The following is a 72,089-nucleotide window of genomic DNA, read 5'->3' on the forward strand; positions in this document are numbered from 1 at the left end:
CTCTTGGGTTAAAAAGAATGCTTTGCTTAATTCAACTTTCTTTCAATAAAATTGTTATTTTTCTTAATAAATTTGTCCTTGAACTCAGGTTCTATCATTATCTTCATAACAAAACCAGGCAACTGCACAAAAAATTAAAATTCAAAACCCCTGATAAGAATAGATGCAACATTTCTCAAAAAATGAAAGCAAATTGAACCTAATAGCACCTAAAAGATATTATACCCTCTGAGTAATTGACCATAAAAATGCAAGGATGTTCACACATAAACAAATCAATAATGTGAAGTATTATATTAACAGAATGAAAGGCAAAAACCATTGGGATATCCCAATAATAAATATTCAATTCAACTCAACCTCTCTTCATAATAAAACCTCTTCAAACAGATATAGAACAATGCAAAATGCTGCCTACATAAGAAAAACCCATAGTCAACATCATACTGGGGAAATACTGAATGGATAAATGCTGAAATCATTTTCTCTAAGATCAGAAATAAGACAAAGGTGTCTGGTTTCAACCACTCTTATTGAGTATACCATTGGAAGTTTTACTCAGAACAGTAAGAGATGAAAACAGGGCACCTACATAGGAAAAAAAAACTGAATCATCCCTGTTCACACAATGTGTATTTTTATGTAGAACATATTGAAGATACCAGGTACAGCTGACCATCTGTTTGCACATAGCCAGGAAGGAAGAAGCTAATCCTGTGGCTTTCAGGGGCTGTATGCATAGGTGGGTCACTCTGCACTGATCATCAGATATAAAACTGAGGCAGAGCCAACCTATACCACTTAGACTAAAGTCACATCTTGTTCCTAGATTAACTATGGGACAATTTGATCCACTAGCTCCTCCATGCCCAGGTTTACTCATCTATTAGATAGAGATAGTGAGTTCCAAATGAACAGACAGAATTTTTTTGTTTTTTAATTTTTTTGTTTGTTTGTTTGGGGGAGTAGTGCATAAACCAAGCAGCATATAGTGCTTAAATAATGTACTCATAAACAATGTACTCAGATTTCCAGGCAGCAATGATCCCATAGGCTGATTTGCATTGTTTATTGCCCTTAAATACTGTGGTAATCTCAAATTATCTGACTGTTTCTTAATAACAAAAATGGGGTTGTTCCAAAGACTAAGTGTTGATTCTATATGACCAGCCTGAAGTTGTTCCTCAACTAACATATAATTTATCTTGTGTTTTTCCCCTGAGATCGGCCACTGAGAAATCCATATAGACTCTTCTGTGATCCTGGTGATATTTTCTGCTGTTTTTTGAATTGGGGAGACACTCATTGCCCCTAGTAAAAATTTTGGTTTGGAGTATTTACTAATCTCTGTCAAGGAGACTGGTTTGTAAGCAGATACTCTCCCTGATAAGTTCCCTCATTATCTCCAGGAAGAACCCTTGATTAATTTTCTCAAATGATCTCATAGAATTTAGAGTTACTAATAATAATCCTATTTTGCTTACTATATCTCTTTCCCATAGGTTTACTGGTAAAGTCTCGAACACATAAGGTTTAAAACTCCAGTGTTCTCATCAGGATCCTCCCAAGGGAGATAATTAGCATTTTGAGCAGGCTGTGAGATTTTTTCAATTCCCTCTAAGTTAGCTGGTGCTATATGTAAGGGCCACTTCTTAGGCCAGAAGTGACTGGACAGGACTGATATATCTTATCCGGTGTCCTCTACACCTTTGAACTTTTTATAATTAATTTTAAGTTCAAGTAGGCGGCACTTGTGCCACACTAATTTAGACCAGTTCACTCTGTCTGGCGGTTTGGAAACTTAATATACTTGTGGGTGTCCATTCGAATTACAGGGTAATAAAATTAATTGAGCAAATGTGTTTTTTTGGAGTAAGCCAAAGGGCATAATTTGACTTTACAGTAACATTTAATTCTCCCTCAAAATAAGAATCTACTACTCTAGGTATCATCTCAACGGCCACTTTTAAATTGTTACATCCAAAAATTAACCCTATACTTCCTCTAGGGAGTGGCTTGAAAATCCTAGTAGGGATTTGTTGTAGCCCTAATTAAGGATTTAGTTCATTTGTCATTGAGGGTCATAAAGAAACTGTCTCACAGACGTGAGATCTGCTCTGGTAGAAATTTAACATCATCACACCCTATGGTAGGCTGTGATGACGTTTAATTGCACAACCTTTCTTCTGATTCCCCTGTATTTCTGGCCTGGGGATGGGCCAACCAGAAGATTTGTTACTCCCTACTAGCAGAAGTGGAAGCCAGAAGGCGAACTGATAAGCCCCATCTTGGCCTGCCACATGGTCTTCAACTCTGTCATATCTATTACCAACAGCAGATGGAGCCCTGGACTTAAAATTATGAGCATTAAAATTTCACATGTAAAGGCTGTTCCTCCCACAATGAAAGCAGATCCTGCAGGTTCTGCATACTAATTCTTGGGGCTGAAGAGTTTGTTTTGAAGCTGCTGTGAGAGTAATTGTTTGTAAATGGGCTGGATCAATATCAGAACAAAAGCGAAGAATCTCTGAAACCATCTCACAGACGTGAGATCTGCTCCGGTATAAACTCTGAATAAACTCAGAAAACCCTTTTTTCTGTGGGATATGAGAACATCTTGACAATATTTATTTGCATTTTCAAATGCCAATTGCTTAACAATAAACTCACAAGCACCTGGATCACCAAAGGAATGGTTTGCAGTCTGATAGAGTCACACAGCAAATCAGAATAAAGTTCATTGGCACCTTGCTTAACCTTACTCAGAACTAAACTAGATTGGTCCCTGGAGGCAATCTTTCTCCAGGCATGCTTTGCACAGACTGTAATTTGATAATACACTGCAAATTCATACTTTAGCTGCCTTTCAAAATCAATGAATTCACCCATTCCTAAAAACATGTCCACGGGTGTTTGAAAATCTTGCCTCCAATTGCTTTCTGCCTGCTTCAAACAAAAGTCTGTCCAATATGACTGCCAGAGTAAAAATTCCCCCCACTCAAACAAGGTCTAGCGAAAGAAATCCAGTCACTCCGTGGGAGCAGTTGAGAGCAGATAGTCTCAAGCAAGCTCTGCACAAATGGTGAATTTGGACCATAGACCTTGTAGGCATTTTTAACTCTTTAATAGTTTTAAAAAGAATTACACATGGTCCTGATCATTAAACTTGTTCAAAAACTGGAAAGAGTTGAAATTTGCTAGTGTCTTCCCCAGCTTCCTGTGCCTTTCCAATTCCCCGCTGGAATGAAGTAAGAAAAGTCATTGCCAGCTTAGAGTATCTGTTAAAATTTGTCCTTTTAAGAGACAATGGCTGAAATCAAATGGCTGGGACAGGTGCCATAAAGCAAAAACTATTAAAATTCCCTGGTAAATCCTGGACTTCGTTTTCTGGCTCACGTTCCTCAGACTGCAATTTTTCTGTAGATTCTTCCCTGTCTTCATGTTGAATTTGAGCTTGTAAGTCCTGTGGAGGAGGACTTTCTATATCTCTATGAATCTCCTCTGGATTCTCCTGTTGGTGAAAATGACCTTCTATCCCCCTGGTGACCAACTCTCTATGGTTTTCCTCTCTATGGTCTTCCTCTGTACTACTATAGTTTGGTTCAGGCAAGGCTAAGTTTTTTTCTTTCAGTTTTGCCCTGAGGTTTTTTGTTTGAATATAATTTGTTTTAGTTTTTAACAGGCTTAGAGGAAAAGAGATTTCTGTAGCCTCAGGTAATTTCTCCATTTGAATAGAGTTAATGGCTCTTTGAATAGCTTTCAATCAATCTTCAGGGGGCCATGGACTATGGCCCATGTAATCAAAAAGACAGATCTCTAATGCAGTCCAAACCTTTTGAATATTCTCAAAGTTTCCAGGTAATTCATCAGAAAGGCAAATTTTATGTTATTTTCTTCCAAATTTGTCCCATGTATGTAAATTTGGTGAATCTTGGTCATAAAACCAAGGGCAAAATTCACCTACAACTTCTAAGAATTGTAGCAACTGAGTCTTTTTAACTTGCTTTCCCTTCTGATTAATTATTGTCTCTAAAATAGTCAAATACATGTCTTTATTGGTAGAAGTTGAATTCCCCATCAGTAAATTTTTTAACGTCCCTTTTCTTCAAAAACTGGCTAGTACTTCTGTGACCCTAAAATTTGTCAAAAATTCTGCATTTCTATAGCACGCTTCCTAACTCAACCTTGTCAATTTAACATATGAGCCCTATGTTGGGTGCCACCTCTTCCATTCGACCAGCACTAGCTTCATGTAAGAAGGTTTTATTCATGAGTAAACACTAGGGAGTTTTAAATTAAAGAGACAAGACTCTAATTACCTTTAGAACCAGCTCTGGGATGGTTTCTCCTAGCTCCCACCTCCAGGCACCCAATGCGATAGCGAGGTTTACTGAAGAGGCTAGCAAGAGAGCAAGAACACGCCAAGGAGTAAACTTTTTATTGAAGAACAAAAAATTCCAGGGAGAATCCCATCCAATGAAGGTTAAAGGGGGCAACATCCCAAGGTAAGGGGTGATGATTGGGTCTTTGGGGCAGTGGCCAGACACACCTCTGCATGGACAAACCCTTGGACATGGAGAATTGTGGAGAAAGCTCTGATACAGCTGTGTCTAAGTGCCTCTCACCCAGTCAGGGAGGTAACTCAAATCACGTGTGAGGATGGTCTCCCACATGTTATCAGATTTTAAATAAAAAATCCAAAAAACAAATAACAAAAAAATTAAAAACCCAGAAAATACTAACAAAAAAAATGAAGTCTACTTAATTGTAGGGAATACCAGCTCTTGGTGAAATAAAGGCACTAGGGATCTATACATTTCCTTACGTACTGTAGATCCCTGATTAAATCTTGGCTAGTAACTCCAGGAATTTCAAGCCTACTGTATGCCAAATCCTATCGCAGTTTCTTTATATATTTTAATAATTACCTTTCCCAAAGGTCTTACATTCTGCTTGGAGAAATTCTCACTTTTTTATATTAATTTTCTATCAGTGATAAACCTAGGGTTACTTAACTACTAAGCAAATCTGTAGATCTTTATATTTTTCACATTGAGACAGCCTCTTCATAAGTTGCTCAGGAACTCACAAAGCTGCTGATGCTAGACTTGAACTTATCATCCTCCTGCCTGAGCCTCCTGAGCCACCTGAATTACAGTCCTATGCCACTAGCCAGGTAGCATCATGATTTTAGAGATGACTAAATTAAGGGAGATTTTTCAAAGTTCATCCACTATGCAGACCAGAGATATGGCTACTCATATAAATTTTAAATTATTCTTTCATCTATGATGATAAAAATTTTGTTCTGTGTTGTTTCTATATAATGAAGAAGGAAGAGGCAGGGTTTCCAAAGGGGCACAAGAAACCTGTTGGGTGTGATGTAAATGTTCACTGTCTTGATTGTGCTGATGCTTTTATGTAGATGTAAATATTGTAAAAACTCAATGTATTGATAATTCAGTGTGTTTAGTTCTTTGTATGTCAGTTTTACCTAATTTTTTAATTAATGAAAGATCTGTGAAGATATACAAACAAATATAGATGACAACCAAGAACAGGAAAACATTTTCAACATCATGGATCAAACTGAATTGCAAGTAATGCACCCATAAGCATGGCTGAAATTCCAAAGTCTGATAATGCAAACTGTTAGGCAAAGAAGAGAAACAGGAGCAACTCTTATTTATGGCTAAGGGGATCACAAAATTGTAAAGCCAACCTAGAAAGTGACTTTGGCAATTTCTTTTAAAGCTGCAGTCTTACCATATATCTACAGACTACATACTAGGTATTTATTTATTGGATTTCAAAGCTGGATTCCACACAAATTCTTCATTCAAAGGTTGATGATTTTTTTTTGATTGGGAATGTGGCTCCTTAATAGGGGACTTAGCTAACAAGCATGAGAATTCAGGTTTCATCACCAGTATCTCTCTCTCTGTCTCTCTGTCTCTCTGTCTCTCTCTCTCTCTCTCTCTCTCTCTCTCTCTCACACACACACACACACAATGTAACATATTTATTCATATTTTGCAAGAAAAGAAAGCAATAATTACCCTTCAGTAAGTATTTACATATTATTAATCAAAAATGAACTCATAAATAAAGTGAAACATGATTCATAAAATATTAATAAGCAAACAAACATGGAAAGTTGATGAGGTATCTTAAACACATTTTGATTAGGAAAATAGCTTGGATAAAATGCCACATCTATATTATTCTGAGTATATGACATTCTGGATGAGGCTAAGCAACAGACAATTACAAGATTTATGATTTCCCATGTCTCAGGATAACTAGGAAAGGTTAAAAATTGGATATCTTTGAGGCACTGAATCTATTCTGTAACATACTATAATTGTGGCTACTCTAGATTATGTTTTTTTTTTTTCCAATACTTAAACAACTGCATATCCTGGCATCCTTGGGTACAAATGTAATCATAGCAGATTGGGAGACTGAGGGGAGATAGGAAGATCACATGTTCAAGGTCAGACTCGGCAACTTAGCAAGGCCCTAAGCAACTTGGAGAAACCCTACATCCAAATCAATCACAACAACTATCTAGTATTATCTTATTTTGAGTTGTAACTTTATATAAAATGTGTTATCTGAATTTACATGAAATAGGAAACATTGCATTCTTTAAAATGGTTCTTGTTACACTATATCAGAATTACTTTAACTTGCACTTTACTAGAGCTTAGATATTTAATGGAGGTGCATTTAAATTTTTTAAAAGATCTGAGTGATGCATGGAGACAAAAAATAGTAGAATAAACATAAATTAGTAATAAAATAAAACATACTATTTTATGGTTTGGCATACTGATATTTGAATACACAACCATAGGCCCAAAATTCTGGTTACAGTTTATTATTTCATGTATCAGAAAACCTTGCTTCTTTATATCTGACATGGATCTGGAATGCTAATATTTTAGTTGATCTTGTAGCTTTATTGTTTCTTATGAAGACATATCCTTGATAAAGAACATAAAATATGACAATAGAATTTTCCAATTCTAGTCTTTGATTTTTATGTAAATAGACTGAATTTTGTAATTTTAAAAATACCAAAAGTATGAATACACAGTAAAACACTAGAATAAATTTAAGTTTAAATAAAAACATGCTACTTTTTGATGACATGGCAGAGTGCTATTATTACAGAAAACCATAGGCTCATTTAAATCGATACTGCAAACTCCCCCCTTTATTATACAACTTTTTTTCTTTGATACCTGAAATTTTCTAGAATTCTTCTCTTTTCCCAGCTGTTTCATGAGCTTTAGAGTTATTCTTTACTAACATATAATTATATAAATATTTTATAAAATTTTGAGAATTGTCAATAAACAGAACTAACTGGACATAACTTTACTATGTACATATATGAATCTACCACAGTGAATAACATCATCAAGTAAATTTACAAAGTGGGGTCCCAATTAGAATGAGATATATTTCATTCTTGTATAATTATACCAAAATACATCCTACTGTCATGTATAAGATACTCAATAATAAAAAAAAATTCTTATTTTATTTTTTAATATCTTTAATTTGTTTTTTTTAATTTTGTGTCAAGGATTGAAACCAGAGCCTCAGAAGTACTAGTCAAGCATGCTATGACTGAGTGACAACCCCAGTGCCTTGATTATTTTAAATATGTAAATATTTCTTAAACTTAAATGACAAATTGATTTATTATAATTTCAATTAATTTTGTGCAATTAAGAAGAGCAATTTAAAATAGCCTAAAGAAAATATATTTTCTCTTTTCATGAGAACTATTTTCTCTTATATTTTCCATTCAAATTTTGACTAATGGTGTTCTGAGTTAATTTTTTTTTTACAAAAATATTTTCCAAGTGCAATTTTAATCCAGTCACATTTGCCTTTTCATGAAGGTAGATGAAGAAGAAATGTTACCTAGATCATAATAGTGGAGATATTTTGCACACTGTTCAGCAACTATCTAAATACAGTCATTGGTAGGAGAATGACTTTAAGTTTGAAAACATGGGCATATTTTGTAAATAAGAAACAATACCCTGAGTGTTTCAGTCCTTCAATGAATATGATGTAAGAGAAGTCACATAAGTAATGTCATATAACAAATATTCCAGCATCATACAATCACAAGTTTTTTAATTTTTCTTAAAATCGTTTATGGGAGACAGTTCTCCTTTTTCCATTGGTGATAGATATTCTAACTGAAATGTTACAGGTTGAATTTGATAGGATGTGATTTAAATGAAGGTCATGTGAATAAATGAAAAAAATATTTTAAACTCTTACAATTAAGCACTTGCAAATTAAAAAAGACTTGGAAATGAGCATGATGGGATCATTTCCCTAGAAGATTTCTATATCATTTTTAAAAATATTTTTATTTGTAAATGGACCCAATACCTTTATTTTACATTAATGTGGTTCTGAGGATTGGACCCAGTGCCTCATGCTTGCTAAGCAAGCACTTAACCACTGATCTACAACCCCAGCTCAATATTCCTATTTCTGCTTATGAAAACATGAAATCCACAATTTGTAGTAAATAATTTTTATTTAAGTAAAAATATTTCAGACACTGTAGATACAAGCAAAATAAGACACCATTTTTAATTTTAAGAAATCTGCAGGGAAGATTGAAAATCAAGCAAACACTGACCATTAAATAATATAAATTATGATACAAAGGAAAACATTATGTATGCAGGCTTAAAGACAAGGATAATATATGAGCAATTTTATGAGGTAAATGGGTATAAACAAAATTATCACTCTTAAGAATGAGGTATGTTAGAGTTAAAATTTATTTTTTACTTATTTTCTATTTCTTTTCTTTTTTTTTGAGATGCAACAAGGGCTTTCTTTGTAGTAAGCCATTGAAGAAAGAGCCCCATATCAGCTCTTGACTTCAAATTATGATCAAGAATAAAATAGTGCTTTACATAGAGTGAAATAGATTGACTGAAAGCACGTCAATAAAAATCCTGCTGCAATCAAATACTCCTGTTTTTCTTCAAAGAATTACCATAAAGATAAACAAATATTTCAGTTTTATTTTTATAAGAAATACCTTCTATCCTTAAGCTGGCATTGGAATTTCAGCAGACACATTTCTGCATTGCCTTTACATTGTCACTGTCTTTGTGGGCCCCAAGCCCAGGATTACTGACCTCCCTATTGCCCACATGGATCTAACACACATCCCAATGCTCCTCACACATGGGACTTTTTGTATCACAGATTTTGGAGAAGTGTAGGACAGTTCATGTCAGTTCAAATGCAAAGAACTTATCTTCCTGGCCAAGGTCATGAGGGGACTCACCACCTGCACTACCCACATGCTAGATGTGCTTTGGCCATCACCATCTACCTCAGTGGCTCCTAGTTTGCCTGCTTCAAATTAAAAACCACAAATACCATCCTGTGGCCAATTGTTTTCTTATTAATCCTCACCATGTGCACCTACACCAACATGTGTTTCTATACTGTGGCTAGACCAAATAAAATGTAGCCTGCTCTTCTATTTCTCACTGACCACTGTTCCTTTTGTCTCATGAGATACAGGCACAGGTGCCTCTTTTTTGCACTGATGGCATTCAGTGATCTCTAGTTTTGAGACCATATGGTTCTTTCAAGCAGATACATAATAATTCTCTTTCATAGATTTAAACAACAATCATGTTTCTTTAAAGCTTCAGATTTTCCTCCATAAATTCCCAGAAAAAAGAGCCACTCACACCCTTCTGCTGCTCATCATGTGTTTTGAGATCCAGTATTGTTTGAACTCCATCATCTCACTGTTAAAATGCATAGCGTGGGCAAGTTATCACATCCTGAGTTGTCTTCAAAGGCTTGGGATCAATGGTGATGACATACTCAGTCCTTTGGTGCATAATAAATAATAAATAAATCTATGCAAATTTAACAGAGAAAAAAAGTCTGCTTCTGACTAAACTGATCAACATCAACTTTGTCACTCTTATAAACATAATATTCTCTATTTCAGAATATTTTACCTCTTATAAAAATCAATAAAATAGAATTAAAATTTTCTATTAAAACAAAGTTATTTAAATAGCTGAAAATAACTTGTGGGTAATTGTTTCTGTATCTGGATCAGATTTTTCAACAATCACATTAATTTTCACTGTATCTTACACCATTTGCATATCATAAAGTTGTATGTACTTTTTATGTAAATTTTTATGTACTTTGTATCTTAGACATTTATAGTTGCTCTATTTTTTTGTCTTCTTGTATTAAAGTTCCTGATATTTATTTCAGTGAAATTCTACTAGAGGAATATTGATTCTTTTATCTTTTTTGTCTATTAATACGCATATGCTCATATCAAAGTTACTCAGGAATCTGCAGTAGTATTACAAGTTTGTGGAAATCTTGGATACCTTAGTGAGATTCTTTGAACAAAACAGGTAGAAGATGTCTCCCATTGGTGGACCACCTCAAGCTTCACTTCCCTATGCCAAAACTACTACAACAACTTGAACAACAAAAATCCAAAAAATACCATGAAAGAGTACTTCATAAACAAGAGAATGCCTGAATTATTTTAAAAAAAAGTAGTGTTGGGCACCATGTGCAACAATGGGCAGCCACACACACTTCTATTAAATATTTAAAATGATATAGTAGGTATAGAAATAAATCTGAGGATGGCTAAAATTTTAAAACATAGAATTACCACATGACCTACAAATTTCATTCCTAGATATATTTCCAAATTAACTGAAATCAGATATTCAAACACTTGAACATGAATATCAATGGCATCACCATTTCCACTAGAAAATATATAAAAATCAAAATTTCCTTCAAGAATGATAAACAAATGTGTCTATGTATTTATATGTATCCATGTTTGAGTAAGCACATGTGCATATAGATATATTCTTATAAATAAATATATATCTGTATATAGAATTCAAATATATATGTTTGAATATTAACCTGCCATGAAAATGAAGTACTGATACAGGTGACCATGTAGACAAATATCAAAAATATTAAGAAAATTAAACAAAATCAGACATGGAATTTCTCCTGTGCTATAACTACATTTATATTATATGTCCCAAAACTGGAAATCATAGAGTTAGAAAGGAGAGAGTTGGTTACTAGGGGTTTGCCATGCATGTAAGTGAGTGTTTGATTAACCGATTACATGGTTTATTTTCAGTGGTTAAAATGTTTAAAACAAGGTAATTGTGGTAAGTATACGACAACATTGTAAGTGTCACTACTTATCTTATTTTTTTTTTTTTTTGATGAGCACTCTTATGAGAATTCAACCTCAATAACACCAGTAAGAAAAATATCTTGAGAACACTGAAGTCTATACAATTATAGCTAGAGGTGACCGAAATGAACTATGGAACTGGACATAAGTTCTTTATCCTTGCATTTGAACACACGACCAGAGTAACTGCATTATGCAGAACCACAAAAATAGAATCCTAAATACAATGAGTTATAGTCCATGTATGTATAATATGCCAAAACATAATCCTAAATATAATAAGTTATATCCATGTATGTATAATATGCCAAAATATATTCTATTATCATGCATATCTAAAAAGGACAAATAAAATAAAAAGAAAAAAACTACTGAGTAATAGTCTCCCACATGTACTCTGCATCACCAAACTAAAGCATGGAGAGTAACACTGGATACCAGAATTCAAGAGTCTTCGCTGTCTCAGGCAGAATTCTTGATTCATTATTTACTTTGTCCTTATCTTTCCAGTATCTTCATTCCTGATTGCAAGACTTCTGATATTACAGATGAGTACACTAAGTTTGAGGGATGACTGATTTTTCCAAGGTAACCATCTATGCAGACTGTCTCTGACAATTAATTTGTGTGATTTCCAATTTACTGAATAATGTATCACAGTGAAAAGTCAGTCAGTGTTTCCCCTCCTCCAGAAGGAGAAGAAAGCAAAAGGTAGAAATTACAATGAAGCACCAAGAGCCATCGGCATAAACTATCATTGTTAAAAACTTGATTGTGGTCATTGTTACACTGGCAAATACATATGTCCCAACATGACAAAGTATGGATTATATATGTATAGTTTATTTTATGTCAGTATTACCCTAATACAATTGTTTTAAATTTGAATGAAAGAAATCAATATATTCCTCAGAAAAACAAAGTATATATTTGGAAAGCTAGAAAAAAATGCTGAATATTATATGTCATCAAGGACTTACAAATCAAACACACCTATAAAAATTTCAAAAATTTTAAACCTGACAATATCAAGATCTGGAAAAGATGGGGAACAAGAACTCTTATACATTGCTGTTGGGATCACAAAATTGAACAACCATTCTGGAAGACAGTTATGTAGCCTTAAAAATCACAATATACACTTAATATGGCCACTAATTGTATTTCTCAGTGTTAATTCAATGGAATTGAAAGCTACGTCCACACAAAACCCACATACAAATATTCACAGCTTCTTCATTCATGATTGCTAAGAACAGGAAGCAGCTAAGAGAGACTACAGTAGCTATGTAAACACTGTGATACATCTATACTCTGGAGGGTCATTAAAAGTTTTTTAAAAAATGAAATTTACTATCAAACATAAAAACACATGAAGGCATCATAAATACATATTGCCAGAAAGAATATAGTGTCTTAAATGCCATTTTTGCATAATTCCAAATTTGTGACATTCTAAAAAAGTCAAAACATTAAAAATGTTAAACATTGCCAAGAAATCAAGGGGAGTAGAAGATTCTAAAGAGTTGAATAACAGGGACCTCTGGCATGGTGAATCTACTCTGTAAAATGTCATCATGATGAAAATTGAAATAATTCTTTGTCAATGCTTAAAAAACTGTAAAATTAGTGTTTTAATAAATAATTCAACAATTTATTGCCATTAATAATTACTTAAATAATCACTATTGGCAACATACTTTGATTTTGTGCTTACATTGAATATTTCTCAGTATTATACAGAGAAAAAAATAGTAAAAAATAGTGAAAACTCCGAATAAGGGAAGGCACATGAGGACATGGTACTGTGTGCTTTATTTCCCCGTAAATCTACAACTCTCCGTAAAATAAAGTTTGTTCATTAAAACAATCAGAGAAGGCTTACTGATTTTCCTTGCCTCAAACATGCCCAGCCCTAGGACTGACCCTCAACAATAAAACTTGTACTGAGAGTAAATAATTTCCAGCAACCTTGCTTTTCTTTCTTTTCTATTTTTAGAATTTTCATTATCTTTTTAGAGAACAGTGAACATAAGCCCTTATTGAATAAATTAGTACCTTACACTTAAAATATGCTTTATATGAATAAAAAATTGATTATTTATCACTCTGCTCCATAGATAGTAATTCTTTGAATACTAAGGAAAAGATAATCTAAACTTATTTTACTACATTCATATTCATGAGAAAATTATCTGAGATCTTTTTTCATGTCTACCTCACTTCCAATATGCAACCTATAAAATGAGGGTACTTTCTTTTTCTTACTCAACAAATCTCTGGTTGAAATAAATAAAGATAGTCCAAGTAAAAAGGTGTGCTGATACACATTAAGGGTCAGATAAATTGTGGGTGATATTACTGAGAAACACGGTCCTTTTGATCTGATAAATAGTAGTAATCTGGTGATACTGAGAGCTTCATATTCTTTCTCCATTTTTTTTTATAACTTAACCTTTTCCATGTAGATCTTGCATTTCTGAGCCATGGTAGTTACCTGCACTAACCTACCAGAAACAGATAACAGGGTCTGTGAGTCATTTCTGTACAGACCAAGTTCATTATGCTCACAACAATATTTAGTAGAGTTAGACATCACCAGGGCCAGTCAGGACCTTTCCTTATATTTCTCAGCCAAGGTTAACAGAAAAGAGGTTCTCATTTTGGTATCTAGAGTGGGAAAGAGTAAATCCTGCATTATTGGCATCCATGGTTCATTTTTTCACAGTTCTTAAACTACTTCTCATTACTAACCTGGACTGTACAGTAGCTGAAGAAATTATCTTCAAGCACAGATTGGTCCATAATCACAATGTATATCTGCTAAATATTCAATATGATGAGGGTGAGAGGATGAGAAGATGGACTACAATGATGGAAAGGGGAAACTGGAAGAAAAACTGACTCCCTCAGGAAAAAGGAGCTTTAAGCTGTCTTCATTCCCAAATGAGAAAAATCATTAGTCATATTTCTTGCTTCCTTTCTCTCTTTTCTACTTTCTTTCTTCCTCATTTAATTGGTTATTTTCTTCTTATCTCTCACTCTTCATCTCTTACTTGATTTCTTTCTAAGAGAATATGTCTCAGTTCACTATCCATATTTACTTCTCAGAAATTAGTCATTTAAAAAAAAGCTCTATGAGAGGCATATACTTTTATATTGCATGTCATTACTCTGAATTGTTTTCAATTGAAAACCTGAAAAATATATTTTAAGAGTATACACATTCACATGAAACATTATATTTTTAATTAACTTTTTAAAAGAAAAAGCTGTACATATCTGGGGTCTAGTGAGAGGCCTTACATTCTTTGCTAGGAAAAGAACCAGAAAAACAAAACAAAAGAAACCACCACAACAACCAAAAAAAGCAATAAAAACAAATTATTTTCTATCACATTGCTTACTTTTCTGTAATAAAAGCAGTTTATAATAATCTAGAGAAAGTTATTTTATCTTTGCCTGAGAAATATTCAAACATTCAAAGAAATTTTCACTGATTTTTCACCCAAATATCAAAGGATGATTTTGTTCACTGGAAACTTTAAAGAAAAAAAATGTTTTTCATAAACAATTTAAATTCATTCAATTAATGACAATGGATTTGGGTGTTCAGGTAAAGTAAGCATTTTCTATAGAAAATTTGTAATTTTAAAGGAGAAAAGTTACTGGATCATCAAAGTACAGCTTTACCCCGAATATGTGAATTCATACATTGATGTCAGGATGGTCAAAGCTTGGGAAAAAAGAAAATTTTTCTTGAAGAAAACTCAAAGTCCTGAGTACCTACTTCAATGTACCCATGAGTCTTTCAGGCACGGAGTGACTATTCTGAAGAGCTCCCTGAGTTAATGAATATTTCAGCATTATTCGAAATGTAGCCATTTATCTAAGAAGACTTTCAGTTATTGCTGAATTTATTCATGGTAAATAGTCATTTTTCCTTCTCAGTCATAGATGTGTACAAGACAGTTTAACAAGTTGAACTTGACAGTTCCTTCTACCAGAGCCTGTTTTATTAGTTTCCCTTGAAATGAAGCATTTAATTGAATTTATTAAAAGTATGTGTGTAAAATATTGCCTTCTACTTTGTCCTCAGTAGCAAGAAAACTGATGATCTAGTTGCTTAACTTTGTTGGTCTTGACAAAACATCTCTTGGCTTCACATTTGTGTTTCCAGCTAAATTCAACATGACTGTTTATGATAGTGTTCCTCTATTTCCCTATTTCTTAACACTGTAATAGTATCTTACATTCTCCTACTTTACAAACACCTAAATATATTAATGTAGTAATTATCCCAATACACACAGACATGAAAAATGTTGATTCCAATCTTCATGGAACTTAGCTTTCAATTCAGAAGTATTTCATAAACTTCATCCTGCTCTCATGGGGCTGTGACAGTTCTCTTGACTGATCCTTGTGTGTTTTATTTATTTCAAAGGTTTTTACATTTATTTTGGGAGTATTATGTCAAGAGTATAAATAACATTAAATTCCATTAGAATTAAATTTCATAAATTGGAGAGTGAGAGTTTTAAAATATTTTTTCCCATCATTTCATACTTCCATGTAGAGATTCTAATAGAAATTATAACTTCTTTAAGTATTGTATGAATCAAAAATTTAAGATGTGGACTAAAAAGCTTTGATAAAATACTCAAATTGGTGTCATGGCTGTGTTAATTAATGCAATTTTACCAAGTGACTACAAAACTCTGTATACACCCACACACCCACACATACACACAAACACACACACACACACACACACACACACACACACACACACACACATACATGTTTAAAGAAAGGAGTCTTGAAGATGTCAGTGATCAAATAAAATAATTAGTTTTAATTTGCTTTTAATTAACAAATATTTATTGCATATGTTAATGAACTCAAGCATAATATTTCAAAATGCATGGTACACAGTGATCATATCTAATTATCCATCTTCTATTTTCATCCTTTGCCCTGCCCCAGCACCCTTCATATTCTCCAGAAATTACTATTGGTCTTCCATATTACTTTAAAAAAAATCTCTAGGGCGCAAATAGCAAACATGGTAATAGAAAAAAGATTTGTGCAGCCACAAAAAATCATTTGTAGGAATGAACTCTCCCCACATCTCAGAGACCATAAATTTTAACACCTGGCTAAATCTCCCTTTATCTCATTGTACACAATGAGATAAACAATCTCCAGCTATTGCCTTCACTATGCTGACCTTAATTTTTCCACAAACCATCCAATTGGCTTTAGTTTCCACCACCTAAAAACAGGGATTTCACTGAGATCATCAGAAACCACTATGGTGCCAAATCCTAAGGTCTCTCCTTTGCCACCCTGTAGTTCATTTTTAGTGGTTTTCAGAACAAGAGGTTCTGCCTTTCTTTTGAAAATTATCTCTTTCACAAATCCATGTCATGTCATTTTCCTGGTTTTCTATTTCTTCACTCTCTGTCTTCTTCATAGACTTTTCTTCTCCATTGCTAAATATAGATGTGTCCCCAGCTCAGAGAAATGCTTTCTGTACTCCTATATCCTCACCCACACCCAGGGTCATGCTCAGTTTCATGGAAGTATTTTACAAATTCCCCTGCCTCCCAACTATCCATTTTCTTCCCAGTACTCTCCTGTCACCTTCAGACATGTTCAAATGGATATCTAGGAGAAATCACAAACATCAACACAAAATCCTTCCTCAAGACTAGCACTCTTTTTCCTGCCTCATGTGGTCTTTGTGCCCCATACAGGATTGGGTATCAGCAACTACCCTAGAGTGCTCAAATAAAAAATTCAGCAATTGTCTTTGGTCTTTTCACCATTACACTCACCACAATTCATCTCCAAACCATGCTTATATTAAACACAATATTATAAACATATATATGTGTGAGAGAGAGAGACAGAGAGGGTATAATTACAAATGCCGTTCAAATATATTTAAAAGCACACAAAGGTCCTCAAATGTGACTGCCATATGTGTTGTTGTCTCTCTCCAGCTTAGCCAATGCCCCACATCCCTACAGTTCCACCTTGCCTCCAAAACACTATTGTCTAGCTTTAATTTGTGGGGAATCCTGCAGGCACTGGGACATAATCATTGCCCTGATGTTCCAGAGCATTCTTCATTAAGCCAAGGAGCAAACTTCATCTGAACGGGGCTGCTCAACTTTCCAGCAAAAATATCTATCACTGAGGGTGTTTTTAAAATTCTTTCTATGTAACTAGCTCACTGAAATAAGTTAGAGAATACTTTTGATTTGTTGAAAATATATTCCTGGAGATACACAGATAAGCAGTCCTAGGGCCTCAGAAAAATCTAATGAAAACAGGATTTAGTTCACTAGGGACATGTATATGATCCAGAAAGTCTCTGTTTCTCACACTTGGAAAGTTTTACCCATTCCACCAATAACCACAAAAATGCATAGATCTTTTGGGATATTCACTTGGAGTCTTGTGAAAAATCCCTGTTGATATGAAAGATGAAGCAGTACATGTCAGATGGAGCTGCTGAAAGATATCTATAAACTGTGCATGAAATTTTAAAAAAGCATGGGAGCCTTTAGGGAAAAAAGTCTGGTATCTCGGAACTCACAGTTGAAATCCAGCTGGTTTGAGACTATCCAGTACATGTTATATACTACCTAGTTTTTTCTAAATTCAGCATGGCACTGGAGATGGTATCATCCATTGGAGCCACATAGCCACTTAGTATCACAGAGATTGGTGAGACATGTCAGAATGCCAATCAACTGTCTCAAGATAGACTTTTCCTGTTGAAATCTTATTCCTACTTTGATGCACACTCCCTTAATTAAAGAACTGAAAAAATTATCTAGCAATTGTTTTTCAGAACTTATGTGGTCTAGAGAATTTATAAGATGTTTTGCCTTTTTAAACATAAGTTCTTGCCTGGTCTTATAGTTCTTTACTAATTATTTCAGATATTTATATTTTTTTTATTCAGATGGCTCATCACCTTCCAAAAAAGAAATTACTCAGGTGGGATGCTTGATGTCCCATGACATGGAGTAATTATGCTCACTTATGAGCCATAAATAAATTGGTTACTACACAAAGACTGTTTGCAGTTGAATTAAAAATATAAATAAATATTTACAAGCACCTTTGATTCAAACTATCAAGTTTCAGGGAGAAGGTTCTACAAAAGTGGGCTTCTGCAATGGTAGACAGAATCATGAAATGACAAAGATATTAGAGATGTTTTTTTTTTTTTTCTTGTAGAGGAGAAGTTTAATGGTAAGCCATTCCTCATTCAAAGGTTGTTTAAATCACCACTGTAGCTGCTTTACTTTTCTCAAAGGGTTATACAATTATTAGCTTAAGCCCTTCATTGTTCTTCATTTGCCCCACACCATTCCTACTACTTCTATCCCAGGCATGTTTTCTACCTTTTAGCATGATCCCAGAAAAGTGTCAGAAGCCTTTCACAATTCTCACAAGACCCTCATGTCTGCTTTTGGGGTGTGATGCATTCCTGCAAGCCATTTGGGCTGTTGGTTTTCCGGGAGACTGTGCTAAAAGTTCCTGAGACTTTCCTATGTTTCGATTGCCATACATGACAGATGAGCTCTTTGCTTATTTGATGGGTTTTAGAAAGATTCAACTGCTTCTCTTCTCCTTTTTTTGCTTAATTATTATTGCATTTAAAAAGCAATACCTACCAAACTTTCACTGTAAACACATTTAATTACTGAATTGTTCTTTTCAACACAAATGTCTTAGTAAGGCTTATTGCAGCATTTCCTTAATCTGCATGTTTTTCTTTTCATTAAGTAAAAATACTATGCATGTGCTTAAATTGTAAGACAATTTTTCTATACTGTGTAGAAAATCTCTTTATTACTTTATTAAAAAGACAGATTAGAATGCTGCAACTTTAAATTAATGATCTGTACACTTTTCTCTAACCTGCACTTATGTAGAGATTATTAAAAGGTTTAAAAACATAACTGATTATAAGCATTTAATAACTCTTTAAGATACAGCTTCATAATGCCCTGTAAAAATTGTGTAAATGTAATTTGATACATGTTTTTGCAATTTAAAATTTTGTGTATTGCAAATGGTTTTACACAAAATACTGAGTAGTAAAAATTTTAGAATTACAATAATGTAATTTAAAGTTTAACCAAATAAAAACTGAATGGCACTAGTTGAGCAGTCAGTCTTTTTAGATGTTTGTAATACTATAAACTGATGAACTTGTAATTTACGAATAAATAATTTTCATGTTTTTATCCATTCATTAAGACAAATTTTATGAACTTCCCTCTCTTTCAATTTCAAATTCTTGTTTAAAACCAAGTATTAACTCTCCTGCTTTCCATACCTTTGCTTTTTCAAGTTTTGCAAAGAATATTTTATTTCTTGCTCTCCCAAAAATTCTTGGTTTTTATTAGAAGACATACCTAAAATAATAATAGGAAGTTATTACATTTACTATGGTGAATAACTCTGCAATTATACAAAACTTTATCAAAGTGGGGGGAATAGCCAAAGAACAGTATGATTCAAGGCCATTATTACTCAAAAAATATATAGAATTTACTACAATATGATGACAAAAGCTTTCAGAACTTTGTAAATAATCTTGAGAAATTATAGCACCACAGATGATGATAAAATGCAAACTGACTAATATTACTACAACAATGTCAAATCATAGCCCTTCACTTCAACATATTCAGACTCCACCTGTGACTCAAATATTTCAGGAAATGAATATTTCTTATTTGGTTATTTACATTTTTATCTTTGGGGGGATTACTTCATAAGAGAATACAGGGGTATTTTATCACCAAACTAGATCCACAGGCATTTCTGTATTTCTATATATCTATTTCTATATTTCTATATCTATATCTGTATACTTTTTGAAAAGACAGTTTATCAAAAAGATGCTGAAATTTATTTTAAACTGGCATTACACTGTCTCAGCTTTCCAGTTATATGGAATTAAATTTATATATCATTGCACATCAGCTTTTTTTGTTTACTTTGTAATTCCAAATATTTTCCAAAATGACTATAATGATCTAGTTGAACCAATTTTGAATAGAAAATTCCCAATGAAAATAATAGCTCACACAATAGAGTATATTCAACCCAAGCAAACAAACAATGCAATACTAGTAATTGAGAGTTCAAAAATTGATATTGTTAATTATCTAAGTAATGCCAGAAAACCACCTGAAATATGTTTAATAAACTAAATGACAATGTAAAAAATTGAAAAAAAAATCAGAAAAAAAATAGCAACAGAAAAGATAGAAATTATATACTAAAAATATTCTTTTAAAAACAATGTCTCAGGCTGGGGACACAGATCACATGTTTGAATGCTTGCCTCACATGCAAAAAGATGGGCTTAGTCCCCAGCACCAAACACACACACACACACACACACACACAAACACACACACACATACGCACCGTCTCATAAATTAGAAATTTTTGGAAGACAATACATCAAAGGCTAGAATCAATTAAAATACACAGGTACTGCTGGAAGATGTGGTACATGACTGTAATCCCAGTATCTGGAAAGAATAATGCAGGAGCATCGTGAGTTCAAAGAAAGACTCAGCAATGGTGAGGCACTAAGCACCTCAGTGAGATCCTATGTACTTTTATATAATTCCAAAGTAATGATAAAATAAACATTGAAGGAAATAAAATAAAATAATCACCATAAAATCTATGAAATACAAATTAAATACAAATTTAAAAAAAATTTGAAATCTACAGAAGTAAGTTATTTCTCATCAGTAATTTAAGTAGAAATAAACTAATTTGAAAAAACTAATCAGAAAACAATGTTATTAATAAGAATATATTAAAATAAAATAAAAATATATTAACTATGTCAGATGCAAATCTACAGAAATTTCTCTTAAGATATAAGGTCACAAAAAGACTAAAAACAAAAAGATATAACAATATTACATGCAAAATTGCAAAGGTGATAATAATTATATAAATGAGATACAAAGTAGGATATCATATAAAGATAAAAATGACTAATCACTGGAATATAATCATAGTAGAAATATTTATAACTCCTTTCATATTTTTTATATATATAAAGAAATCACAAAAAAATTGTAGAAAGAAATCACAGAAAAAAAATTCAACAGCATAAAAAGCAACACAGTAATAGTAGGATACATCAATCCCCAGTTGATGCAAATAAAAAATATCATTGCATTAGTACCCAGAGAATGAAAAAAACTTCAGAAAGCATTAAAAACTCATTAGGTTTACAGAGGCAATCTTTATAGTGTATGAAATATTGTTCCAAAGAGATCAGGTTAAAAATACAAAACAAATGGTAAAGATATTAAAATATTGAAGTTGCTTTGTAACATAAAATAATAAGTTGGAAAGCAAAAGTGAAAGTGATATTCAAAATTTATGAATATGAGTTTAAAGCCAAATTCAGCAATTAAGCAAGGCCCTAAGCAATTTACCTAGTCACTGTCACAAAAGAAAATATAAAAACAGCTGCAAGCTAGGCACGGTAATATACACCTGTAATTCAAGAAGCATGGGAGACTGAAACAGCAGGATTGTGAGTTCAAAGCCAGCCTCTTCAATAGCAAGGTGCTAAGAAAATCAAGGAGATCATGATTCTACGTAAAATTAAAAAATGGGGCTTGAGATGTAGCTCAGTGGAAAGTGCCCCTGAGGTCAATCCCCAGTACCCTTCCCCAAAAAGAGCTTTGATGTGGCTCAGTGGATAAGCACCTGTTCTTAAAAAAGTGTCATTAGCACCTCCCAAAATCTAAGAAGTATGTGTAACACCAAACAATGAATATTTTTTTTGTGTAAACAAAATAAATTATTTGAAAAATTCTTTGGAATACTCTTGGTGCATCAATAACTACACATAAAAAAATAAAAATATTTCCTAATATAAAATAATAAAAGCCACAATATTCAATGGAATTAGGTTAAATGAGAAAGCCATGAGTAATAAAATTGAAAGTATATCAATTAGCCCTCAACTTGATGGTCAAAACAAAATATATTTACAGACCAATTCTCATTAAAAAACATTCAAAGAGTACAACGTGGCAAGCCAATCAAATATCATTTCAAATGACTACTTGAAGGCAATTTTGAATGAAAATGTTAGAAATCTTTTCAAAGATACTAAGTAAATTATATAATATCTATAATGATCAGTATTCAGGAGAGTATGCTAAGAAAAAGAGTAATTCACACACACACCTCAAAATACCAGGTAATTCTACTTCTGAGAAATATCTAATGTAGCCAAATATGAAGATCAAAAGGAATGGCATTAGGGATGAAAAAGTAAGGAAAAGGAGAACTTGTTTGAAGAAAAAATGTGATACAAATTTTCTAGAAAAAAAAGTTTTACAAAAAAATTTGAATGAACAGAAGTGACCAGTAAATTTAAAACATATAAGACAATAAGTTCAGCAAAGATATACAGTTTTGACCACAATTACATATTTGACAAATAAATAAAAGACAGAAAATTGTAAACATCTTTATGGTACCTTTAAAAAGCTAAAGTCTTACTCCTAGACAAAAGAACAGATTCATATATGCAGAGATTATGAATATGCCATTAATTCTAGCTACTTTGAAGGCTTAGGCATGGAAATACAATTCCAACTTTTGCCACTTAACAAGAGTCTATTTCAAATTAAAAGTCAAAAGGGGGGTGATGATGTAGCTCAATATTATAAGAACCTCTGTGTTCAATCTGCTGTATGTGTGTGTGTGTGTGTATGTATGTATGTGTATGTGTTTGTATGTGTGTGTGTGTGTGTGTGTGTGTGTGTGTGTTTGTATATATATATATATATATATATATATATATATATATACAAAATTTAGATACATTACATGATTAAGCACAAAAGTAGAGTAAATAATCAGGGCACTATATACGGTCAAATATAAAACAGGGATAATATTTATACCTGTGAGTAAAAGCATAGAAAACTTGATTGAAAAATGGCATATGGGTCACCTGCAGTTTAATTTTACCCAATGCTGTCCTAAATTGACAAGTCATGATAATTTCTATTCAATTATTAAATATAGATATAAAAACAAAAGCAGTATCACTAATGTTAGAAAACATAATGAACAACACTGAAGCTCTCTAAAGAGTGAGAGTCAAAAAAGACACAAGAATTAGAGAAATTTTACCTACAATATTATGAATAATTGTAATACAATATAAATCTTTCTTTTAATTTTTGTATCTATAGATGGATAGAATGCATTTATTTCATCCATTTATTTTTTGTAGTGCTAAAGATAAAACACAATGCCTCACATGTGTGAGGCAAGCCCTCTGCCACTAAACTACAGCCCCAGCCCTGAAAATTATTCTTTAAACCACATTGATCAGCTATACTTACATAACCACTAGGAGCAGGTATTGTGAAATACTGCTATTCATTACATGGCAGAAAAACTTCACAGAATATTCAGTATAAGCATTCATATAAAGTTCTGATGAGAAAAATTTGAATGAATAAATATTTAAATTATATTAAAGAAACTCTCCTGTAATATTAATATCTTACACTGGTTTTGCCTAGAGCTATTTGGAAATGAGCAGATTTTCAAGGGAGCTCCCAAATGCAAATAAATGCCAGGTTATTCATATCCTCACAGTCATTGTGGAATAATTTGTAGGGGTGACAAGACTTTGTTGCCCCACTTAGAATGCCCTGCCATTTTCCCTAGGAAATAGTCAAGTAATTAAATACATGTGCAATGTAAAGCTGCTATGGCAGTGCCCTGCTTGAAAAGGCTGTGCACTAGAGTGTTATCAACCTGAAACATAATCTCTGGCACACAACTCCTTGGAATAAAGAAACTCTCTTTTTAGACAAGCACAGTGGTTCACTGAGTCTAAAACTGTTCATATAACAGTAAGTTTATACAATGGACTTTCTTGAGAGCTACACAAAACTCCTAACACTGCACATTGCAACTTAGTATATAACTGAGGAATAAGCTGCATAATGTTGCTAAGTTTGTAACCTGCCTAGTAATAAAATGAACAGTATGTAATAGTAATGCCAATGACCTAAATTAACCTGTTGATATAAACAAAGCTAGGCAGTTTGACCTCTCTGTCACTATACCACATTTTCTGCCACTTGTCTGTGTCTTCTTTTGATTTTCTTGTTTTTTTTTTAAAGAGAGAGAGTGGGAGAGTGGGGGAGAGAGTGAAAAGAGAGAGAGAGAGAGAGAGAGAGAGAGAGAGAGAGAGAGAGAGAGAATTTTAATATTTATTTTTTTTCAGTGGACACAACATCTTTGTTTGTATGCAATGTTGAGGATGGAACCCAGGCTGCATGCATGCCAGCAAACCGAGCTATCACTTGAGCCACATCCCCAGCCCCTTTTCTTTTGATTTTCCTACAATATTTTGTTAATTTAAATGTAGGAAGATCACTAAAGAACAAGAAGGAGCTTAAATAATTCATATGCATGGTAAATGGAGAGCATGAAATGCTCTTTAATGATTGCAACTGAAACAATCCTAGGCTGGAAAAAATATTTTCTGTCAGATTTTAGCTTATCCATTAACATTTTTAAATGTGAATTCCTCTTTAATTTTGGACCTCTTATGTGTATTCTCTGCTTCATTGATTTCTACCCAATTTGACATGTGTACTCTCACTTTTCTCTTCAAATCCCAAGGTTATTTCATTGGAGACAAAATGGTGACCAAAGATTACATAGTGACATCAATTTTTTTTTGATGGAATATGTCACGTTCTGTAATTTTCTTGGTAACTAAAGAAGTCTTTTTAATGTTACACTCATTAGGAAAAAAAGAAAGAGAAAATATCCTATAAGAGTCTACAAAATTATTTTCTCAAATATTTTTTTCTAGTCAAAAACACTAAAACACTTTGAAACCATTTTTATTCTCTACATGGTGATCACTACTTAGAAAAGATAAGTTAAACATAAAAAGAAAAAAAAATTAACATTTTCTTTTCTACCTAAACAAATGCGCAATCTTTGTACTAAAATCAAGAAGCAAACATTTTAATGCAGAATAGAAGCTACCATAAGATACTCTATAAAGTTAAAAAAATATATTGGTTTTGAATTAAAAATTCTGAATGAAATTTAGGCTCACCAATAGAGTAGGTTTTTACAGATCTCTAACATCACATCTCTATATAAAGTCTACTGAGAGTGGTCCAGGAATTTCCATTCCTCTTCCGAAAACTCAATGACCACATCTCTTCATGTCAATGGTTCCTGAAATAAAAATGAAGAAATACATATTACATAAACCATATTATTAATGACATAGTACTTAATTTTATACAAATATTAATGAGAGTTAAGAGAGGTGGCTTTCACATATGATAATGATGTCAACCATTCAATAAGATACTTTTTTTGTGGTGCCCAGGACTGAACCCAAGGCCTTTTCATGAAAGGCAAGCACTGTACCAACTGACCTATATCTCCAGCCCCAATAATTCATTATGAGAAGTAAAATTGGTGGATAATTTTGTTATAATGAAACCCAGGGAGCAGCACATGTAAAGCAAAACACTGAAGCAAAAAAAGTGGGAAAAATCCAACATAATTCCAAAGGATAAATAATAGTTGCAATTAGTTATTGAGTATTCAAAAGAAGCACAACCAAATAAAGCAATGATACTTGAGATATGCACAACAAAATTATAAGTAATAATAATACTCATATGATGGTGGTTGCGTTAGTGTGTAGAAGACATAAGATATCACTAAAGACACACCAAAACTTTCAACAGTCCACATAATTATTTGAATGTTTATCTCCAAAGTTGTCTATCTTCTCATTATTTAAATATAACATAAATCTACAGTGTATTTAAAAAATTACTTTTACAACATCACAACTCACTTCTAAAACAAAAGAATAAAATTTTTAAATAGCAAACTATTACAAAACACTTAGGTACTTGGGTCAACTTGAATCACATGGCACAAAGTTATAACGAAAAATAAAAATAAAAAAGCAAATTAAGGGAATAGACTGTTAATCTCTCAGTTCATAAGGAAACTGACATATCAGGTTTAACATTCCCAGATATGTATAGCCACTCTCACTGTGAAACTGTATCCTCACTTGGTTCATTTCAAAGTAGAAAGTGGGAGAATAGTAACCAGTTAAGAAAAAAAATCTGAAATTCTCTGGCATCATAAATGCCTCTCTGACAGCTTGGAAATATTCCTTTTACCAGGGTCTCAGTTATCACTAGTGAACAAACACATACATGAAGTTAATTTAACATTCTGATCTGTGATGTCTTTCTTCTGGAACAGAATTTTTTTTTTTAATTAGAGATTTAATCCAGGGGCATTCTACACCTGAAATGCATTTCAAGAAGTTTTGATGTTTTTTAATTGTGATAAATGGGCTTACAATGTTGCTTAGGGTCTCTAAATTACCGAGTCTTGAATCATATTTACTTTCTTTCTACTTCATTTTTCCACATCACAATGATTACAGGTTTGTGCCACCATTCCTGACTCTGCAACCACCTTTGATACCAAATGTGCAAACTTCCATAACAACCAATATTTCAACAACTAGTAGTCCAATAATTCAGTTCTGATACCATCCAGTACAGATCCCAAAAGTTTGGTGTTCACTACTATCAAATTTTACTAACTGAGGTGACAGTTTTAAGCCTCAGAATAGAACAATATTTATATTTATAATTCATTTTCTATAAATTAGGGGTCTCTACATCAACTTGCTCAAGTTACTTATTCTGATAAAAAATAACTCACCTATGTATACCAGCTTGTTATAAATTATATAAATCTGGAAGTTGATAATTGAAACCTTCCATAAAACATAAAAAAAATGTCAGAGGAAAATGGGACACTCTATAGGCCATTTTTGGAAATAAGTGGTTGAAGATATTACCTTCAATTTTTATGTTCTGCCATAGAAGAGCACATTTCCCAATATGATTTAGAAGATCCTCACTATTTTAAATATACTGATTCAGATACTCATTTTAAATATTCCCATTGTTTTACATAAAATAATATTTAATTTAACACTTTTACATTCAGGTAAGAACAAAATATTTGTTTAAAAAAAAGGTTGGCATTCTCTAGATAATTTTCTTTATATGAAACCCTTAGAGTACTGAGCCATCTCATGGCAGCCCAAATGAACATACACACTCATACATACATACAAAACAACATACACTCCTAATTATTCATTGGCTTCAAGGTAAAGGATACTTCATTTGGAATTTTGATTTTTTTTTTTTTGGTACAGGGGTATTCTACAACTAAGATATATTCTAGACCTTTTATTTATTTATTTATTTATTTTGAGTCAGTCTCTCACTAAGTTGCTACACTAAACTTCAGCTTTGATCTTTCTTCCTCAACCTCCAGGTTGTTGTAATTACTGGCATGTCACAATATGCCCAGAAAGATATTAATGTTCTAACCTCCTTTGGTCCATTTTCATTTCACCTTATTTATTTGCTATTTCTTCTTAAAAAACCCTTGACAGCCTAAGATTTTGGATGCATCCAGATCTTATGTTTGATGAATTTGAAGTATTGCAATGTAGATTTAGAAAAACAAAAGCTGCTTATTACCTATCTCTTAATTTTTTCCAATCTGACATTCTACAAATAGCTCCACAGCAATGAAAATTGTAGCCACAGATACACCTAAGATCTAACTTAACCTTCAGTCATGTTCTTTTTCAGACTCAAAAAATTACCTTAGTTCGAATATAATTTTATTTTAAATTTGCCTCTATCTTTTCTCTTTGGAAACTTTTTTTAATCTTTCAAATATTAGTGATAAACTCCATTTTATAGGTAATAAAAATATTAGACTAAATGAGACATGCTCAATGCACCAACCTACTTACTTAAATATTCAGTTACCACCCCAAACTTGAGGCATTACATTATGTCTTTCAATAAGCATATAGTGAGTTCCTCCTTGAAGAAGTCTGCATAAACACACTAGGATTTTTTTTTTCTAAATCCTTGCTACAGCTTATTCTCCTTTCAAATTCTGGCACCTTATAATCAATCTTCCCTACATGAGTAAGAAAAAGGAGAACAAAAATCATATTTGCCTTTCTTTTCAGTTACAGAATCAATAGATCTGAGCCGTAATGTGTTTCTGGGGAGCTGAACCTAACAATTGGGGAAGATAATATTAATATTCCAATACCTAAACTATTTAGATGAAACCTATAAAGGATATTCCTGGATTCTCTAGAGTATCTAGAGTATCCAGCTAGTCCAACAAGGTGTTCCATTCCTTAACCACAAGCTTCTGTGTAGGAAGAGAGGATTACACACAGGTTGGCATTCTCTAGGTAATTCAACAAACATAGAACCTGTGGGGAGCTTGGGTCAGCTTCATGTAACTTTTACCCCATAGCCGCTCAAAGACATGGCAGATACTGAAGAGACATCACTCTCTAAACTTTCTTAAGGGGGCCCTAAAGTTGCTGTCTATGTTTATGAAAGACAAATAAACAGTTCAAAGATTTTTTTTTCTTTTAATATCAAGGATTAAACTCAGCAGTGCCTACAAACTGAGCAACATTCACCTCCCCTTTATATTTTTTATTCTCAATATAATAATTCTCTCACTTCAGCCTATTAAAATGCTGAGATTATGGACTTGCATCTTAACACCTGACATTAGGTACAAATCCTTTTTAAAGAGTTTCATGTTATAACCTCATGTTCCTCTCATGTAAAAGTACAACCACACACATGTGCACACACAATCACTTTTTATAATTCCATACAAAAGTAAGAGAAAAAGATGAATTAAACTCCATGTAAATTGAAATGTTCCAGGGAACAATACTTCATAATATAGTGAATTAGCAGAGAAAATATGGCATTTAGGAAACTCATGCTTGCCTACATTGGAAGATGCACTTTAAAAAGTGAGTGCCCCCTGATAAGGAAAGAGAAACTGAAAACTCCTTGGACCACAACTACTCTCAAATATGAGTTATTTATATGAGTCAAAATTCTCATGTCCTGATCCTGTATTTAACAACAACTCTGAAGGTGTGTAGGTAATAAAGTACAGAGCTGGTTTCAAGCCAGACAGTGGTCACCATTCAGAGGACAAAAAGTAGAATCCTGACTGTCAACCCCATTCTTACGGACAGATGTGGAAGTATATTGAGCTCTATCAAATTTAGACTAGGATTAAAATATTACAGAAGTGACCTCAGGAAAGTGCAGATTCTCATAATTAGTTATGAATACTTTTACTCAGCCCATTTGTTTTAATTTTATAATGCCCAGCCCTGAAGACTTCTTATTTTTGAAATACTCTAGACTCTGAAAGTCAGAGGGAAAGAGCCCATTACAAAGCCACCCAGGCATCCAAAAACCTGGAGATGGATCAAAATATTTGCCTGAGACAGAGATGAATTGTTTCCCAGAATTTGAAGCTTTACCTCTATTCTCTGGTTTTTCGTCAGATTTAATAATTATCACCTCAATCATTTTTATTTTATAATTTTTACCCGAATAGAAAAAATACCATGCTTAGACAGCTGTGCCTCTGAGTGTAAGGTGAATAATTCCAATTCAGGCTACAAGACCCAAAAATAACAAAATGTTATTTATATCCCTTCTCAGACAGAGCTTTCTATGTGCAAAAATACCTGGCCATAAAAGGGGACATAAGTATTTAATGTTGAATATAATTTTATATCAATTATCAATGACAATAATACCAAAGACAGATTCACAAATGCAAATAATGGAGTGAGAATTACTTTACATTTTTGGATTTCATAACCTTCATACTCTGACTAAATAAGGCTTTTTTGTTTGTTTGTTTGTTTTTGTTCCAGAGATAGACCCCAGGGATGCATTACTGAGGAACATCTCCAGTTGTTTTCAAAAAAAAAAAATTTGGCAGAATCTCACTAAGTCTTTGAGGCTGTCTCTCAGCTTGTGAACTTTCTTTGGTATCCTAATTCGCCAGCATTACAGGAATGCAAATACACAACCAGCTCTTGTTCAGAAATTTTGAAGCAACTAGATTTTAGAAGAAGTAGACAATCTTCAACAGCATCATAGTTGGAAAAAATAAAATGATAAATATATGTGTAACTGAACTTTTAGAGTTTGTAAGGAAAACAAATAAAATAAATAATTATAAGAATGTATAAATAAATTCCTATAAATTCTTATAACTTATAGGTTATTACAAATAATTGGTACTTTATAATAATTTAAGTTATAAAATAATTAAACATTACATTATATAATGAAATCATGATTATAATTTCTAAGATTTTTTTTATATTTTTAAACCAATATATCCATATTTTTATCATTCCAATATACAAACAATGAAAATTGTTAGCTAACTACATGTATTTTTCATTAAGCTTTCAAATCTCACACTTCTTTCCACTTCTAATACTTCTCAATGTAGATCAACCACATTCCTAGAACTCATTAGCCACATGTGGCAAATGGCTGTCACATCACAAGTGTATATCTGATATGCTGTGATTCCCTGGACTGCAGATAATTAAATGACTAAAACCCTCCTTTCTTATCAGAGGTGAGGAAATATCTATTTCTTAAAAATATTTCTCCTTTAAACCAAATGAGAAAGAAATGGTATTTTTAGACCCATGAGTATGCTATAAGGTGAGAGTTTCCTACGGCAGACCATTCTTCCAAACTGAAAACTGTTAAGGTCAGTATAATTTTTATATATTAGACAGAAAACAAAGGATGATGCAAATCCAGGGAAAAGTGTCCTCATGTCTTCATATCTGTCTACACCTGAAACTGAAATTTAGTTGTGAACAAAAAGATTATTAGTTTTTGTTTGTTTTTCCATTGAGCCTTCATCCTAGTGATCCAACTATAGTTGTCTGGTTTATCTTTTGTTGCAGAGTATACTGTGAGTTAAAGTACTAATAACATTTTAATGTCTACATGAATTTTGGCAATACTCAATATAATTTATAGGACTTTCAATATTAAATCAAGAAAAATAAATTTGGTGCTTTTTCCAAACCTAAATCTATGCAGTTAACTTGAAATTAGAATGTTTTGAATTCTGGCTTCCTGTTTCCATTAAATGCATTTAAGCTATTAAGTATTACAAAGCTGTTAATTATCACAAACTACCAGCAAAGTAATTCATAATTCAAATGAGCAGTTTATGAGCAAGCCAAATTTGAAATTGGTTTTTCTGGGCTGTTCTGATTTCAGCAGATACTTTACAAGTGTAAGCTCAGCTATTTGACATGGTTCCCCTGTTTCTAGAAGAGAGATGGCTGTACACTGTGGTCTTTTCATTCTCATCTACTGTGGTCTTTTCATTCTCATCCACATAACTTCTTCTCCTTCATAAGCCTAATATGAGCTTCTTCTTCTTAAGATGATGAGGTCTACAAAGACAAAAACAGGAAGAATTCAAGACACTTTAGATCTAAGCACAATACCAGTACATTTGCATATTCTCTCTCTTCTACTTGGTGTAATATAATAGCTATTTTTAAATTCACATAATGGTAAAGAGATACTGCCTCTTCATAAGGACAGCAATAAAAGAGTATTGCCAATTACTGGGATACAGGAAAGGATATGGAACTGGAGATATTTTTTTCATTTAATGCTTTTTTTTTTTCTTTCAGAGAACAATTTTTATATTTTACCTAATTAATAAAACTTTACAATGCCACAGGTACTAAAAGGTTATTCATGTTTTAAACTTAGAATCTCAATGGCCTGCCTCAAAAACTCAGATTTTCTCCAGGTCACAATAATCATGAAACTTTTATAGGGCTCTTGATATAGTTCAATTGAATGCAAAAGACCCTGCGTTGAATTATAAGCACCAAAAAAAAAATCATAAAAATTCTAAAAATTAAGAAACTGAAGAATTACACCTATGCTATAGAAGCACAATTTTTTAGGTCTTACATCCTTTATTATATTTTCCTATTCAAATACTTTTAAAAACATTCAAGTTTGTGTGTGTGTGTATGTGTGTGTGTGTGTGTGTGTGTTGGGGGGTTTAATAGGGAAAAATTTGGGTAAATCAATTTGGACTATGTTTTGAAAATAAAGTTAAATGATTCATTTTTATTTTTCATCATTAGATAATAGTAAAAATGCACATAACACAAAATGTATCTTCAACTTACTTTATTCTCTTTTTTTGGTGTTCATAGTCTACTTATGATTTTTAACCTGGAATAACCTTAGACATTATTTTTATAAAAGAGTTTCTTAATATGAAAGCAAGAGAACAAGATTGGTCTACTGAAAAAAATATTTCCTCCACAAGGAGTTTGAATAAACACCTGAAGATATATTTAAAAAACCATTCTTTGAATTTTTCAACATGGCAAATCTATTCTCCATATATCCCCACATGAAAGGCTGAAGTGGACAACTCCACACAACACACAAGGAAACCACACAGAGCTAATGTGTTTTCAACTATGAATCAATGCTTCCTACTTCTGGCTAAAGTGTACAGTCACCTGAAGAGCTTCTTAATTTCCAAAAAAATAAAAAAATATATATAAATATTGCATTAAAACAATGTAATCGATATCCGTGGAGAGAAACCGAGGCATGTGTGCTTTGAAAGATATGAAATAAATTACCATGTGCAGTAAAAACAAAAAACTAGTACTTTAAATTAATATCTTTTGAAGAATGAGTTGCAAAGACATATAAGATATGTGCTCATGACTTTGGCCACCTAATTTCTCAGAATTTTTTAGCTATGAAATAAACTTGTGATAATCAAATAAAAATAAAAAATATTATTTTTAAATCAAAGTTCTGGAGATTATTGTTGATAAATGCTTGGTGTTATACATTTATGTTTGATGTGAGTGAGCACATTATGGCAGAAGCCCATGGAAAACAGAAGCACAAGGTGTGAACATTTCCTTTCAAGTACATACTGTACAATGAACTAAACAATTCCAAATATGATTTATTTTTGCAAAGTTTTCACTAAATAAAACACCCTTAAAAATAAACCTTAAATATATGGACTATTATTGGGCAATTATTCAAACCAGAGTGCCTGTATTATATTACTGATATTCTTTGCATACACTGATCATTGATATTCATTTTGCCAATTCAACTCAGTTAAAGGTTACTGGGAATACACCAGACACAGTTTTAGGTGCTTTGATTTTGAACCACATCATTTTAACAAATAATTTAATTGGAGAAAATTATTTAAAAATGGGTTAAGCCATGTGTTGTGCTGCATGCCAATAATCCTAGCAATGAATGTGCCTTATGCTTTTGGATTGCAAGTTCAATGACAGAATTCGCAACATAGTATGGTGTCATTTCAAAGAAAAAAAAAATTATATTCACAAAGTGAATATTTTTCCAGTGAATGAATACATATATATATCCATTGGTGTTTGTGTGTGTGTGTGTGTATTTTGTGATACTTACTTCCATCCTCTGTAGTGACAGAAAAAAAGTGAATAAAAAAATAATATTTACCAAATGGTTGCTGAATTAAAAAAATAAATAAAGTTATGTCCAAGTGTTAGAACATGGATAAATGCTTGAGAATGATAAAATATTAAAATAGAAAGAAAACCAATTTGAGATTTATACCAAATCATTAATTGTTACTAGTATTCTGAGAAACATAATTATTTCACAAAGATAACTTTTAAAATTTTCATGAAAGTATGATGCCCATATAAAACCACATAAAGCATTTATGTAAAGATTCAGAAGTAATTCAAAAGTAAACACATTTTGAATCAGCCTTGCTCAGGACAGTCTAAATCAGTTTTTTCATCTACTATCCCAAAGAGCAAAAAGGTTCTTAATAACTAGCATGGGAATATTTTATTACATTAATGTAAAATGTATCTTAAAAAAGTAAATATTTTACCAGTTACCCAGATTTAATACCTACCTATTATATGCCATTTCTATTTTTTCTATGCTTCTACCCATTTCACAACAGAGGCCAGCCATCCTCCTTGTATATTTATGTTTGGTGATGTCATATGTACATGTCTTGAATGTCATGGAAATACATTATAAAGTTTTAAAAAAATTAGAATGTTAAAAACCTTCATTGCTTTTAAGCACAGAGTATTTACATCATTGCCCCCCCACAACAAAAAAAAACATTTTCTTTTACATGCAACTTTGTTTTCCCCAGAAGGATGTTACTGTAATGTATTATAAAAACTATAATTTTATTTTGCCTGGCATAATGCAATATAATTTAAATACAGCTGGTGTAAGAGTCAATAAGCATGTGTTCATCAGAAAAATGTTCCTTTGTATTTTATAGATGTACTACAAATTGTTCATTTCAACATTCAAGAACATTTCAGTTATTTTTTATTTTGGATCATTAGAATGAATGGGGCCATCAATAATTTGAAACAAATAATTATTCCATTCAGCTTATTCATTGTTAGTATTTCAATGACACTACATTTTATTTTTACTGGTTGCTAAGAAAATTATAATTTCCATCTTATCATTTCAATTTAATTAGAGCCAATATTATATGAGTTTACTAAATACAAAATAAAATCCTTACCACAGACTGTTTATTTTCTTGTACCCTTTGTACAAGTACTATAAATGTTTTTGTACACATTATACATCCCAAAATACACTGCATAATTTTTGTACAAAATAACCATAGATTATTATAAAACAAAGAGAAACAAGTGTCAATCTTAAGGTTGCTAATATATGTTAGACATGGTGGTACACACCTATAATTCCAGTGACTTGGGAGGATGAGGCAGGATGATCACAAGGTCAAATAGTGCCTCTGCTACTTAGCAAGGCTCTAAGTCACTCAGCAAATCACTGTCTCTAATAAAAATATAAAAAGGGCATGGGAGCACAGGATTTGTCTCAGTGCTTAAGTGTACCTAGATTCAATCAATAGTACCAAAAAAAGAAGATTTCTAATATATTACAAAATTTCTGCAGTGTGGTAAAACTTTGACAATAATACAGCACATACAGAATTCAATAGATAATACTGAGAAATTATAAAATGTTATTAGTGACATTTTGACTTCAATATTAATAGGTATTATTAATAGTTCTTGTTAAATTTTCTTTCCTATGTGCACATATTTCTAAGTACAGATTTTTAATATAGTTACTTATAGGTTGAGATACCATTTAAACAACAGAATATAGTGTTATTTTATACTGATTGTTTTATGTTTTACAAGACACTTTTTCTCAACTTTTTAAAGTTTTAGGAAAGTGAATTCATAAACGGTTTCAAAGTCACTGAACACTACACAATAAGGAGTATAGAGATCCTTTAATACCCCTGGTAAAAACTCTAAGACACATTAGAGATGAAAAAGAGTTCTATGTGACCATCCTGAATTTAAGTCTTCACTTTCAATTTTTTATGTACACAGTGACAGCACACTTTAGATAACATTCAGCCAGAAATTCACCACATTAGTCAGAAGCCCAAGTGCATATATTTTGTTGACTTTTCCATGTTGTCTAATTTTTTTTCTATTTTTGCACACCTCCTTTATGGTGACCTTGAAAATATCGACTTTTTTAGCTCTGTTATAACTCATTTGTGAAAAAAAAAAACATAATTAAATAGCAAGAGACAGAAGTAAGCTACTTGGTATATACCTTACTTTTACCATATTAAAAACTTTGGTTTGAATCTCAAAAATCTACAATTCAGAAACAAAAAAAAAAAAACAAGACCACCAAAGAGACACAAATACATCCACTCAGTGAAAGAAGTGAAAGAAACATGACCAGTAAATTTTCTGTTCTCAATTAAGTAGATGACAGAAGCAATAAAGAATACCTCCAATTTTAGAAAATAAAAACATATTTTTCAGGAAGTGTGTCAGAATCAGCCCTACCCTTTTGAAAACTGCAAAAATAAAATATATTAGAAAGTATTTTAGAACAAAATATTTTATAAAGAATGAGAAGTTATATAAAAGATAGAGTCACACCTGCAGTAAGCAGCAGGTAAGATATTAAATAAATGAATGAAATACTGAAGAATTTGCCTTACCAATCTCATTCTGTTTCTGAAAATATGTTAGGCAGCTTTCAATTAAACTTGCAAATATATATAAACAACCTGGACAATCAGTATTTATATTTGATACCTACCACTTTAGGAGAATTCAGTATGGTTAAATTGTCAATTAAACTTGCAAAAAAGTACTGAGATTCCTATTGCTACTAAAAAAATAATCACAAATATAACAGCTTAAAACAATAAAAATGCATTCTTTTATAGTAATGGATGTTTTTATTATCAAGACAGAGAATTAATAACAAATTTTATCAAAGACACACTCCTTCAGAAACTCTGGAAGAAAATCATTCCAGGTTATTATGTCTATTCTATTTTTGTTGTGGTTACAAATGTTTCCCTTCTCCTAGTAGTGATACGGCCTTCAAAAAAATAAAGAGAAACTACACACACACACACACACACACACACAGAAAGAGAGAGAGAGAGAGAGAGAGAGAGAGAGAGAGAGAGAGAGAGAGAATGGTGCTGTCATAACAAGTTACAACATTCAAGCCTCATAGAATCTGAAAACTATAGCAACATAGATGTTAGATCCTCCATTGAGCTTACTTTTATTTTTTCAGAGAGTATTTGACAGAATCACAAAAAATAAAATTTCATACACAGTGGATGAAGGAAGAGAGGTGACACTGATCCAGGAGAATGTAGCAAGACAGGTTAATTATGCACAAAACTGACTATGAAAGATTAAAACATGACATCATACACTGTCTCCAGATGCAGAGCAGAGGACATAGCTGTGTACAGAGTGGAAGTCTTATTTATTTTTTCTTGAAACCCTGTAAACCACTCAATTACATGGAGCTTTGGATTATTTCTACTAATACCCTATTTATACTTTCTGCCTGTCCTTGGTCATCCTCTTAAAATGAATGTGCATGGAACTTATTTGAATACTGGGAAAAGAGAAACTATATCAGTGATCTATATTACTCAATCTTTAAGATGCTTTCCTGTTTATTTTCATGGATTTATGTATGTGAAGGCCAATTTTTAATATTGTAGATAAGGAACACTCAGGTATCCAAGATAAAATATAAAGTGAGAGAAAATACTTGCAAAGTACATGTGTAGCAAAAAGTTGATATGACAGAATGAAAGTGGTTTATATTTGTGAGAAAAAGAAGGCATACCAAAAGATTAAGTTACAGTCAAAATATTTCTAAATTCACTTAATTAAAGAGGAAACATTAAACCATTATGTAAATTTACAAAAATGAGTATAAATAATGACTATAGAGACAAGTTTACAAAAAAACAAATTCACTATTGCATATCAATCAGGAAGGAGAACATGAAATAGAAAGGCAAAAAAAAAATGAATTTACAAACCTTGTGGAAAATTGATTTGGTACTGCCTACATAGGTATACATCAATGAGTCATCAGTTCTACTCTTGGACACCAAAATATTCTGAATTTTCCAACAGGTTACTGCCACTGCTGTTTTCATCATGAAAATACACTGCTTCTGCCACCATCTTTCACTGTCCAGGTTTTCTAAGTCAGGGCCCTGGTTACCAAGATTCCCATGAGCTCACGCCCAGTCCCACAACAATGTTAGAGTAAAGCATAAAAAATGAGGCATCTTTGAGAATCAAGGATCTGAATATGGACACAATGAAAGAAAAAGCAAATTGGAACAAGTAGAAGAAAAAATGGTGAATGACTAAAAGAATGGATTTAAGGAGGATGAATAAAATGCTAACTGTGTATTATATAAGAAAAGAGGTTGATCCCATGGGAAAGAAGACAGGAAATATTGTGGCAGCAGGATACTTACCCTAGTCGCCTTATATTTTGACATTCCTGAAAATCAGAATGCTGTAATCAAACAAGGATGCCACACACCTGGCTTCCTGCTCTTAGAGCTTTACCAGAAATGTCACTCTCCTTTTCTTTCAAGACTTCGAATTTATCCCTCTCCAGGCACTGCTCATCCAAATTAAATCTGCTGGTCCTCTACTTCTGAACCTGTTCCATCTGACCTACCTCAAATTGTCTCCATTAACTCATACCTAAGCTTTTTTTTTTCTTTTTTCTTCAAACAATCCCACAATCCTTATACTCAAGTATACTCAGGTAACCCCTCATAACTGAACTGTTCATGCTCCATCCCTGATATTTTGAGCTACCCCTCTTTTTCATCACTCCTAGATCACCCTCCTATTTGCTTCACCAAAAAAGCTTCAGGCATAATTGGTGTAAGATTTTGTTTCCTACACAATGAGATACATATTTTACTCAATTCTTGTACAATTAATAAAATAAACAAATTGTCCCAATTGTTTTTTGTTTGTTTGTTTGCTTGTTTAAAGAATAATACTTTAAAATAACTAGTTGAAACCAAATAGTTGAAGTTACCACTAGGGTGACTGGAGTGTATAGTGAAAGCAAGAGTACACGAGGCTGTTCTCTGTAGCATCATTAATGTTCTATTTCTTAATAGAAATAGTAGTCACATAGTATGTTCCACTTGTAATAATTCATTGATCGGTAGACTGTGATGCTGATCAAGTATTTGCATTGTTAAATATAATCAAATTAATTACATAAAAGTTGGTGAGGAAGAGCATAAGGGAGACAAAAAAATTAGGGTACTAGAAATTACACGATTAAATGATAAATTCAATATAAAAGTAAGAATTCATTCACTAAATATTAGTCTCAATATTTTGAGAAAGGCAATTTTTATAGGTAGAGTGTATAGAGAAAATACTAACAAAGGAGTAATATTTGAACATACCAACAGTGAATATAGCATAAAAAGTATCAGTAATTCCAAATGTTGTGTTGAGAACACAACTAAAATTAAAAGAGCTCTGGTAAATTTTATATTATTTATATATTATATACTTGTATAATGTATGGTATGTATAATGATGCCTCATTTAATTATATGGATACATTATAGAAAATACACCATAAGGTGATTCTGTTATTTTACTAATGATGCAGGTTACTTACTTAATTCTACATGGTATATACCACTACACACCTAGGTTATAATTTAGCCATTAGAGTACATAAAGTCCGTCATTAATGAAAACATTGTGCTACATATGACTATTGGATTTAACACTATAGCAATCAATATAGATATCATAATGAGGTGAGTTATTATCCCTGTGGAACTAAAGACAGAATACTTAAGAAGACTCTGGCCATTTAGACAATGATATAACACAGAAATAGAACTACCATAAAGGAGAAAAAAAGATAAACTTTCAAAAAAAATATGTTTAAATATTGGAGTATCTGCATAATAAAAAAGCCATTGTATCAATTTCTGGTATTATTTAGTAAATCATTCACTGGTAAAATATACCTTAATATAAAAGAAAAATATAAGATATTCCAAAGTTTTTACAAGAAAGAAATTATTCAGTGTACATAATGGCTGGTGATTGTAATATCAGCTACTTGGAAGAAAAAGAAATATTGCAAAATTAAGATCAGCTTAAGCATCTTAGTGAGATGCTTAATCAAAATAAACTTTAGAAATGGCTGTGAATGTGTCTGAGTAGTATGACACACCTTTTTTTAATCATGAAGAATAATAAAATAATAATAACATTAAGAGACAGAAATATGGTTATTTATTTTCAAAGTGAAATGATACCTTTATTTTTTTTTTTGCGAGAGAGAGAGAATTTTTTTATTATTTATTTTCAGTTTTCTGAGAACAAAACATCTTTATTTTATTTTTTATGTGGTGCTGAGGATCAAACCAAGCACCCAGCGGATGCCAGGTGAGCGTGTTATGGCTTGAGCCACATCCCCAGCAACTAAATGATACCTTTATAACAAAACAGGAAAATACTTAAATGCAAATCATATTTATAATATGATACCATTAAAGGGTACAAACTGAAGTAACGAATTGGGAAAAAACTAATTGCCTCACATATGACAAAATGTATGCCTCACATAAGAAAAAGGTGTAACAGAAACTAGGGCAAGAGGATTCCAAGCCTTAGCAACACATCCAAGCCCATAAGCAAATTAGAGACCCTGTCTTAAACTTAAAAAATAAAATAAAAATATTAGGGTATGTAGCACAGTACTTAAAAATCCCTGATTTTAAAACTGGGCACCAAAATAGTAAATAAAAATGGAAAGAATATCAGACACAGAGACTCCAACATAGAGAAAGTAAGAGCTATGATTGGTGGCATATTTTTATACTCCCAGCAGCTCAGGATACACAGGAAAGAGAATTGTGAGTCCAAACCCAGTCTCAGAAGCTTTGTAAGGGCCTAAGCAATCAAGTGATACCATGTATCAAAAGAAAATATTTTTAAAAATCTAGGATGTTGTTCAGGGGTTAAGTGCTCTGAATTCAATGCTCAATGCCAATAAAAGGAAGGGATGAGACTTCAATAGCCACCTTTGAAAAATAAACATATCGTTCAATAAATATAAAATAGCTCAATAGCTTTAGAAATTTGAAAATGGTAATTAAAATCATATCTGTTGCACAAAAATGAAATAGTATAAGTAAATACATGGAGCAAGTAAATTGTCAGGAACTAAAGAGAGAGTAAAAATTATAATTTCTTTTAAGAAATGGCTATTGAAAATACATGTCTATTCCCCAGCAGAAGCATATGCTCATTTAAATTACAGCATATCTGAACCATGATAACATATAAGGATATGGCCGTATTGGTAAAAACAGCTGAAATCAGGACATGGAGAAAAGGCAATGTACATTGAGAAAGATATAACAAGAATAGGGTTAGAAAGGCAAAGGGAATACAGTGAGAAAATTATTTTCAAAACCCATTTTCATCAAAATACATTCAGTTTGACAAGTATATGAGTCATCACATAATTTTATGTAGATGTCACATATGTGTGTTATTTTGCATTCATGCGTGTATAAAAATATGTAGAGTTTGTGAAAATAAAAATATACAAAAGAACATAAAAGACTTTATCATACACATCATTGTGTACATGATAAAACTCATCATTACCAAGATGTAAAATTTCCCCTAAATCTACAATATCACTTCATTAAAATATTAGTATATTTTACTTTTAATGAGAGAAGTGACCAGAGAAAAAATTCTAAAATTCATCCAGAATGTTATATGTTATATTTGAAACCAGCAACCCAAAAATTCTGAATATAAAGAAGAACTTATTTTACAATAATAAAAAACAAAATCCATAGATTAATGTATATGTATGTAAAACTTTATGTATACGTAATAGGAATTTAAAGGTCAACATAAATCGAAACACCTCAAGAACAACATCACATGTGAATGGTTAACATGGTCAACCTGAAGAAAGATCAACGTGGGGGCAGAATTCACTGGTGTAGTTTGTGTACAATCTGCAAAACACAGGATTACAATAATAGCCCAATGATAAAAGGCAAACATTAAGTGAGGGCACTGTTGGGAATACAAATAAGTAGTAGCTCCTGACTCACTTTCCATTAATGAATACATTAAAAGGAAATATTATATTTCAAGTTCCTCTTAGGCAAAGTAAAAAAAAATGAGTTGAAAAATTTATAGAAACTGTACAACTTGGAAAATGTCTACCCTTTGATGATCTTAAAAAGCTAGTGTAGGCTTGGATCTCAGTCCAGCTTTAGGCAATGTGCTATGTAATTGGAACAGAATTGCCAACAGCTAGTGAAACCCCACGAAGAGGAAGATTGGGACCATATATATAACACTCTACCATTAAACTGTTTTCTGTGCTTTAGATCTTAATTTTGCTTGTGCTCAAGAAGGATCTGCACATTAATACCATGAAGAACAGAAGAAAATAATAGTTATCTATGTTCTTTCCAAGGGCTTCCATGGGCTTAAGACCCTGGGATTCGGAAAGAGAAGTTAAATCACAAATAACTTGGTTTATGCATTTATGGGTGTTCAGCACACAAAGATCTCCAGTCCTCAGCTTGCCCCTCTAAAAATATCATGACAGCAAATTTTTCCCAGCAGGAAAAATTTTCTTTATTAAGTGATTTAATATCTCAACATCTCCCATTCAATTGAGAAACTCATTACCTCACATATAAGAAAACACTCTAGAGAAAGAAAAGTAGGAGGCTTAGGCAGAGGATCCCAAATAAAAAGTCATTCCATATGCTCAAGTTCTGGGAATAAATCTTACTGATTATAGGCAAATCTCCCCTAGATAAGAAAATATTTGGTTACTATTGATTTGCAAGCATCTAAATGGGTTTATAAAATTCCACGCAGTAGTTCAGATAAGGGATTATAAAGCACATATATTTGTTAATTCCCAGAGAAGGTTTCCACACACTCTCTCTGTGAATACTTGACAAACTGGGCTCCACAATCTTCCCTGACATATTTGATAAGCAAGTCAAATAGTGGACAATTGTATACTGAACACAGGTGTTAGAGTAGCTTTTGTCACCAGTCACAGTTGCACATACCTGTAATCCTGGCAGCTTGGAAAGTTGACAAAGGAGGGCCTTGAATTTAATGCCCAGACTCAGAAAAAGTGAGGCTTTAAGCAACTCAATTAGATGCTGTCTCTAAATAAAATACAAAATAGGGCTGGGGATGTGCGTCTTAGTTAAGTCCCAAGTGCCTACCACCCAAAAAAGAGAATTGTTTTTTCAATAATCTAATACCAAACAAATAGTCAAGAAACTATGGATATGGAAAAAAGAAAACTCTTGCACTCTGTTGGTGAAAATGTAAGTATCAAAAAGTCACTTGTAAAAATAATGTAAACTCCTTGAACTGTTTAAAACAGAAATAACATATAACATGGTTAAATTAATTCTGGATATAAATTCAAGGAGTTAAAATGAGTAAGTAAAAGAAATGACTGCATGCCCATTATCATGTAGCAGTATTGCCAATAGTCAAAGAAAAAAAAAAAAAGAATTAAGTGAAGGGTGTCTCAAGAGATTTATTTCAGGTGTAGGGCATCCAACTACTCTCCAGATAATCTCCACACAATATTTCAGAGTGCTTCTTCCTTTCCAGTGTACAGATATGGTCTCAATACCCTGCACATTAACTATTGCCTGGCTTTCAGGGTGACTTGCATTTTCCCAATAGATTTTATTATGATCTAGGAGGAAGGAGAACCTCAGTCTCCTGAGCACTGTGAAGAAAGCCTAGAAATGAATCTGAAAGAATGACAAGCTCCATAAATTAAAAGTTGATCAGATAGTGTAATTCATAGCTTTTGTACTTATCATATGTTGGATTAAACAATTATCATCCAAGAGCACCTGATTGGAAACTGCTTCTCTCCTAGTCTGAATCCACTGAGTCTACTATCTAAAAACAGTAGATGGCATCAGCTACAGGAATGAATGAGGCCAGAATGAGTCAAGATAGGCATGTTCTTGTGTGCATTTACTTCATTATTTAAAGGTGATTATAATTGAGTACAGACAGGAGCTTTTTTAAAAGGCAAGTTTACTTAAAAGTTATGGAGTCTATTCTGGCAATAGGATATTTACATTAAGCCTTTTATATAGCATAATATCAATGTATGATATAAATGCATACATATTGTTAATTACTGAAAACTATACAATGGGCAATATTTTATTTATTGAAGTCTCTTGATCTAATTTCTAAAAAGACACTTAGAGCTCTCAACTGGGAAGCACTCCCCTAATCTCCAACTACAAATAATATGTTAGGCACAGGTGAAGATTTAACTATTTTAGTATATAAAATAAAAAAAGACATAGTTGAAATTTATTTTAATCACAAAACTGAATTTATCTACAGTATTCTTATTATGAGAAAAATATAAAATTACTAATAAAGAATATATATATATATATGTATTTAGAACTCGATCCTGACAACTCTCTCAATTTTAATGCTCTAGCACAATTTAATTCATAATGATCACATTCCATTTTGAGGATATGGCTTCCCTGTCTTTGGGGAATCAAAGTGCCTGGACCACTTAATTCCATACAGGAGATATGAGAATACACTTTCTAATAAATACTTTGCCACAAAACCAAAAATCAGTAGTGGCACTGCCCTCAGAAAGAGAATGAAGACCAAAAGACAAGGTATAAAAGAAAATGATTTTTTTTTCTATGTGATGCTGGACACAGAATCATTCCCATTTCAGATGTCAGAGAGCATAACAGAGAGTTCCAAGAGTTGGATGTCTCATTTTGGTATATTTTTTTTACAGCCTTGACTCTAAAACTTAAATATATTAAACACAAACATCTTATTTTGTAACTTAGCCTTTGACCTAATGCCTACCTAGGCTGTGGTATTGTTTCCTCAGTTTGCATGAGGTATTGTGACAGTTTTTGCATCAATCTGATGTATACATGTCTGCATAAGCTAATAGCACCTCAATAATGGTCAAGACTTAACTTAGGGAAAAAGGAAAAGAGTACCAATAAGGCAACTGCTGTTTTCCACAGAATTTTCTCCAAGTATGTGACAGATTCTTGGTTTCCAATTATAAATGGTGAATGATTCACTCTAAAGCTTATTAGATTATGATTGGGCTGCCTTATTATTTTAAGCTGGGATTATCTGGGTTTTTCTGTTAGAAAAATTTAGCTGATGGCTGGTGAACTTCAGAGGGTTAGGTATCATCCTCACAAGCAGCACAATGATTCTCTGCTTTGATAATTCCTCCACTAATGTAGGCTTGTTATTTTGGACACAACAGGATTTGAAAAGTAAAATCAAAAGAAATCAAGATCTTCTGAGTGTAGGTACTATACTATTCACTTTCATCTTTACTGGTTCCTATGAGCCACAATAAATAAAAAAAAATGCAAATAACAGTGGTGGGTGCCTGAACAAGTGTCTCAGGATACTGTGGCAGAAGAATGCTTAAAAAATTCTTTAAACTGAGTCTCAGCAATGTTGAGAGACAAAGAAACTCAGTGAGACCCTGTCTATAATAAACTACAAAATAGGGCTGTGGATGTGGCTCAGTAGCCAAGTGCCACTGACATCAATTCCCGGTACTCCACCCCCACACCAATAAAAAAAAAGAAAGATAAAAAAAGGAAAAAAAATTAGATAGACTTAGGAATAGATTCTGCATTTTAAGAGGTGAAGATGAAAAGCACAATATGTAGTTTATAAAGGCAGAAAATAAGAAAGAATTGCTGATATCAAGCACTCTATGTCATTCAACCCTACTTTATACATGAAACTTATATAATGGTTTGAAGGAAAGAATGTGTTTGTATATCCACAGCTATTAAGCAGAAAAAGTAGAATTCAGAATCAACTATGCATACTCCAAATCCCAAAGATTTCCATTAAACCACATACTACATGCAAATTTGCTTACTGACTCTGAGGTTTTGGACAGAGACATACCAAAAAGAGCAGGATATGTATCCATATTGTGTACATCACCAGTGGGGATAAGATACTCAAGAGTGTTCTTCTCAGGCTTCGAAAAAGAACTTGGAATAATTTTGAGTAATGGCTGATGTCTCAATTTAAAAAAAAAATCAGTAATCATCAATATATTCTTAATTTCTTACCATGTGAGAAATATGAAAATGCTACAATGCATGCTAAAGGCATGACATTAAAATATTCTATGGAAATTTTAGAAAAAGAATACATCATCTGTGTCCCAAAAGTGCTAAAAATGAAAATTTAAAAACCCATGAAAGAGTGTAGAAGAACACAGCACTTTTAAACAAGATACCACAGAATACACTAGAATTCCATGATGAGATTATTATCTGTGACTTTCTATATAAGAACATAAAGCTACATGGAACTTGTGTCAATACAAAAGGATTTCAAATAGACATAATTGTGAAATGAATTCCATGTTTATGATATATATGCATTGATAGAGCACTATTTTAAATTTAATTGCAAGAATTATTTTAACAATCATAAGAGAAATCCATATATGAGTTAGAGTACAAAAATAAGTATAAATAAATAGAAAACAAATAATAATTTAAATACAAATCAATTCTAAAATAAACTTGAGGTACATATACCCCCCTCTGTCACAAGAGTAATAACTGGTATACAGATAAAAATTCAGTTCTAGCTATTAACTAAAGAGGCCACATTTATCCTAAAATTTTCTGATTATTAACACTTCTATTAATAAGTGAGAATGATTTTCAATAATGCAAGTAAACAATATTTCATCTTTATAAAATACAAAAACTAACAAAACATGGTGGCACATATCTAAAATCCCAGTGTCTCAAAAGGTAGAGTATATATTTGTATATATACAAATAAGATTGAACAACACAACAATGGAAGAAAAGTAGAAGTCTATAAGTAAACTCCATACCTCTGGTCAATTTAAATTTGAAAATTGTGTCAGAAAAATTAAATGGAGAATAAATACTCTCTTCTTTAATGTAGATTGATATAAATGTATGTTTATGTTTTAAGTACTGTTATTAGATTTTACTGAGATTATATACAATGTTTAACATAAAATGTGTTTTACACTAGAATATAAGAACTAAAACTATAAAATATTAAGAAGAAAACAATTAAATATTTATAGATCAGATTCAGCTGTGGAGTCTTCCTTATGCTTCCAAAATAAAAATAAGAAATAAGAAATTGGACTTGAAAAAACTGCTGTACAAAAAATAACCTCACCATGAAAGTGAAGACATAATTATCAAGTTTTCCTTTTTGTTTTCAAAAACCTATCTTTTCCAAGTTTTTAGCCTTGGCTGGAGGGCAGTCCATTCCTCCTTATTGAGAGGCCGATTGAGCCAAGAGCCCAAATAATCAACTTTTTAGACTCTCATACTCCAGTACCAAAATGCACCCTTCATAATTACCCAACAATATGGGACTAAACCATTGAAAAAAATGTTATACATCCCAGAGACCCCAAATTCTTAAAGCTGTTAAGTCAATGATAATTACTAAAATCTAGATTACTTCATAGTACATAGTATACGGTAAAGATTACATAGAACTGCTACCACAGTTCTAATATATCTTTGTTATACATTTGAATGAACAACTATTTGTTTATTTTTGACATTATTCTTTTTTTCCGTTTACCCATCCAAAGCAACTGTTTTATATTATGTAAAAAATTATAAATATTTGCAAAAATACCCTAAAATAAAACAATACAATAAAGAAAAAAATGTAAATATGCAGAATATTGAAAATTCCATGCCTCTCTGATACAAAAAGTAAAATTACATTGATGGTTTCTTGGTAAAATAAAGAATTACTAGATGAAAAATCATTTATTTAAGAAATATACCAAAAGTAACTAAAAATGTATTGAGACTGTCATTCATATAGGAATATTAATTACTGAACTATACATAAGAACAAATATATAAAATCAATGCAAGGTAAATAGATAAATGGAAACATGTAAATCCTCACAGTAGACTGTTACTAAGGAATATTATATTTGTGTTGCTAGAAATTGAACTCTGGGCCTCAAACAGGTTAGAAAAGCACTCTAACTCTGGGTTATGATCCCAGCCATATTGAGCAAGAAGGATTCATGAGAGCACTAAATGTTACAATGAATGTGTACAAGGAAACCTTTAGCTAATTGAAAGTAAGCAGAGAAACTGTCATGTGTTTTACAATTAATATTATATTTAATTTTGCACAAGTGAATTCATGAATCCAAAACAAATATAAGTCATTGCCTAGAGCTCTGTGAAAAATAAAAAAAGGAAAGTCTGCTAGTTGACACTAATTTCTTTTCATCTAAAATACTTTCTGAAACTAAATGCTGGGGATGGTAAACATGTGAATATACTAAATGATAAAGAATTACACTCTGAAAATATTTATAAAGTTAATTTTAAGTTCACATGTGCTTTCTAGAAATGAAAAGATGAATAATAAATAACTTATGGAATTCATAAAGCAGCCAAAACTAAAGCCTGTAAAATAGGAAAATAAAAATGTAACTTATTACTGTTAAAAAAATCCCAGTGAGTTTTCATTATGAGATCCACTTACATTTATGTGAATATACTGTGACTTTTTTAATTTTCATTTTTACTTTATAATTTGTAATAAGTATATAAGAAAACTAGGTCTATACAGCAACCACTATTGTAAAGTAGTCAAGTTTTAATATTCTTATATGAATTAATATTCATTTTTGTGAGTGTGTGTGTGCATGCACCAATGGAGATCAAACCTAAGATCTTGCACAAGCATGGCAGGTGTTTGACTGTTTTGCCACAATCCATTTAAAATGTATATTTTTAATCTTGGTTCTCTCTCTCTCTCTCTCTCTCTCTCTCTCCTGTTCTTTCTGTTTCTCTTTGTCTCTCTCTTAGACCCTCACTCTCTATCTTTCTCTAATTTTTTTCTCTTTTGTATTTTTGGTCACAGAGGGCACTCTGGGGTCATTTACCACTGCACTACATCCCTAGTCCTTTTTATTTTTTTGGCAGAGAGTTTTTCTAAGTGTATTAGGCTGGCCTCTAATTTATAGTCCTGGGATTACAGGCATGTCTTGCAATATCTGTCTTTTTATCTCTTTTTGAAAAGGTATCTAATGCAAATTTTCAACTGTATTATATATATTTCTTATTATAAAAGTGAACATTTATTATGTTCTAATTAACATTCTGCTAATACTCTATTGATTGTTGTTGCTGTTTTATGAGTGAATAAAAATTTCACATGATTAACTAGTATGTTCTAATACTTCACATATATGCTTTCTTGTATTGCCTATTTATTTTATGTAGAATATAAACTTGCTCTCCCTGATGATTAGTGTGCTCAGTCTCACACAATCCTTAGTTCTCTGGACTCCTCAGCCTCCTCACTCCTGCTTTTGCTCTAGTTCAGTGTCGGCAATCTCTCTTACCTATGCTCTTACATATGTCATGGGTCTTACTCTAACATAGCAGGGAAAAAGTCTGCATTAACAAAGCCAAAAATCGTCTATAACTCATAGCCATGTTTTCAGACAGAAGAAACTATGCATAGGGACAGTCAGATTTATGAAAAAGGAGTCACAAGGCTTTTACTAAAAGACCAAATGAAACCTGAGAAATAACATCCTGAGCATAAAGTTTCCTGACATGTTATTTACACATAAGTTACATGAGTAATTCACAAAGATGCAAATTACACAATTTATCATACATTGGTAAAACTGGCAATTTTGGATTCTGAGGTCAGAGGATTACAAACACAAAGCAAACTAAGCAAGGTCATTCAATTTCCAATAATGCTCTCTTAAAATCTAATAACTTTAGGGGGCAGTGGAACACTACTGTAATCACAGAAATGTTGAAGGTTGAGTCAGGAGGATTGCAAGTAGGAGTCCAACTTCAACAACTTAGTGAGGTCCTATGCAACATAGAGAGACATTGTCTTAAAATTGAAAATTCTCAGGCTGTGACTCATTGGTAAAGTGTCAATGGGGTCAATTACCACAGTCCTTAAAATGACTAACATCTGAAATTTACTAAAAATGAATTAATTATCTAATAGTTATTTAAATTACAAAATTAGCACTTAGGTGAAACAAATATGGCCTACAAGTTTTTTACCCTCTACTTTAATTTCTATTTGAAGGAGATAACTAACAGTTGCAAATCAAAGGAAAAAGATATACATTGTAAATAACTGATGAACTGTAATCTCCTGAGACCAAAACATATACATTATTTCTAGTTCATTATCCAGTTTTATAAAGCCTAATTATAATAGTATGGATTTAATAACCAATTTTATTAACAAATATTAATTTAGTAATAAAATAAAAAAACAAATGTGAAGTATGTATCTTGCTGTGGATGGCCTTTTAATTTTTATTTATTTATGTATATGTGATACTTAGAATTGAACCCAGTACCTCAAACTTGCTCAGCTAGCACCAGGCATGAAGGTGTACATCTATAATTTTTATTTATTTATGTATATGTTATGCTTAGAATTTAACCCAGTACCTCACACTTGCTCAGCAAGCACCAGGCATGATGGTGTACATTTATAATTTTAGTAAGTTGTGATGGTGAGGCCAACCCAATAAGTACAAGATTCATTGATATGATGGTGAACTTCTGTAATACCATAGCTCAGAAGGAAAAAGCAGGTAATTCTCAAGGTTAAAGGCAACCTCAGAAATTTAACCAAAAAAAAAAGTTTTTCAAGTAACTCAGTGGTTAAGTTCCTCTGGGTTTAATTCCTGATACTAATGAAAGTACAAGACTAATTGGGAAACTTAGGCAGAGATGATTTTGCTCAATTATAAAGCACTGCTAAATGTTATCCCCAGTACAAAGAAGAACAAAAATAAGAAGAATAAAATAAAGAGCCTCATATTTACTAAAGTCAATACCACAGTAAAATTAAAAATTAATTAATTAATTAATCAGGGCCTTTTGAGTACTGATTTCCTTTGGTGAATAACTAATTTGGCACTAAGTACATGCTAGACTAGAAGATACACATCCTGAGACTTTTGGTTGCACTCTGAAAAAAGGTGCAAATTAGTAGAATTAAACAAGGATTTTTGTACCAAGCCAAATGTATGTGTGTGTGGGTGATGAGAAAAAATATTAAACACTTCAGTCTGAAGACACTGTTTATTTTTTACATGTTTTTCTTTAGAAACCTCAAAACATGTGTCAAACCATATAAAGAAGAATACTAAGAATGCTTACCACATAGTGAGAGGGGTTTTTTTGTTTGTTTTTGTTTTTGTTTTTATTTTTCAGGTTAGGCTTTTTGAGGAACTAGGGACAAATATTCTAAATATGCAGTTTTATATGTTGCTTTCAATATCCATTAAGAAAGTAGAAAATTTGTATTTCTATTGCCTTTTATACTTTTGTTTATACCTTTACTTGTCTATTTTCTTGAGGTACTTTTCTGGACCAGCAATGATAAGTAGTTGGAATTTTTTTTCTGTTCACTAGTTCTGCTGGGCTAACCTTTCATGAATATCTTCATGCTGTCATGCTAAAGCTCTCTAAAAATATCATATTTTAATGAATGTACAGTGAGTAAATTATGAACTATTTCTAATGGACACATTGTGGTAAAATACTAAAACAGCTCACAATTACCTATGAAGTAGTCACACTACTATTTTATTTAAAGGCTTATGAGATGTTATGATAACCTGAATAAATACAATTAAATATTTATATTTTGAAGGAAACTAAATTTTGTCATTGGCCTACTAATCATAAAATGACAAATTTGAGTACAAACAGTAAAAAGTGTGTCTGAAATTAGCTACATTGGGGGTCATATAAGATTCAAGAAATATGAGCTTATTCAGTTTTAGATACTACATAGCTACAAAAATAATAAATGTTGTAAAACACTGTCAATAACATGACATTAACATGATATATTTTTAATTTAATAAGTACAACAGAAAAAAATTATAGAGACACATTAGCCCCCCAAAAATTGCTACCACAATAATAGTTGCAAAATGAATCGAAATATATTTCTGTAAGTGCAACATACTTGTATTTGCAATTTTAAAAGGACATCAAATTACAACATGCAAGATCTAGATGGGTAAGTTCGCTTAAGCCTAGAATCCTAGTAGCTCTGGAGACTGAGGATGGAGCATTTCAACTTCAAAGCTATCCTCAGCAACAAGGCACTAAGCAAACCTGTGAGGCCCTGCCACTGAATGAAATACAAAAAAGGTCTGGGTGTGAGGCTCAGTACTCCAGTAGCTCTGAGTTTAGTTCCTAGTTATTCCCACCACCAATCAGAAACATTGATAGGAAACTTTGAAGAAACCAATATCAATGAGGTAGAAAAGTAAAAAATGGAACCATAAAATTGATCAAACTACATTCACTTGATGAAACAAATGATAGGAAACTAGCCAACAAATTGACCAAGTTTAAATTGAGTAGGTTAAAAAGCTGAAAATAAAACAGCCGATCTCCAAAATATAAAACTAGAATGATCAGAATATATATATATCAGTAGAAAACCTCCTTTTGTGAAAAGCAGATTTTTTAATTCCAAATAATAAAATGAATCCCTATTAGGTTCATAAGAAAATAATAGTTAAGGCAGAAGTTATCAAATGTAACTAAAAGCAAAGAGAACATGTGAGTATCTAACATGAAGAGAATGGTTTAGCAAAGACCACCAATAAGTTACATCACAAAGGAACAGGTCTCTCTCTCTCTCTCTCTCTCTCTCTCTCTCTCTCTCTCTCTCTCTCTCTCTCTCTCTGTCTCTTTGAGTGTTTATGTGCTAGGGATTGAACTCAGGGCCTTATGCATGCAAGGAAAGCACTCTACCAACTGAGCTATATCCTCAGCCCTGGAAACTAGTACTGAAAAAATGAATCACAAATAAACTTACATACTATTCAGAAATTTGACATTGCTTTATCAACCTGATTCTTACACTCAGAAAAGGCAGAAAAGTTTCAATCAGGTTTTAAAGCAACATTGTTCAATGTTCTCTTAATTCCTACTTAATTCTGGTCACATTATCATGATGGAAATTTGAATACATAGATTTAATTTTCAGTAATTTCTGATTTTTAATATAGCTAAAAAAATTAAGTCACTTATAGGAATGAAATAACCAGAAATTATTTCTTACAATTATGGATTATTTAAATACAAGACTTTCATAGTGTGAATGACTGTGAGTATATAAATTTTTATCAAGTTGATGAAATAGCCATACTGCCTATAAAAGTCTAAGAGAAAATTATTTCTTGCATTTTATCAAATCTTATATCTTCTAGTGTTCTTTAGCTTGTGACCACAAATACTTCTCTTCTGAGTTGGTGGAATACAGAAGATAGATAAGCCTTCTCATAGGGAAGATGATAGTAAAACAGCAGGGAACTACCCTCAATTCCCACAAGGTCTGAGAACCATATTATATGATATGGAAGACCCTCTTATAGACTGACTATTTCAAACATTGATTGTAAAGATATAAAAAAGTCAGTTCATTGAACAAAATGAGTGAAGTGGGTTTGTGCCTCTCCAGATGAGAATAAATTTTTAAAAAGCAACAAAAGTGAGTTCAGGACTGGGAATTACAAAACTTAGCTGACAAAATATTCACCTAAGCTTATTTGAGAGAATCAAATTCAGATGAACAGCAGGGGAAAGAGGCATACCCAAAGGGATATAAGAGTATCTATTTTTATTAAATTTTTATTATTATTCCCCACAATTATAGAGTTCTGAATCACCTCAATTACTACTTTCTTGATTTTTTAGGTGCCATCATTACCTTGTACATGCAATTCATGTACACTGAATTTACCCTTGCATTTATGAGCTTATCATTTATCTTTTTCTCTGTATAACTGTATATGTATGTGTATAATATTATGTAACATTTCCAGGATTCTGCCATTAAAATTTCTTTGATACCACCTCTATGAAATGCATTTTTGTCACTTCAGTTTAGTACATCTAAATGTTCTGTTCGATGTTGTTGGAAAAGATGGGGCTATTGTAAGGTCTATCTTAGTTTACTAATTATCCGCTAGAATTAAAGATCAACCTTGGTGCCTCCAGAGGATTTAATTCTCATTCACCTTTTTTATACATAGTGTTTTATTTTTTATTCAAGCAGCAATAACTGTATTTAAAAGGTGAATAAAAGATTCTGATATGGACATGGTGTTTTAGAGGTCCCCAAATCCCTAGGGTGGTGTTCTGACACCACCTTACAACTGAAGCATCTTGATTGCATTCCACCTTGGACACTGGCACTATGCTTCCACTGAAAGTGATTCATTAGTTATGCATATTGTTCTTTTTCTTCTCTCAATACTCTTGGAATTGTTGGGATTCATGATAGGTTTAGAATCATAATTTTCAACACACTTATCATAGACCCATTTGATAACAAGAGACCACACCTATCTGAGAAGAAGAAAGAAGAGAAAGAAGACCATTTATCAATCCTAAAGAGGTAACAGAATAAACTCTGGGAATAAAATAATAGTCATCTAATACATTTGTTTAAAAAATATTTTAGATGGTAATATATTACTGCATTAGAAAAGAGTGATGTGAATGCAATTTTAATTATTAGAGTTGTGACTGATTATTTTAAAGAGAGTATGAAAAGCTGTGTTCAGTGGTGCAATCCTGTAATTCTAGAGTCTTCTAAGGTTGTGGTAAAAGATCACTAGTTCAAAGCCAGCTATCCTCAGCAACTTAGTGAGGCTCTAAGAAACTCCACAAAACCCTTTTTCTATATAAAATATTTTATGAAGGGCTGAGGATGTTTCTTAGCAGAAAAGCAATCCTGGGTTCAATCTGTAATATGAGAGAGAGAGAGAGAGAGAGAGAGAGAGAGAGAGAGAGAGAGAGAGAGGTGAAGGGGTAATCAGTGAAACTTTCAGGGTCAAGGATATAAAAAATTTAAAAACAATAGTGGGTTTCTGATGAAAACTCATCTATATTTATTAAATGCTGCATTCAGAAATTAGTATGTTCTCAAACATATACAATTGAGAGAGGAGTCCTACTGTAAGGTGTAAATAGGAAAAAAGAAAAGATTTTACACAGCTTTAAACTGATTCAGATGCGTACTTTAGTTTGTGATTGGAATTATGTTCAGGAGATAGATCCTTCAGCTGTTTAAAAGAATGTGTTTTTTATCAAGTATTTATAAAACAAGATTAATATATAATATAAATCAGACTTGGCAAGGGGAAAATTGTTCAAATAATAAGTAAATACATAAACACATAAACCAACATTGAAGAAGTTAACATTCAGGATATTTATACCATTATATAATCACTTGTAATGTAAACACAATGACAAGGAAAAGTGGTAAATAAAAAAAAACAAATAAATAAGTGAATAAATGAATGAATAACTAAAAAGTACAAAGATTTAATGTGACTGCAATTGTAAAAGAAAGCTTGTAGTCTTGAAAAAGTGTAAAGCTACTTCAATATGGTGTTCGACTACATACTGAGGCATACCTCATGAACTGTCAATTCCACTTATAGATGGGAAGAGTTAAAAACAGAACCCACTCAACTGGCTCTCTCACTTTGGAATAGTGCAACAGTTACCTTTTTCTTTCTTCCCAAATATTATTTCTGCTTCCAAGAACACTACCCCTCAAACCTCATGATGCCATTGTAGACTTGTCACATCTGAACCCTTCTGCTGCTCAAGTTTTTTTTTTTCATTGATCTTTTTCTCCCTACCCCCATATATTCCACAAATTTTAATGTGTTTATTTTCAGTTGTAGTTTAACAAAATATCTTTATTTTATTTATTTATTTTTATGTGGTGCTGATGATCAAACACAGGGCCTCTTATGTGCTTATGTCCAGAAATCTGGAGCTGAGCCCAGCCCCTCCACAAATACTTTTAAAAAAATAATGTCACCTACATACTTAGCATCCACCAGTCTTACATTCTGATCCATCCATTTCCTGCTTTTTGCATGAATAATTTTGAGATTTTTTTTCATTCAGACATCAATAGTCCAGAGTGCTCAGAATTGGACAGAATATTAGAGGTCAATTTCAGAACATTAAAAATTTATATAGTAAGATGCACCTAAAGCTGAGAATAAAAAGAAAATCTACAGACTTCACTAGTTAAAATAAAAGGTCAAAAATTCAGGAAAATGAATAATTTTGAAATGACAATTTCATAAAAAGGAGAGTAAAGGGCAGAATATACAAGCAAAAACAAAATTATCACACCACAAAAAGTGTACATCTGCATAGAGTGTCATGAATGGGTGCTTCCATAAGACAAATTAAATTGAAAGAGATATGATTAATTTGAGATGTAGCAATAAAATATTAATTGTATATAATTGTAATATATATGTACCTGTACCAAATATGCCCCATTTAATAATAGGCATACATTACAATAAATAAAATATAAACTTTTTAAACTTTTTTTAAAATTTATCTTATTTATTTTTTATATGTCATAGTGAATACTGACATCTAGAATTTTTTATTGCAAAATGTTCAGGCTACATATTATATTTACTTGAAGTACATCACTGAACAACAGATGGATTTTACCACATATTGTTGCACAGTATGAACTTATAGAAATAATTACATACCTTATAATAACATGAATAAATAGATGTGTGTAGTAACACATAACCTTTATTAATAAAAAGAAAATGAAACAAAACAAAACAAAGAACAAGAAATTTGAAATTTAGAGAAAGTGTGAAGTGTTTTGCAGAAATAGAAATATGACATTCATTCCAATAAAATCATTGGGACAAGAAATTATTTTGGGGGAAAACTATATTATATGCTTTCTTAATACCAGAAGAAACTCATTTTCAGAAGTATTATACATTTCAATATAAAAATAAAATACAGCTGTGGATGGTATTACACAAATAATCTCAATGACTTGGGAGGTAGAGGCTGAAGAACCAAAAGTTCAAAGAAAGCCTCGTCAACACAGGAAGGCCATGGCCACCATGAGGAAGTTTCTGCTTCAAAATAAAATATTGAATGGCCTGGGTATATGGCTGTGGCTTAAGGGTGTACCACCCCTAGATTCAATCCCATATGTTTCTGTCAAAAGTTACTATAACAAAGAATTTATGCTAGGTGTGTTGGCACATGCCTGCAATTCCAAAACGCTGAAGACTGAGGCAGGAGGATTGTGAGTTCAATGCCAGTCACAATAAAAAAGAGTCACTTAAAAGCTCAGTGAGACCCTGTCACTACATAATATATAAAATAATCCTGGGAATGTGATTCATTTATCAGTTGCCCCTGCATTCAATGCCCAGCATGAATAAAAGAGATTTATATTGCAAATGTCATTGTACTTGCCTCTAATTCCATCTATTTGGAAGACTAAGGCATAAAGATTAAAATTTCAAGGATAGCTTGGCCACTTGCCAACAACCTGTCTCTATATAAGATTTTTAAAAAATGCCTGGCGATGTTGATGAGTGTAATGTCAACTTTGATTAAAATCTCAAGAACCACAAAACAGAGCAGTTGTTTATTTTCAGAAGGTTACATAAATATGTTAAAAAAAACTATAAATTGGGCAACATTAAGGAAGAAAAAATTTTCATTAAGTGGTACAAAGATGGGCTAGAGTTCTGGGTCATTAGCAGATCACTCACCTGGCACATGTGAGGCCCTTGGCTCCATCCTCAACACCAAATAATAATAAATAAACAACATAAGAGTATTATGTCAGCCACAACTTAATAATAACATAATTTTAAGTAAAGGTATAAAGAGAAGTGGGAGAACTCATGAGCTCACATAAAAGTTAAGAATATTTAATAAAAAAGAAAATGACACTTATGGTAGGAGAAATGTTCGAAAATTAAAACCTCTTAATATCTTAACAAATTATAAAAATGCAAGCTAACATTTGATGCCAAAAAAAATTACACAGTATTGATGAGGACAAGAAACAATTTCTCTTAAATTAGAAAAAGAATATAAATTGCTATTATTTTTTGTGTAAAATATTTATTTAATATATATGATACTCCTCAAACAGTAGCAAAGCCTATATAAAATACTGTGTTTCTGATCCTGGTAATAGGTAGTTATATGATAGCATAAGGCTACAGATATGTTTGTCCATGCTGTTGAAACCAGAAAAATAGGTGAAGAGAGGAGGTACATTCAAAATGAAATAAATGCTGTAGTTTGAAAAATTGCTTTGTTGGGATCAGACACATTTTTAGTTTCATTGAAGTGGCTCCTGTTTTCTCCACATTGTTTCAAAATAAAACATAAAAAAGACTGGGGATGTGGCTCTGTGGTTAACACTCCTGGGTTTATCTCCCAGGGCCAAACCAACTAAGGTGAACAGTTTCTGAAAGATTACAATTATGCCAATGTACATATACATGTAAAAATATTAGTGAAAATTTAAAAACTAATAAATATATTTTTTGAAAAAAGTGTTAAGGTTTTTTGAAACCTCAAGATAAAAATGACATATAATCCACTAATTACAATTTTGGGTAGCAAAGCAAGGCTGCACATGCCTATGCTCAAGTGGCTCAGGAGTATAAAAGAGAATCTCAAGTTCAAGACCAGTCTCAGCAATTTGGTAAGGTTATAACCAAATGAGTGAGATGCTGTCTCAAAAAAGGGGTACAGGTTAGTGTATAGTACAGTGAAAAGGTGCCCATGGGTTAATCTATAGTGACTCAATAAATAAAAATAATAATAATAAATCTGGCTAAAAAGTGCCATACAATCCAGTAATAATATTTCTGGGCATACATCTAAATGAATTGGAAAATATTTATCAAAAAAATAACTGCAATTCCATTTTTATTACACCTTTTTTCACAGTATCTAATACAAAAATAAAATGCCAGTCAGGCATGGTGGGAAATGCCTCTAATCCCAGGGGCTTGGGAGTTTTAGGCAGAGGATGGCGAGTTCAAAGCAGCCTCAGCAATGGTAAGGCACTAAGCAACTCTTTCCAAAAAAAAAAAAAGAAAGAAAAAAATAAGATAAAATAGAGCTGGGGATTAGCATAAGTCATGGATTGCCTCTGAGTTTAATTCCTGGTTTGCAGCTCCCTAAAACATCCTTTTAGATGAAAGGAATATCAAAAGATTTCTTCCAGCTTCACAGCATCCAACTACTCCTCTTAGATGCTACACACTTATAGTTCAAACTGATCTCTTGAAGACATAACTCAGATAATGATATTTTCTAAATAGGCTAAGAGACATTGATAACTGTAGACAACTTATGTAAGACTGTTGTAAAACTAAGGACTGGGCAAATATGGGAGGTTGGAATGAGAACACAACACACAATTAAGTTCTTAAAAGGGGAAATCTTAACTCAGACACTGTGACATCTGAAACCACAGTTATTAGATTCTTTCCTTCACTGATTTCTGGGTTATTAATTCAATCCAAACAGATATTGAAAAAGTGTTAAGGCTACTGGTTAAAGTATATATAAAACAGATCATTAAAAATGTATCAGATTAGGGCTGGAATAACAGAATGCTTGCCTAGCATGGGTGAGGCACTGGGTTGGATCCTCAGATCCACATATCAATAAGTAAAATAAAAGTCCATTGATAACTAATTTTTTAAAATGTACCAGATTTCTCACATGGCCTTTGATGTTCAGATTCACTATGTACTCTAGCCTTTGTGATTAAACTTCCTTATAGTTTAAATCAAGTTCAGTCCCATCTTTATTTTCCTCCACACTAGGACAAAGATGTTTCTGGGACATGTTTGGAATGCTTCTACAGGTCATTTTAATAAAATGGTTTTACACATATGGAGCGAAAAACCTCAATTAAGGTCCCATTACATTTTTAAAAAGTCTTTAATTGGGACTGTGAGGATGGCCTTAGTCCTGAGCTTAAACAACTCCATTTTAAAAACTCCAGTTTGAAACATGAAGTGGCACCAGCCACACACACAGAGTCCTCCAGTATGGCCTAAAAAAAGTTACTTCCCCTTAACTTGATAAACAGAGGGAAATATCTGGCAGGCTATACTTGCCTGATAAGAGAGAGAGACAAGAAAATCAGAGTGGAGACTACTAGACCAGGTTTCTGACCCCAGGGTAAATGATGTCATGAAGAAATCCCATGAGAGCTAATAAGAATTAAAAGAGAGGTTAAAGCCTCCAAATTTAGCATAAATAATAGAGCTAATGAGCAGGGATTTAGCCAGCAGAAACTAGCATGCACTCAAGCTGAAGAGCCTGATGAGGACCTGACATCCCATCACTTGTCTTTGTTCTTCTGATCCTCTGCATGATTTTCTCATGTCTCAAACTCTACCACTTCATCTGAACTTTGGTGAAAGCCACAACTTCTCCATAGGTTCTCTCCTCTACCTGTTGTCCACTCCAAACCAGGAGAAGCCTGCCTTGGTTCTGGACCTGGTCACCATGGTCTGAGTGAGTGTGCATCTGTAGAGTAAAAGGCTAAGGCTTAAGAATTTTGTTCTGACATTTAAACTTAGTACACAGAGGGAATGTCTGTCACTAGCCTGTCATGTTTAAGTTACTTTTGCAGTGTCTAAAATTAATCTAGACTTCTTAGCATTAAATTAATCAACCTTTATTTTTTTTTTTGCTATGAATGGATTATCTTTATTACAGTGCCTAGCATTCAGGATAGTTATTTTCTTGAGTAATAACCTATAGAGTATAATTGCATTGAGCAATTTGAGTGAATAAAGCATTAAAAGGGGCAGAAGCATTTGGACATTTTTTATTTCTCTCTTTGACTGCATATGTCACAATTTTGTCCCTGGCGACTGGGACACATTGACTATATTTTTTTATTAAGAAAAAAGTCATTATTCTTAATGTTATCTAATTTTTTTCTGCTTTTATCTTATGTGAAAGTCTCACAAGAATAAAGCAAAATCTTTTAAAACTGCCATCCAGTTCTTGGAGAAAAAAATACAAATAAAGCATGCCTTTAAAACAAAACATGGGAAAACAAAATTATGTTGAAATTAAACTTTTGAGATGAAACTAAATTTCCCGTTTAACTAATTTTCCATGGGATCTTGTCTCACATGTTTTGAAGAATAATATCTATGGACACTCAGGGAAGGTAATAGTATAAAGAATAGGATTTATTTTAGCACGAAAAAATACAACTCCCAAAATGTGGGAGAGGGCATGATAGCAGAAGAACCCATTTTTTTGTGTGTGTTAGTTTCGAAGTTTAAATACGGTTTTTGGCAGAGCTTTGGTTAATATCTATTTAAAATGAGTATTGAAAAAGGCATTTTTATTACCAACTAGGCTCAAGTTTGTCCTAAAAGTATCCCATCCTCCTTCCAGTGACTTCCAACTGGGTTCACCACAGGGAAAATGAATTTGGTTGAAGGTATTCCCATAAGTGAGTCTCAAGTGTGTTTTTAATTTGAATAGGCCTTAATGGTGCTCATTAACATATCTATCCATTAACTTTCAGGTGTGTTTAAATAAGCTCTCCATGACACAGCTGACTTGTAATTTTACTATCTATTTTATTTTATTTTTTTTTCAATCAAGTTGAACAAGTTCCCTGCCTTTGAGAATGTGAAGGGAGCTGGAAATTTGGGATTTAATCTCAGAACTATAAATAGCTAAACTATCAGATAACCATTCAGGATTTGAGATACTTCTTAGTCTACATTTAGAAAGCTCAGGAGGGATGAGGATGTTGAGTTCAAAACCAGTTTGAGCAACTGAGTGTGGTTCTAAGAAACTCAGTGAGACTTTGTCTCTATAAATATACAAAAAAAGGTTGAGAATGTGGGTCAGTAGATAAAAACCCATGGGAATAATTCATGGTCTAAAATAAACAAACATATAAACAACAAAAATAAAAACTTAGGAGGAACAAGAACAGGGGTCCCTAAAAAAGCCACAGCTTCTCCTACACAGAAACACAACTAATGAGGTTGGGGTCCTCTTCTGATGATTATCCCAGTCTTCACCACATTTTCTGGGGACATGCTGAGCTAATGGCACACAGATGCCCACATAGGAATTCAGGAAGGCCCTGAAAACCCCATACAATTATGGAACAAAAGACTCGAGGTCTAAAATACTGACCTAAGCTCCACTATACTAGTCAGAGAAAACTAAAAGCTAAGCTGCCAAGGAGAGAACCTCTATCCACCAGACTCTGGAGACAATTATGAGGAGTTTCCAGCCAACATTGCCAATCCTAGTGGTTTCAAACAGTCTCCCTACCCAGTCTTAAAAAAAGAACACATACTTACCATTTTCTGGATTTCAGGATGCTTAGTGATCCCCTTATATTTTTTTCAGCTCCAGTGTAGCACAGAAAACTGGAAGCAGAGAAATGGATTCAATGAATGGCAGGCTCCAAAAACAAAAGGAATAGAAGACTGTGGAAGTCAGTCCCCTCATCACTGGTGTGTCTTGATTGGACAGTTCTCACCCAAGAGACAGATTGGAAAGGGCTTCAGGAACTTCCTGCAAAATTGAGTCTGGTAGTGACACCATTGGTTACTGGTGACAAGTCTTACTTTTTCACATGTTGAAGTTTTAACATTAGAGAAGCATGTTGAGGCAAGCATACAAAGCAGGGATTATTTAGAAAGGGGTAACATGGACTTCTCCCAGAAGGGAGAAGGGGGGCATTGCTGGTATTAGGGTATCCCAAGAAGCAAGGTGTTCTGTCCTCTTTATATGTCCTAGGTTTCTTTTGTTCTCCTGCCTTTCCCCCCATATCGTTCTCCTTCCTGAGGACAGGTCTAGGCCCAAAAATGCTTGGTGGAATGGCCTAAGGTTGCAAAATAGGTGGGCTTTAGGGGGAAGGGCAGGATGGAGTACAAGGATACATTAACAATCTTAGGGCTCTCTGTAGAGAGGGGAAATTCCTGGGTCAGGTTACCTTGGCAACAGGTTGGATCAGGGGCAGGTTCTTGATAATATCCCTCAGAGGACAGTCTCCAACTTCCCAGATTCACTCAAAATTGGCTTCCTAGATTCAACCTGACTCGATTTACCTATCTACACTGACTGCCTGTCTAATACAGGAGGCCTACTGTTTGAGTAATAGTAAATTTCATCCAGATCAGAATTTAATAAGGACACAAAGACAGGTTTTTGTCTGCTCTGTTTTTGTTGCTCAAACACTCTGGACCTACCACAAGCAGGGGTGCATGCCTACAATCCAAGCAACTGGAGGGGCTGAGGCAGGAAGTCAGTGAGTTCAAAGCCAGCCTCAGCAATGGCAAGGCACTAAGAACCTCACTGAGATGATGTGTTTAAATAAAATAGAAATAGGGCTGTGAATGTGGTCTCAGTGGTCATGTGCCCCTGAGTTCAATTGCCAGTAGAAAAAAAATACTGGAGATCACACCCATGGGTATTATTCTTTACACAGTCCCAGGACCACAGATGAATGGATTGATGGATGGATAGAAACATAGACAGTGTCCTGGGGAAGGGTCTCAAATTCTCCTGTGTTGGCTTTTCAAGTAACTGATGTTACAATATTACAGGAATTTTCCACAGCCTAGGAATATTTATTATGATTGTGATTATGATTATGATTTTTATTATTGCTGTGAATTGCATTAAGTGCCTCAGGATAAAATTATTTCATGGTTTACTCCCAATATTTAGACCTAGCCAAGACAGAACTGCAATTATATAAAAATTAAATATCACAATTACTTTAAATTTTTATTTAATATTTCTGTTCTCTGGCCTTATGAGAAAAGAGCTTGAGACTTCAGCTCATAAGTTATTCCCTGGGGCAGGATTGTCCTTACTCCCTTAAAAAAATGGGGCAAAAATAAAGTTTTAATGTTTCTAGTTTAATAAAATAAACAAGAGGTGAATGGTGCAGGTCTCTAGATCTCTCAGTATTCCAGAACCTAGAGAATAAGGAATTAAAAAATAAATTACTTGAAATTTTGCCTTGAGCATAATAATAGAATTATGATGTCTGTTTTTTCTTTGGTATGGGGTACTATGAGAATATTAGCACATATCACAGGCATTATGTCTATATATATTTTTTTCTATAATTCATCAACAGAGTCAACTTCAAATGTAAATGAAGAAAAATTTAATTATAATTTCCAGGGTCCAGCCCTAGCAGGAATCCTGGTGTCCTGAAGTATGAATGGCATTGGGTACTGATGGATACATGGCCTCAGCAAAAGAAGAGGAGACAGGATGACAGGTTGCAAATTACAAGTAGCCTTCAGAAGAATCTGATGCCTATAGAGTGGCCTTTATTTTTATACCTTTTTTTAAAGGTATTTATTCATTAAGATAAAATTACATCAAAGCCAAAAACTTCTTTCATTTATATAATTTTCAAGAGTTGCAATCTTTTCTGCCATATATTAAATTCATAAGATATTGAACACATTGTTTAAAATATGAACCTGTAACCTTTGCCAATCATGATTAAGCATTTACATTTTCACTTCAATCACTAAGTACTAGACTATGCAACTTGACTACCTGTATCATGACCTATTAATTTTAAACTTTAAAGCACATGTATAATTATTGGTAAGCTTTTTTGCTTCTAAACTAAAGTCCTAATAATACACACTTAAGACAGTGAAAGCCTATTACTTAAAAGCCCACTCCTCTGAACTGACTCTAAAATATATCTATATAAAATTTTACATTATTCTCTTTTTCCAAAGTAATTTTCTTTTTTCACATGACCTATTTAACTGCTTTTTAAAAGAGTTTCTTTGATCCTTCATCAAATGATGAATTCTTATGTCTTTATAATTTTTAATTAAAGAGCAGGCTCTGCACTTCAACTCATTTGCTATTAGGATTAACTATGTGTTCCCTATTTTCATCATGAATTCCTGTGTAGGGAAAGAAGGCTCTGTTAGTAAAGGGAATGTATGTTGCACAGGTTGTGGCTTTAGAATGAGGGGCTTAGTGTAAATTGTTAAGCTTTTCTCAGGAACCTTGATTTGCAATCTTTTCCCTGTGAATTTCTTATGAAAAACACTATTGTTTGTATTGTCAAAGATACTAAAATACAACTCAGGACATATCTTATTTGTATTATTAATCTCATTCTGGGAATTTTCCTGCAATCTCAGGCAACATGTACTTTTATTATTGATTGTTGTATGCCCTATTATCTATCTCATGAGTATCATAAACAAAACACTTAGCATTCTCCATGGTACCGGGTTTCAGGTTGTGTAGCCCTGCGACAGAATCCCCCTCACTGTGACCCTGTAAGACAGGATGTGTAGGAACATCTTCACCACACTGTCTGTAAGATACTAGCTATTTTCCACATAGAAACCAGTTGGTATCTTGTGGTTGAATAATGGCATCCAGTCAATAGTGAGTGGATTAGTAATCTGACATTGGATAACAAGTCATTCTAAAATATATTCACTCACTGGACCCCTGTGCCAAATCCCCAGCCCTATTTTGCATTTTATTTAGAGAAAGATTCTCACTGAGTTGCTTAACACCTCATCTTTGCTGAAACTAAAATTTAACTCATGATCCTCCTGCTTCAGCCTTCCAAGATACTGGGATTACAGAAGTGCACCATTGCACTTGGCTCTGTTCACATATTTAATGCCAGCATTCCCTCTTTTTCTTGTCAACAGTTTTCTTTTCTCTATTTTACATTTCAAATAAATGCAGTATTTCTAATGTTTTCCAAGAACTGGATGTCAGATTAAAGATTTTGGTTTCTCTTTGTGAGCATTTCACATGAGAGAAAAGCAGACAAGTGTAACTTGACAGTTTGAAAAATAAGCAGTTTTTCTCTGCTCTCTGTCTTCCCATGTACAGACACCTTATCTCAATATCTGATTTGAAATTCCTCCTTTAAGACTTTCCTGTGTGATGTGTCCTCATTCTAACCTCCAGTATTGTCCTACTTGTGGGTTTCATAACTGCTTGACAAAAGGTTTGAAGAGCCGCCATGTCTAATTTCTTTTGGAGTGTCTAGTGAATATCATTCCCTGGGTCTCTCCACCATGTCTAAATTCTTTTGGAGTGTCTAGTGAATATCATTCCCTGGGTCTCTCCATCTAGAGAGCAATATAAACTATGAAGTGAAGACACTCCAGGGAGTCTCTGATAGCCCTACAGCCTGCAAGGATCTTTTAGTGATACAGGGCTGGGACACTCTGAAAAATTGAGGTAGAATGAAGACCAATCCCTTCAAATGCAAACTTTTTTTTCAATCAAGACATAACTTTCAAAACTTATCAATCAGAGTGGCAGGCAGTGAGTTTATTAGAAGTGATGTGAAGGAAGAACAGGGTGACACTCTGAGAGAATAAAGTGTGTTCTCTCTGAAAAGATAATAGCATGGCTCTCTAGAACTTCACTTTTTTTTGAAGATCTATAAAAAGATCTCAAAGAGTCTTGACCAGGTACAGTTCTTGACTATGGACTGAAAGCAGGATAACATCAACCTCTCAAGTATCCTCTGCCATGAAAACTTTAGGTTAATTAGGCTCATATTCACCATTTCTAATTGAATTCTTAAACATAAACTCTAACAGATTTTATGGTTCGTAAGAATTATCTTTATTTCTCTGAGTTCCAGAATCTGGTCTATAGCAGGGTCACAAAACTCTTCACTTCAGGGTAACTTAAGTTGCTCTTATAAACATTATTTTTAAACTGCATTTCTTCAACAGAAAACAGTTTGTTAAGGAATGTAACATATCCTGTCCAGTTAAGCCAGAATTTTCTTGGAAAATAAAGCTGGGGTCAACATGTTGGGCCTATTTATTTATATTACTACATGTTGAAAACAAAGCTAGTCTACCACTGAGCTACATCATTGTCACCCTTGCCAGATATAAAGTTGCATGGGGATGCAAATTTCTCAATATGATGTCTAATTGACATCATATTCCAGAGCGAAAAATTATAAAAGAGGGTTCCTTTCAAATATTCTATGCCACCTTTGCATTAGATGTGGTTTAATTATAATTTTCAATAATTCCAGGAAACCACTTTGAAATCACAAATTTTATTTACCTTTCAGTCCTCAGAGAGTCATGTTCTTCTCAGGTAGATCCTAAGCTCCACATAAAAGTAAATAAATTAAAGGTATTGTGTCCATCTAAAAAAAAAAAAAAACTAACACCAGAAAACTGGGCACACGGGTGCAAGCCTATAATCCCAGCTTCTCAGGAAACAGAGGCAGTAGAATCATAAGATCAAGGTCAACTTCTGCAACTGAGACCCTGCCCCAAAATAAAAAGGGCTGGGGATGTAGTTCAGTGGAAGAGCATCCCTGAGTTCAATCCATGACACTGCAAAAAAAGCAAAAGAAAGTGACAACAAAAGTAACACTTATGATTTGCTCTCAGAAATTTTTCCACAGATTTCAACAAAGTAAGTACCTCAGACATTAGTTTCTCCTAGTTCCTCATTTATTTAATCTTTATTTATTTACTTTTAACCTTTATTTTTTTATTTTTATGTGGTGGGAAAGATCAAACCTAGTGCCTCATATGTGTGAAGAAAGCACTCTACTACTGAGCTAAAGCACACTTCTCTGTGCCGCAATATCGTTATGTCTCATGGAGGAAACAATTTTAATCATAATCTTCAAAGAATCATATTTTATGTATAAAAATTTAAAATATGGCAAAAGAAATAATTAAATCACATGTAGAGGACAAAAGGGGGAAGAGAAGTAATAATGAAAGAGCAGAAATATCAATAAATAAACAACAGAAAACAATAGAGAAAAATAAACTAATTAAATGCTGGTTCTTGGGCTGGGGTATAACTCAATAGTACAGTGTGTGCTTACCATATGTAAGGTCCTGTCTTGATCCCAAGCCCCGCCCCCCTTCAAAAAAAAAAAAAAACAAATGAACAAAAAACAAAAACCAACCACTTATTCTTTGAGAAGACAGAAAAAAAGTGGAAACTGAGACAATATACATATTACTAAAATCAGGAAAGAAAAGATATCACGATAGTTTGTAGAGATATGAAAAGGATATATGCCAAAAAATCCATCAACCTAAATGAAGAGAACAAATTTTCTAGAAAGATACCACCAAACTCACCTACAATGAAAACCTGAATTGAATAGTTACAGGTTTATATTTAAGAAAATTTGTAGCTTGAAAATCTTAATTTTTTTTTTCAGATTCAGATAGCTTTACTGGAAAATTCCTACAAACATGTAGGAAAAAAAATAATATACAAATTCTATAAGAAACCTGAATAGGAGGAAATACTTCCTAACTTATTCTGAGGCCAGCATTAACCTGCAATCAAAGCCAGACAATGACATTAGAAGAGGTTGGAATACCCCTCATGAACACAGGTGCAAAATCCTATACAAAACTGTGAGGGGGTGGGTGGTTGTAAAAAGGATAGAACCCAGGGCTTCACAAATGCTAAGCTAATGTTCTAATGTGGCTAGGCTAATGCCACATCCTCAGTCCTTTTTATTTTGATACAGGATCTCGCTGAGTTACCCAGCATAGGTTTGAACTTGTGACCCTCCCACCTCAGAGTAGTGGGCACTTAAACCTAATGAGGGTATCAGGAGAGTCCTCTGCAGAAGGTGACATTCAAAAGAAGACAGAAAAATGACTGCCTTTGCTACTTAGGCAATCCGACCAAAAGCATATTAGAGCCTCGCTGGACAACATTGATATCCATGACTCCCATAGACCCTGACTTAATCATTCATTCATTCATTCATTCATTCATTCAATCAATCAACTAAATATCCATAAACACCTCCTGGTGACATGATATAATTTGAGCATTAAAATGAGGTTTGTCAATCACTTTCCAGTCATTGAGTCCACACCCTGGTCCCAGCTGGCTCCAGGCACAACTGTCATGGGAAGTGTTCATGGGAAGCCAGCATTATGGAAGGGAAGATGAGAATGGAGGTTCCCTGTCTAGACTGTGATGTTTGCCAACCTGCTTCATGGCTCTGCCCCTCATCCATCCTGTTAACACGGGGAGGTGTCCTTTTTCTCATTGGAAAAGTAAAGATGCTGAGGCCCAGAGACAGTGTGTATTTCCATGGTGCCTTCCACTTTGTTTGTCTGAGAGACCTAGAGGAAGGCAGTATCTGCCAAAGCAGGACCAACCATAAGCACGCTCTCCCTGCAGCTTGGGTTTGTGGCGCTAAGCTGCTTCTGTGACTCCCCCAGTATTCCTCCCAGACTCAACCCTCTTTTGTGAGAAACTAGAACTTGCCTGCAAATGGCTGCTCCATGACCCATGTTCTCTTGGTTTAAAAGGTTGTTCACCAAAAGACTTCATTGTTTCAGAATTCCTTCCTCTCTGTTTCATGAAGGAGGTATGGGGTTGTGGAAGGGAATCCAAGACCTCAAACTACTGCTCTGTAAGCCCTCACCAGCCTCTGGGACAGTGACCTCCTTGCTCTCTGTCACTGGCTCAGAAGGCTACAGTTGGAGGGCCTAAAACTGCTTGACTCCTAAATAGTGGTGGTCCACTCAGTCCAATCCAGGCACCCTCCAGTTAACCAGCCCTACTTTTCTGGTGCTGATTTTCTGCTAGAAAACTTGTTGCCCTGCCCATTTCCCCTTGGTCATCTCTGGTCACCTGTAGCTCTCAGTCCAGTGCCACTTCACCCCTCCCACAGCAACTCCCATTAGTCTCACTACCACAATAAGTTCCTTTGTGTATCCCTCTTGAGACACATGAAACTTTCTAGAAGCTTCTGGATGCAAACTGCAAAGCCTTCTTCTGCCTTACCATTTGTATCTTTTTTTTTAAAGATAGAGTGAGAGAGGAGAGAGAGAGAGAGAGAGAGAGAGAGAGAGAGAGAGAGAGAGAGAGAATTTTTTAATATTTATTTTTTAGTTATCGGCGGACACAACATCTTTGTACGTGGTGCTGAGAATCGAACCCGGGCCACACGCATGCCAGGCGAGTGCGCTACCGCTTGAGCCACATCCCCAGCCACACCATTTGTATATTGATTTTATTTTGACATTGTCCCTACTCAAAATTTCATATAGGAAATGATGCCAAATCTTCTCTGTTTTGGACTTTTCCATGCCCTCTATCTTCAATCTTTTGCTAGGAGTTCTGCCTAGATGGACATCTAAAAACTGACCATTTCTCCACCTGTCTCACCTTCTTTCACACTCCAGGCTCCACTGGACTGGAGAGGGGCTAGCCTTTGGAACTGGCAGAGAGGTGACCCAAAAGAAGACTCCAGATGATCAGAGAACATTTGGTGGCAGGTATCAGAAAATTTTAACCTGTTACCCTGCCCATTGTGGTTCTTGAGAAGACTAAGTGGAATTGTGCAAATATTTGCTATCTATTCAAACAAGAATAGACCAAAAGAACAGATTAATTGGATTCACATTTGACCTTCATCAACAGAAACCTGTATGACTTTTGACACTTCATTTAAACTCTCTAAACCTCAGTGTGCTTGGTTGTAAAATGAGAATAACATTAACCCCCACCTCACTGACTCCTGAGGTGAAATAACATCTCTGAGTCCCACTTACACGTGTGTTTGGATGGTAGTGACAAACTCTAAGTGCCAGTTTTGGAGGAATATGTGTTCTTTGGTGCCACCCTAAATAAAAGTGAGTTTTTCTTCTAGTAAGAAATAAGGAAATAGATGCAGGCTAAGTTCCTAGTTAAGTGGCCCTCAGTAGAGTGCCTACTACACTAGTGCCTAGTGTCTAGTACACAGAGTAAGTACTGGAACTATTAGTTAGTGGCAGTAATACTGATCATGAACTAATCCACATAGGATCTAAAATTTTGGATTAGTGTCTACTTAGTGACTAGTCTATTATGAAAGAAAGACTGTGGAGTCCACTAGAATTGCTTGGGAGAACCAGACAGCTGCACAGGTCTGTTCCCCAGCCCAGATGTATTAAACTAGGATATTCGGGACTGTGACTTGAGCTTTTGTTCTTGACCAGCTGGGCAGAAAAAATGTTTGAATCAATGAGTAAATAATCATGCTGTACGTACAATTGTCCCTCGGTATCCTTGAGAGACTGGTTTCATGACCTCTCCTGGATTCCCAAATCCATGGATGTTCAACACTTTATACAAAGTGGCATAATATTTTTATAACCTATAAATATTTTTGATACATTTTGAATCACCTCTAAATTATGTAGAAACATAGTACAATGTAAATTCTATAAAAATAGTTGTTATACTGTATTGTTTAGGAAATAATGACAAGAAGAAATGTCTATACATGTTCAGTATAAATGCAGTTGTTAAAATATTTTTAGTCACATATGGACACAATACCTTTATTTTATTTGTGTTTTATCTATTTTTTTAAATGTGGGACTGAGGAACAAACCCAGTGCCTCACATACGCTTGGCAAGTGCTCTACTACTGAGCCACAACCCCATCCCATAGATGCAGTTTTTAAAAATATATTTTTATTTTTGTAGTTGTCAATGAACAGCATGCCTTTATTTTATTTGTTTACTTTTATGCAGTGTAAGGGTCAAACCCTATGTATCACACATGCTAGGCAAGCACTCTGCCACTGAGCTATAGCCCCAGCCCTCAAAGTAGTTTTTTTTTTTTTTAAAGAAAGTTTTTGATCTTCAACTGGTTGAATTATGGATATAGGAGGCCAGTGGAATTGATCAAGATAGACTACAATATGCTATGATAGTTATTAACCCCCAAATTTCAATAGCTTAAAATCAAAAAGGACTGTATTTTGCTCACATAATGCGACCATGATAGTTTGGTTGAGGTCTCTGCTCAATGGAGAAAACACCATCATGGGCATTATTGTTTGTCCTATCAGAGAGACATATCTCAGGATAACCTCTCACTAGCATTAAATGTCCCACCCAGAAATGGCACAAACTTCTTCCATGCACATTCTTTGGTCAGGACTTGTCACGGGGCCTGGAAGTGCACTCCTGCAGGTGTCCAGAAGGTGGAGAGCCAGAAGTCATTTCAGTTCTAAGGGTTGAACCCAGTTACTTATATGTGCAAGGCAAGTGCTATGCCACTGAGTCACAACCCCAGCCTCTCATTGTGATTTTAATTTGCATTTTTCTATTGGCTGATTATGATGTTGAGCATATTTTCATGTGCTTCTTTGCCATTCCTTGGTAAAGTATCAAATCTTGTATGTTATTTTTAATTGAGGTATTTGTTTTTCTTATTAAGTTTTAAGAGTTCTTTTTGTATTCTAGATAC

Source organism: Callospermophilus lateralis (assembly GCF_048772815.1).
Source record: "Callospermophilus lateralis isolate mCalLat2 chromosome 11 unlocalized genomic scaffold, mCalLat2.hap1 SUPER_11_unloc_3, whole genome shotgun sequence".
Lineage (NCBI taxonomy): Eukaryota > Metazoa > Chordata > Mammalia > Rodentia > Sciuridae > Callospermophilus > Callospermophilus lateralis.